The sequence below is a fragment of the Panicum virgatum genome, chromosome 9K (genome assembly GCF_016808335.1).
Source record: "Panicum virgatum strain AP13 chromosome 9K, P.virgatum_v5, whole genome shotgun sequence".
NCBI lineage: Eukaryota > Viridiplantae > Streptophyta > Magnoliopsida > Poales > Poaceae > Panicum > Panicum virgatum.
In genome coordinates, this window is record NC_053144.1 from 22,883,806 (window position 1) to 22,950,730 (window position 66,925).

General features: G+C 46.7%; 6 protein-coding genes, 1 long non-coding RNA gene and 1 other non-coding gene across 8 annotated transcripts; 1 reads left to right on the plus strand and 7 right to left on the minus strand.

Annotated features, from left to right (window-relative positions):
- Positions 1-1,429: 1,429 nt before the first annotated feature.
- On the minus strand, positions 1,430-6,833 carry LOC120650824 (nucleolin 2-like). Its single transcript, XM_039928111.1, is given in 19 exon segments — positions 1,430-1,687; positions 1,852-1,900; positions 1,902-2,163; positions 2,272-2,363; positions 2,448-2,538; positions 2,638-2,726; positions 2,883-3,000; positions 3,080-3,171; positions 3,253-3,360; positions 3,431-3,505; positions 3,837-3,893; positions 3,975-4,085; positions 4,174-4,254; positions 4,369-4,470; positions 4,927-5,160; positions 5,231-5,326; positions 5,932-6,086; positions 6,194-6,292; positions 6,709-6,833. Coding segments are annotated over 18 exon segments (1,926 nt in total). The 5' UTR covers positions 6,276-6,292; positions 6,709-6,833; the 3' UTR covers positions 1,430-1,655.
- Positions 6,834-8,892: 2,059 nt separating this feature from the next.
- LOC120650827 (cellulose synthase A catalytic subunit 7 [UDP-forming]-like) lies at positions 8,893-13,031 on the minus strand. Its single transcript, XM_039928114.1, has 6 exons — positions 12,672-13,031; positions 12,386-12,580; positions 12,096-12,255; positions 10,309-11,986; positions 9,782-10,132; positions 8,893-9,691 (listed from the first exon to the last, which is right to left on the minus strand). The coding sequence occupies exons 1-6, from the start codon at positions 12,937-12,939 to the stop codon at positions 9,104-9,106; spliced, it is 3,240 nt and encodes a 1,079-aa protein (XP_039784048.1). The 5' UTR covers positions 12,940-13,031; the 3' UTR covers positions 8,893-9,103.
- Positions 10,186-10,256, plus strand: TRNAG-GCC. The gene has a single exon. It is a non-coding gene; the product is annotated as a tRNA-Gly (tRNA).
- An 822-nt stretch (positions 13,032-13,853) lies between the features above and the next one.
- LOC120650828 (eukaryotic translation initiation factor) lies at positions 13,854-17,801 on the minus strand. Its single transcript, XM_039928115.1, has 5 exons — positions 17,446-17,801; positions 16,125-16,293; positions 15,871-15,996; positions 14,250-14,315; positions 13,854-14,123 (listed from the first exon to the last, which is right to left on the minus strand). Exons 1-5 carry the CDS (start codon positions 17,661-17,663, stop codon positions 14,073-14,075), a joined length of 630 nt encoding a protein of 209 aa, XP_039784049.1. The 5' UTR covers positions 17,664-17,801; the 3' UTR covers positions 13,854-14,072.
- A 2,550-nt stretch (positions 17,802-20,351) lies between these two features.
- On the minus strand, positions 20,352-23,177 carry LOC120650829. Its single transcript, XR_005665818.1, has 8 exons — positions 22,390-23,177; positions 22,093-22,287; positions 21,839-21,999; positions 21,525-21,744; positions 21,389-21,447; positions 21,190-21,252; positions 21,001-21,110; positions 20,352-20,655 (listed from the first exon to the last, which is right to left on the minus strand). It is a non-coding gene; the product is annotated as an uncharacterized LOC120650829 (long non-coding RNA).
- Positions 23,178-24,494: 1,317 nt separating this feature from the next.
- On the minus strand, positions 24,495-31,613 carry LOC120650830 (peroxisome biogenesis protein 12). Its single transcript, XM_039928116.1, has 10 exons — positions 31,178-31,613; positions 29,967-30,072; positions 29,269-29,417; positions 27,999-28,251; positions 27,121-27,230; positions 26,035-26,109; positions 25,850-25,936; positions 25,424-25,510; positions 25,096-25,233; positions 24,495-25,004 (listed from the first exon to the last, which is right to left on the minus strand). The coding sequence occupies exons 1-10, from the start codon at positions 31,283-31,285 to the stop codon at positions 24,933-24,935; spliced, it is 1,185 nt and encodes a 394-aa protein (XP_039784050.1). The 5' UTR covers positions 31,286-31,613; the 3' UTR covers positions 24,495-24,932.
- An 11,722-nt stretch (positions 31,614-43,335) lies between these two features.
- On the minus strand, positions 43,336-43,915 carry LOC120648590. The gene has a single exon (XM_039925322.1). The coding sequence runs from the start codon at positions 43,721-43,723 to the stop codon at positions 43,484-43,486; it is 240 nt and encodes a 79-aa protein (XP_039781256.1). The 5' UTR covers positions 43,724-43,915; the 3' UTR covers positions 43,336-43,483.
- Positions 43,916-44,923: 1,008 nt separating this feature from the next.
- Positions 44,924-45,779, minus strand: LOC120648591. Its single transcript, XM_039925323.1, has 2 exons — positions 45,354-45,779; positions 44,924-45,266 (listed from the first exon to the last, which is right to left on the minus strand). Exons 1-2 carry the CDS (start codon positions 45,672-45,674, stop codon positions 45,132-45,134), a joined length of 456 nt encoding a protein of 151 aa, XP_039781257.1. The 5' UTR covers positions 45,675-45,779; the 3' UTR covers positions 44,924-45,131.
- Between the last annotated feature and the right edge of the window lie 21,146 nt (positions 45,780-66,925).

Here is a 66,925-nt window from a genome sequence, read left to right on the forward strand (position 1 = left end):
AGTTCCCGCGCGCACCTGCTTGGGGACAAGCAGGTCTCAGTAGGGTCGGGATGAGGAATGATTAGGATCCGAGTTGTCGAGTTCATTACAAAAATAGCTGTGAGTCTCATCGGAGCTCTCCCCTCATGTATATACTACCAGCTAATGCTATGCCATCCAATTTGGGTCGACGACCTTGGAGTTGGGCCTCCGGTTCCGTATGGGTCTTGGGCTGGAGCCTTGGACGTCTTTGGCTGATGATGTGTCACTAAAACAATCCCCCTGAGACCCGGTATTGTGCATTTGTCCTAGACAGACGATTCAATGCAAAGCTTAGGTCTTCTAATGCAATCCGGGTGTTGTAACGTACCGGAATTGTGACGGTGATCTTGTTACCATCCAACTGTGTTAGGGTAGGGGATCAGATAAGAAGATTTGGGGAAGAAGCAGAACACCAGAAGAAGCGTCGTGGAGCTCTGTGAATTGCCTTTGCTCAAGCTGGATTTGTGTCACAACATGCTATCGGTGAGAAATCCCTCTAACACTGGGGAACGCCATTGGGATGCTAGGTCTGGACACGTATGGAGATAATCTCAAAGGCAGTATGCCGGTGGAGCTGAACAAACTTGCCTAGATGTGGCAGCTGAAACCTAAGCCGCGACAACCTGACCGAAAGTGTCCCGGCTCTGCTAGGAAAGATAACCTCACTGCAGGAGGCAGGAGCTGGATCTTTGCGGCGACCTCGGCTACCTGAATTCTTTCGCTTGGAGCTCATCAGAGGTACACCTTGAGGCGGCGGATCATCGTCGTCACCGTCGCGGTCTCCTAACCTCCGTTGCTGCGGTGGCATACGCGCTGACCTGTAAGCTCAGGTGCGGGCCAATGGTGGGGCAGGTGGGCTTGCGCATGTGCTGGCGTACCTCCACCACGACTGCTGCCGGTGATGATCCACTACGACACTGAATGTCGTGCTGCTAGATGCAGACTTGGAGCCACAGTGTCGGACTTTGGCACGAGATTCCTCACCCCGGGGCGGCGGCGGCGCTCCACCTGCACCGGTTAAATGTGCTTCTGCTCACCGATTCTGGAACTGGTAGTGTGTGGCCTCGCCGATTCTGGGACAGGGGTGGTGTGTTCTTGGGCGCAGACGACGGCGGGTGCCGAAGGAGAGGCTGTCGGTGCGGCAGGTGCTGAAGGACCCAGAGGCTGTCGGTGCTGGGCAGCCCGTTGGCCTTCAGGATTGGCGCCCTGATCAGTTCGCAAGGATAACATGCTACAGTTGTAGCAAAGCATACGACCTCGGGGCTCGTCATGGCGACACGCCACAACCATACGATTGCTTATAGGATAGATCGTGCCTTCACGGATCCAGGGCGATGGCCCAGGGTGTGATGTGCAGAGTTGTCGCAACGCATTGCATAAACTTCATCAACATTGCCAGATCTCAATAAACTGAACTTCAACAAGGAGCGGCACCAAATACATTGCGCAAGTACCATGACAGATCAAACGTCCACGAGATACTTTCATAACTAATGTGTGAATAAGAGGTTCAGAAAATGTCAAAATTGCAAAGCATGCAGCATCACAGCACGAAATAGGAGAAACAAATAACAGAAGTTTCAGGGTACAAGACAAAAGGTGTTCGCATTTCACTGTAGTCGCACGCCAAAGCTTCACTCGTCATCACCGAATGTTGTCTTCTTTCCTGAAAATTTTGAACCACATGTAACAGCAATTAAAAATCAAGCATTCCAAATAAACACAGCTTCAACAAGTTTGCTATTCTGACAGCAGATAGAAATCTGAGCGGCTAAAATAAACATGAATACTACACGCAATTTACAGCTGGGATGTAAAAGTAGAGTTTACCTGTACTAGCTGTACCAGCGCTCTGCTTGTATGGAGTGCCCCGACCTCCACGGCCTGTCACCCCTTCCACCCCTTCCACCAAATCCACGTCCACGTCCTCCGTCACGTCCACGGCCACCTCGGCCCCTGTCACTTCTCCCTCTTCCTCCACTGAAACTTCCACGCCTGCCACCACTGAAGCCACCATCTCTGTTGTTATCAGGCCTAGGCTTTGCCTCATCAACGTACAAGTTGTAGCCATGAAGGTCGGTTCCATTCAGCTCATATGCTTTATTCAAGGAATCCGGATCCTTGAAGTCCATGTACGCCATCCTAAAAAACCAAGCAAAGCCTCATGTCAACAAGGAGCTTTTGGAAAACGCCCCAAAACAGGGGCTGAACCTAAAGCATAAAGAATTGATATGTGAAAAGCCAACAGACCCTTTGGGTGCACCAGTTTCGTAATCCTTTGGAATTGAAATCCGAACAATCTCTCCACATGAACCAAAATGTTCTTCAAGAGCGCTTCGGATCTAGCAAAGAAACAATGTCAGATATAAAGAGAAATTGCTACAGAAAATAGAAAAGCGATGATGACAAAAGGAACATAAAATTACCTGGTCCTCTCCACTAGATGTGTCAAAGCCTTTAATAAATACAGTGTTGCCTGACCTTGGAGCAGATTTGTTGAAAGAACCATTGTCCCTCCTGAGTAATACACTAAATTCAGGCCACATTGATAATGATTGGTAATACACTGAATTGGTCATTCCTGATAGAACCACCAAAGATGAGATAGAGAATCACCCGCTGCCAGGAGTGTACGCGCCCCTCTCAACAGCAATGTCAACCTTCACAGGCCGCCCCATCAGGTCATGATTAGCAAATTCAAGTGCCTAAGATGAGAGAAAGAGTTTATTAACAAATTCTTCCATGGATGCATCGAGTGTCAGAACTGTTGGTGTCAAATAGAACTTGACAGCAGTGAGGTCTTCTGATCTAAAAGTTGACTAAGCTGCATTGAGTACCAATTTAGTAAGCAGATTGTTCACCTTCTGAGCAGCTTCAGCTGTAGCGAATTCAACATGACCATAGCCTCTCATGCTCCCATCCTCGAAAGTAGACAAACGAACGTCTACAACCTCACCAGCCTCCTCAAAAAATTGCTTACTACAGGATGTGGAAAATAGATGTTAGTGGCAACACATTTCAAGAAAAAAAAAGAAATTGACACAATCCACATACTTACACTTGTTCACGATCTATGCTGTAGGATAAATTCCCAACAAAAATCGTTTTTGATCCAGCAGACTGACTTTGGTTTTTGGCAGGAGTTTTGGCCTGCAAGAAATAATAAGCGTGTCAAACATCCATTTAATATGAAACAGCAAAAATATAGAATAGTTTAGATTGTAGAAATACTTCTTTCTGTGCCGATTTTGTGTTGGAAGTTTTAGCCTGTTTGTCACTTTCCTCTTCACTATCTTCTTCATCACTGCTGCTTTCTTTCTTTGAAACCTCAGTGGCAGGCTTTGCAGCACCAGAAGAACAGTAAGCAGGTGAAACAAAATATTTAAAGGCAGTGCAAACATGAAAATACCTTTGGCTTCTTCTGAGGCTCCTCATCACTTTCATCAGAACTCTCATCGGAACTATCATCAGATTTGTCACTGGACTAAAGAGAGAGAGAAACAGGTTGTATTGAGTGGCAGCAATATAATATGTATGTATTGCACAGACAAGTGAAACTAACAGGCATACTGTGATACTGAAGGCCCAAAGCATGTTTTTGGCGTTTAGTTTCAGCTATGATATACTGCTGACTGCTACAAACTCAACATGGTACTAGAGCCATTTGAAAACCAATCGAGTCGATGCAACTTTTGTACACTGAATATACATACAATTCTATTGGCTTTGGGAGAGAAAGGGGGGGGGCATTGAATTTTTCAAATCAAAATATGCTTTATAAAGTGGGTCAAAGACACAAGCAAGAGAAACCATACTTGTCTGTTCTTATCTGTTGCTAGCGGCCTTTTTGCAGCAACAGTAGGTTTTTCAGGCTGTAAAGACAATTGAAACGAATTTAAAAATTTGCACAAAAGAAATCTAACAAGAGTAGATTAATAAATAGTGGGACCTACTTCATCAGAATCCGAATCTGACTCAGAGTCAGATTCTGAGCTATCACTAGATTCCTGTTTCTTCTTAGGAGCAGCGGCCTTTGCAGGCTTTACTGTTTTAGCATTGTTATTCTGAAGACACATAGAAAATACAGCTCTATGAGAAAGTTCTTTTTTTTAAGTATGAAGCCTACACCGACCTATGCAGTAAGGTGACTACCTCATCCTCGGACTCAGATTCAGAAGTCTCACTCGACTCTTCCTTTTTCTTGGCTGCTACCGGAGGTTTAACAGGCGAATCCTGAAGAAATTTTCATGTCAGGAATCCAGCTGAAATTATTTTCTAACACAAACACCTATCAAAGGTAATCAAATCAACGGACAAGTACAACATGTGGATCCACAAACATATTACCTCATCTGATTCATCATCGGAATCGCTGTCAGAGCTTTCGGATTCTTGGGTCTTCTTTTGCGCGGACTCAACTGACGGCTTCTTTAGCTGAGCAGCAGGCTTCTGAAAAGCAAGAAAGTGCAACAAATGTCAGGAAAAAATGCAAAAAGATTTCACAACGAATGATGTGATGCGCCATAGATATTCCGGACAGTGGTGTCACATTAGAAGTTTAGCACAAGGATCTAACATTACATGTATGTTCCTTATAATTGTTTTATCTTACAAAGACACTCGGGACATTTCATTTAAGTTATCAAAGATGTGTATGTACAGTTCTATAACATGGAAGATAACAAATACAATACCTATGAAAATTAGTGTATTTTCATACCACTGCTGACTGCTGAGGTCAACCTTGAAAACAGTAATATTTTGATACTTACAGAAAAACAGTGCAGAAAAACACATAATTTATCACAAAGAGCTCATGCAGAAAGGTAGGTTGGGCAGACAACATGTAAGAAGTAAGAACATTCAAGATTCACTTTGAATATAAAATAGGTAGCAAATACTTACTTCATCCTCATCAGATTCATCATCCGAACTACTGTCAGAGCTGCTGCTGTCAGACTTAACCTTTTTGGAACCATTACTAACCACTGCAGCAGGCTTCTTTGTAAGGGTAGTAGGCTTCTTTGCAGGTTCGTCATCAGAACTGCTATCATCACTATCACTGCTCTCATCGCTGCTGCTGCTGCCAGCAGCAGCAGCTGGAGGTTTATTTGAAGCAACTGGTTTTTTGGAAGGTTCCTTAATTGAACACAACATAAGTATGGATTGGTATGAAAGAAGTCCTTAAAAGAAAGTAAATAATGCTTACATCATCTGAGGAGCTCTCATCGCTGCTACTGGTCTCCTCTTTTGCAGGTTGCGTGCCTTTCTTTGGTTGAGTAACCTTCTTTGTCTGGACCTTAACCTGCAAAGATTTTCGTTTTCTTAAAATAGAATTCAAAAGAACACAAATATCCCATCCATACACAAGACATACAGACCAATGCAATAAAAAAAATAATTTTCTCTGTAGCGCCTACCAATGAAAAAGCAATGTGCAAAACCACGTTTCTTTTTAAACACGATTGCTATTTAGACCTCAAGTATTAATAGCATCAAACAACAAATGAGTGCATGTTTCGAGGATATTATAAAAGCCAATGAATCTCAAGTTTAGATATCCTGACAGCGACATACATCATAATGCTAGCGGCTTGACTCAAGGATTACATTTCTGTGCAATTGTTTGTTTGAAAAATAGCATTAAATACTGTCTCGGATATTCAATAAGGCAACTGCAACAGTATAAGGATACGAGTTTCCACAACAGCAAGCTTAACTCTCAAAAAGTGTCAGAGAAAGCAATTAATCAATCTATGCTGCGAATAACAACAATACAAGAAATACAGTATACATATCATGCAGTCTGTTGTGGCATTGCAAAGCAAACTAATCTTCAGAGTTGAAGCATATAACTTAAGATTTTAATGGAAGGGGACGAGTGAGACGAAAAGGAAAGAACAGTGGTACCTCCTCTTCAGAATCTGAAGAATCTTCCTCAGAGCTACTGCTCTCGACTTTTTTGGGAGGGGGCTGCTTCTTCACTGGCTCAACCTTTGCAGGTACAGTCTTTTGCTTCTTCGCACTGACTGCCTTCTCAATCTCATCTTCCGCGTTTCTCTTCCCTGTTCATTCGGATTAAAAAATGTTGTCACACCATGGGATAACAAATGTACAAAGCCTGTGAGACAAACTTAACAAAGAATTATCCCACTACTAATCAAAACAATACCCTTCTTTGCAGACTTGCCCTTTGGAACCGAGACAGCAGCAGGTGCAACCTCAACACCAGATTTCTTGCTCGACTTGCCCATAATGGTCCAGCTAAGCTCTACAGAAAATATGGGCTAAATTAAGAATAATGCATAACAACAGTACACCAAATGAACAACTAAAAACTAGCATATTCTTTATGACCATCCTAACAAAGGCGAAACATAAAGTTACCGAGTACACTCGTGGCAATCGGTCACGTTAACGAAACAGAAACAAAAAAAAATCCAATACTCGTGGTAACTAGTCAGTAAACACAAGGTCGAGAACAGATTTCTAAAAAAAAATCAACACGTCATAATGAGCTGCTACTCGCGCCCCACCACCAAGCAAGCAAGCGAACCCGCTGCCCGCAGCGATTTGGACCGATTGGGGAGAACGGAACAATCGGATTCGAGCACTCGAGACGACTCCATGATCCCGCGTAATAGAACGAGAGATTCAATCAAGCAATCAGGGGCTAGGGATCCGTACCGAGCACAGGAGATACGGACGGCGGAGGGAGAAGTGGAAGGAGAAGCGGCGGGGTGGTGTGGCGGCGGCGCGGGGGAAGGGTAGGGTTCCGCCCGGGTATGGGACCGGAGGGTTTAGGGTGGGTTTGGGCCTTTGGGGAGCGGCGCGCGGGTTTTATACCAAGTCCAGAGAAGCGCTACTTTTGCATTTCGGCCCCGCTAGGAGTCGATGTTCAGTTGCAGTATGCAATGGTCCTTGCTGAGTCGTTTGGCTGCGACATTATGTAAATGTAATACTTACACAAGGGTTCGAATGCAAAGTCCTTAGATATTTTAGTATGGACCTGGAACGATGGGCCTTCGCGGGCCAAAAATCTTACCAGCCATCTCACTTGTGGGCCGGTTCTTCTTCTGCTAGCAAAGTCTTTGCCATGCCCAGCCCTAATAAAGCTACCACTGCGTTTGGAAGTAGATATTTTGGCCTTGGAATCGGAATTGGCATTTACAGTGTTGAATAACAGCTGTTTGGATGGCTTAGAATTCAAAATTGGAATTCAATCCCAATACCAAGCGGTATTCACCGCACTGCAAACGCTTCGCCATCAATACCAATCCAACCCCCTCCGTATTTGCAGGAATCATCCCCCTCTCGCCTCTCTCGCCTCTCTCGCATCTCTCCGTCCCTGTCTCTCGCCTCAAATCTCTCTGCCCCTCTCTCTCCGCCATGGCCTTACTCCGCCGCCCCTATCCACGAGCTCGCCTCCTTCCAATCTCTCTCTCTCTCCACTCTATAGGTGGCAGCAAGTAACTGGGGTCCAATCTCACCATGGCGGAGGGCGGCTTGGAGCAGCGGCAGCCGGCGGATCCCAGCCCCTCCTGTCGCAACGGTGGCCAGCGGAGGCCTAGCCCCTCCCCTCCTGTCCCAGAGCAGAGGCAGCCGGAGGAGGCCAGCCCGTCCCTGAGCAGCGGCGGTAGGAGGAGACCTGCCCCACACCTCTTGTCCTGGAGTAGAGGCGACCAGAGGAGGCCAGCCCGTCTTGGAGCAGCGGCGGCCGGCGAAGCCCGAGCCCTCCCGTCCTCTCTCTCAGTTGAGCCATGGCTGGGGTGTAGAGACGTTCTCAATTTTACCGTAGCAATTTTATCTGTATCCAAACAGTTGATTTGGTATTGCATCTCATTTCCAATATTGGTCTGATTTGGTATTAGAACCAATTCAATGACAAGCCCTCCAATATCTACGTCCAAACGGACCCTACAAGAATTTTCTAAAAAAAAAGCTACAAGACGGGCGTAGCCTGACGGGTTTGGATCAAGAGGTCGGATTTGCTTAGGGTCAATCCTATCCAATGAACATCTACAAAATGACTGGAGCGAGAAATCTTAATATTGGCAAAATCACAGACGACCTGCCCAACGAACTTGGATCAAGTCGAATTTTCTTAGGGTCAATCCTGCCCAATGAACGCCTACAAAGTGAGTGGAGCGAGAAATCTTGATTTTGACAAAATAATAAAAAGTAATTGATGAAAAAAATAAACGGTGGTAAATATTAACTCATATCTTGATGACCAATCGAACTAAGTGTTGACGTAAATCTAGTCACACTCGAACACGCTAGGCCACTCAGAACGTCATCGGACACCGTAAAGACGAGCGAAGAACTGAGGATGGATTGGAAAGGTTAGGGTTTGAAGGATACAAGAGTGTGAATGTGAGAAGTAGCCCATCGCACACGTGAAATAGAAAATTATTCCGAACCCTTATTTTCTTTTACTAGTATAGTACTCGTGCTGCTACGGGTAATATAATAGATCTACGTAGTAGCGTGATTGTGCGAGATACTGGTTGTTCATGTTCAGATTGGGATTCCGATTGATTTGCCCGGGTTCTGATTAGGATTCCGACTAACCGTGTCATGATTGTGTGAGATATTGGTTGTCAGTGTTCCAATTGAGATTACGATTGTTTTGTCCGAGTTCTGATTAGGATTTCAACTGATTTATCTAGATTTTTATTAGAATTCCAATTGACGGACTAAGAAAACATTGTTGGCTTTAGAAATAGTAGAGATAGAGATGGAGATAGATACTTCGCCTTTGGTACTTGCCCGAGCGAACTGATTCTCTGATACAAATAGTGATGTGGATTGTCTTGAGGATCCTATCGAAACACACACATTACTAGCTAGTTCTCGTTGTTGTGTTGCAATTAAAGAAAAAGAAATCTCCTTTAATTTGATTGAAGGTCCACCACAGTTCGTACAACCCCAACACTTTACCTCACTCGATCACAAAAAACTTGTACAAAAATAAGTCGAATATGAGTAGAATCCTGCAGGTCCAAATTAAGCGTATGCGCACGCACTGTCGCGTCCGTATCCGTACATGCAGGCAACTGATCTATACGAGCTCGATCGATCAGCACTCGACTCCGCACGGCTTGAGGATGGGGCCCTTGGCCTTGGGGATGAAGGGGTCGATCCTAACCCAGACGAGCGAGAAGATGGAGGCGAGGAGGATGGACCAGAGCACGACGATGGTGGGCGTCCGGTTCTGCCTCCCCATGAGCCCCTTGAGGAAGGGGTAGAGGTGGACGATGACCCAGAAGGAGAAGAAGAGCTTGCCGAAGAGCGGGCCCCAGGAGCCGTAGCCGTTGTTGACGGCGTCGGAGACGCCGGCGACGATGCCGACCATGTTGATGATGATGAGCGTGGTGGGGGGCACCAGCAGGGTGGTCCACTTGAAGAGGTAGAGCTCGCCGAAGGCGTCCGTCTCGTCGGCGGCCGCCTTGGAGGTGACGGTGAAGTTGGTGTCCACGCCGCCCAGCACCTTGAGCAGGCCCTGGAACACGGCGAAGAGGTGCGCCGAGACGCCGCCGATGACCCAGAACTGCTCGTTCCGCCACCAGTCCTCGATGCTCACCCCGCTCCACCTCAGCTCCAGCACGCCCGTCGCGATGATGGACAGGAACAGCGCGATGAACCAGATGCTGGCCAGGTTGTTCAGCTGCAATGCAATTAATCAACGATCGATGTTAATATATAATTCAGTTAACATCTTGGAATTGGAATAAATAAAATGTACTCGATCACGCACCGTGGGGATGATGAACTTGCCGGTGAGGAGGCAGACGGCGGGGATGGTGCAGTAGGCGAGGAGCGGGATGGAGGTGAAGGGGTAGACGATGGTGTTGGTGTAGGCGAAGCGCTCCAGCCACTTGAGGCGGCCGCCGTAGGCGTACCAGAGCGGGCAGTGGCGGCTCATGAAGATCTCCACGGAGCCCAGCGCCCAGCGCAGCACCTGGTGGAGACGGTCGGACAGGTTGATCGGCGCCGAGCCCTTGAACGCCGGCCGCGCCGGCGTGCAGTACACCGACTTCCACCCGCGGCAGTGCATCTTGAACCCAGTAAGGATGTCCTCTGTCACGGACCCGTAGATCCACCCGATCTGGAACAAGTTTCCGTTTAAATAAACGCACATGAATCCCGCTCATCAACCGTGCACCAGTGGTCTAGTGGTAGAATAGTACCCTGCCACGGTACAGACCCGGGTTCGATTCCCGGCTGGTGCATATTATTCTTTTTTTGCTATTATTACGCAAAATTTCAGTTAATATCAATTACCTCCTTGCCCCACTCGGTCTTCTCCTCGTAGCCGCAGCTGATGACGTGGATGGCCTCCTTGATGAGCGCGGCGGGGTCGGCGGCGGCGCCCTGCGGGAGCCCGCCGTCCTCGACGAGCGTGGAGGCGATGAACACCGGCGACTGGCCGAAGCGCTTCTCGAAGCCCTTCTGCGACATGAGCGAGGAGCGGTCCAGCTCCTCGTACCCCTCCAGGCCCTCCTCGATCTCCTCCAGCTCGAACGCGGCGCGCTGCTGGTGCTTCTTGCTGTAGAGCCCGGCGCCGCCCTTCTTGGCGCCTAGCTTGTCCTTCTTGCCGCCGCGCTTCCTGTAGAAGCCGAGCAGGCCGCGGCGCGGCTCGTCGGCGCCGGAGTCGGCGCCACCGCCCTTGTTCTTGCCGCGGCGCTGGTGCTTGCTGCCGCCGCCGAAGCAGCAGCAGCAGCAGCACCAGGACGGCCAGCAGTCGCACGTCATCTTGGGCCTCTTCTCCGGGCGCGGCGGGTCGTAGCCGTAGAGCGCCTGGCGGTTGAAGACGCAGCCGGTGCCGACGTAGACGGGGCCCTGGATGCCGTCCAGCCCCTTCATGTTGATGTCGAAGAAGACGACGTTGCGGTTGGCGTAGCGGTCGTGGCGGTCGATGCCGTCGAAGCGCTGCGGGAACTGGACGTAGCAGAGCTTCCTCCCCAGCTGCGGGTCCATGAGGAAGCACATGGCCTCGCGCACCGCCTTGCTGTTGTTCACGTAGTGGTCGCAGTCGAGGTTGAGGATGAAGGGCGCGTTGGTGAGCACGGCCGACACCCGCACCAGCGCGTTCATGGCGCCCGCCTTCTTGTGGTGGTTGTACCCGGGGCGCTTCTCCCGGGACACGTACACCAGCCGCGGCAGCTCGCGGCCCTCCACGTCGAGCGCGCCCTGGCTGCCCAGGTACACCTGGATCATGCCCGGGTGGTCGCGCGTGTTGTTCCCGGGCCACGGCGTGCCGTCCTGCATCACCCACCCCTCCTCGGGCTTCTTCTGCGCCTTGGCCACCAGCGCGTTGACGCGCACCTTGAACTCCTCGTACTCGCGCTTCATGGCGCGCCGCTCCTTGACGAAGGTCGGCTGCACCTTGTCCTTGAGGTAGTCCATCTTCTGGGAGAAGTAGAACTCGGGCGCGCGGGGCTCCACGCCGAACTTCTTGCAGAAGGGCACCCAGCGCCGCGCGAACTCGGCCGTCTCCGACAGCGTGTCGAAGAGCAGCATGGAGGCGCCGTCGTCGGAGACGTAGCAGCTGGCGCGGTCGACGGGGTAGTCGACGGCGAGGATGGAGAGCACGGTGTTGGCGGTGATCAGGGGGGGCTCCTTGAGCGGGTCCACCGTGCTCACGAAGAAGTCGATCGGGGCCAGCCGGCACGCCTCGCCCTCGCGGTCGTACCGGAGGGCCAGCCGGTCCAGGTACGTCTCGCGGGTCACGGGGGCCCACTTGGGGAGCTGGTCCAGGATCCACGACAGCGCGAACCAGAGCTCGCACACCACGGACGCCAGCCACAGCGGCACCGCGTCCGTCGCCGGCGTCGTGATCCGGAACTTGAGGAAGAAGCACAGCACCACCAGGCGGAGGACGATGACGATGCGGTACGGGTTGATCTGGCTCGACGGGATCGGGACCTTGCGCCACAGAGGCTGCCGGGCCTCGGCCAGCCTTTTTTTTGGTTTAATTTAATTATTAGCAGTGTTGCATGCGTTGTGATATGATTCAGCAGAAGAATGAAATGGAATTGCTTTAGTGCTAGCTAGCTTGCTCTGCTTACAGCATGTACTCGTCGTCGTTCTTTTCGTCGTCGTCGTCGCTGTCGTCGTGGTTGAGCTTGCCCCTCTTCTCCTGCTTGGTCTTCCACTTGTCGATGCGGTCCTTCCACTCCATGCTCCCGGCTTCCATCTCCCTCTCGGCCTCCAGGTCCTTGCCGGCCACTGCATGCGACACACAGTTTATTTTTTTTATTTGTTGGCGCCACACTATAGTACTACTACTTGCACACATCGATCTTAGTATTACTTGCAACCAGCTGCCTACATAGTACATACACCGATCACTACTCACCGCTTCCGGTGAAGGAGGAGAGCGTCTGGCCTCCCGTCCGCCACCTCTGCGGCGGCTGCTCCCCGTTCTCCGAGTAGACGTCGAAGGCGACGGGCTCGTGGGGCTTCTTGCCGGGGCTCTTGGCGGCGGGGAACTCCTCCTCCAGGTCGTCCATCTCCGGGCCGTCGTCCTCGTCCCCTTCCACCCTCGGGCACCCTGCAGCACGATCAATAATGGATCACGCAATGCAATGCAATGCAGACGTGGTTGGCGTTGGCGGCGTCACCAGCTCGATCGATCAACTGACCTTTCTGGCGCTTGTAGCGGGTGTTGCACTGCGGGCAGCGCTGCGTGCCGTCGCTGCGCTCGTACTCGTAGCAGGGCCGGCACACGGGGAAGCCGCACTCGGCGCACGCCACGAAGGGCTGCCCGTCCTCCCGCGCCCCGACCTCGTCCCCGCACACGCGGCACGTCCTCACGTCCGCGCCGCTCCGGGCGGCCTCCGCGTCGCGGCCGCGCACGACGTGCAGCTCGCCCCGCATGTGCGACCCCGCCGCGAGGCCGCCGGCGTCCATGGCGATCGAGCAGGAGGGGGGAGGGGAGTGGTGAGGTATCGGTGAAGGGACGCGGGAGTGGCTGGCAGGGTGATATAGCTGGCGTGGTGACTGGTGAGGAGCCAGGAGGCTCCGCGGCGGGCGGGTAAGGTGGCGGGGTGGCGTCCCGCACCAACCGTGGGTTGGGGAGTCCGGTCGGGTCCGGCGTTGATTAGAGCACAAGCCAAGGCAAAGGCAGGTGCGTGACAAGCACAGCAGGGCTCGCTTCGGCAGCAAGGCGGTGCGCCGATCGCTCGCAGTGACCGTGAAGCAAACGAGCCGACGGGCGTGCGTGCGTGCCCGCCCGGGGAAATTTCCTGTCCAAATCAGGGGTGGATCGGAGGTCGCCAGGGCGTGCGAGCGCGAGAGGCAGCCGGATGAAGCAAACCGGTGGTTCGCCGTGACGCCTCAGCGTCGTTTGTACGATGGCGAGCAGCAAGCTTGTGTGTGTGTGTGACGGTGAAGTCAGTGCGTGTATAAATGGCAGGTGGTAGGACGGGACACCCCTCCGAGATGAAACGAGACGTGCTCTAGGCAAGGTTGGCGCGATCACAACGCCGACAAAACAATACGGCCTTTCCGGAGAAGTGATATTTCGTTCGCTACAGCGCAAACAAGCAAGAAAGAAACCCAAGTAATCTGCCTCCTCTTCAAAAGCTCTCATCAAGCACCGACGCAACAAGGGCAAAAGTGTTGGTTTGGCGACTATCTTGCCGTCAGGGCAGGACACACTAACCCGCAAAAAATAAAAATGTATGTGTGTGTGGGTTGGGGGGGGGGGGGGTGGTGTGCGGCAGGACACACTAGCAGAAAGAAGCACAATGCCACGGCAAGCAAAGCTCGAGGTTGAAAACATGGATATGGAATGTAACAATCTGGGAACGAAATGGCTCATCTGGGTTGTTGAATCAGGGCATATTAAGATTGAAATTTAGTGCCATACAAAGTCGCCAATGTCTTTCCAGCATCTCTTTCTTGCACTACATTAGCTATCTGAGAGACACATAACATCATAACAGATGGGAAAATTGCCTCGGGCATAGCTGAGGCTGTCGAATGAAAGTAGATACCGAGAAGGCTATCCAATCCAAGCCACGGCCTTCATGATGCGCACCTTACACGGTGTACCGTCCACCTCTGCTCGGCTTCTCTCTTCTGGAGTCATCCTGCATATGTGAGGCATCGAGTTGGAGTGAATTCAGTGCAAATACTTGATATTTTCTCAACAGTGTTTTTTTTATTTAAAAAAATGTGAAATGCGGAGCAAATAAGGGACGAATCTGAATGCATACATGGAAAGTGTAGGTGATCTTGTCATTGTAGTCGATAACATCCTTCCATTTCTTGCCAATGTTTACCTGCACAATAAAGGGAACAAGTCAACACAGCACATCAATACCATCGAGATATTAGAAAATGGCAATGGAAAACTTCAAAGGTTGCAGATGGGAGCTCTCAATGGATAACAATGCCCAACAGAAGATTGACTAAAACTATAGGGAGAAGTTCAAGCATTACAAAATGATCACTTAGGAAAGGTTTTTGGGCTTCTTTCTTCAAGTATTCCTTGTTGAATGCATACATGATGGGAAATTGTTCACACAACAATTTTATAAACATACACAGCACGCACAAATGCAACATGTACAATTTCCTACATTATCGCATTAAATAAAGAAACCAAGTAACCACTTTCACGCAATATCTGCCCACTCAATAAGCTGTTTCGAACCCTATATCCCTGCACAACCAAATAGCATGCACAAAAACTCCTGGCAAACTATATAGTTCTCTTTCAGAGGGAGATGGTTTGGGTTACATCCCTTTTCAAGAAAGAAAGCAATTTTGCAGCTTTAATTGATAGCACATGTCTGGTAGAACTAGTGTTGGAAATCACTCCCTCTCTTGAGTGTTTATCATAAACACACTAGCTTTTTTCTCTTGGTGACACGCACACAAGCACAAAACCGACATAAGTAGTTTTTGGTCAATGCGGTCAATCTAGCCCTCATTGTTTTTTCACATATATTGCGGATACAAGGCGGCGCACACCTGCCCATGATATCCTCCTAATTAATGCAGTCAATGTCCATATGATCTACATATTGTTCTCATTAACTAGAAGCTGAAATCTATCTAGCACTACGAATGAATCTTGGCACTAGCTGAACATCAACACAGTCTAGTAACGAGATTGATGATAGCAACTAGAACACCTGTCCAACCAAAAACAGACTTAGAATGCAATCAAACATGGAACCTTCAAGAGAACTGCAATAATACATAACTTCTACAATTAACTAGCTAACACCAACGTTTCAAAGGGGGCAAGGCCACCCAAGGCGAGCTGTGTACGCCTTATCGCCTAGGCGGTGCCTAGGTGACAAGGCGTGAGTGTTACCAAAGAAAACTGCCTAGGCAACAAGGCATCTATGTTTTCAAGGCGTCGCCTAGGCGACAAGGCAGTGGTGGCTCACCTCACCTAAGGTGTCGCCTTAGCGTGCCTAGGCGTCGCCTAGACAATAAGGCGGCGGCGGCTCGCCTTGCCTTAACGCTTTAAAAACACTGCAAGGTATAACTTTTCCCCAAAGCAAACTGGGTCCACCTGGATGCCTAGGCAACGCCATTGTAACACTGGCTATCATGCCACTGCAGCGATAATACAAAAGCTTCTACCAGAACTGAACCCAACAAAGGAAGCAGCAGTAACTATGTATAGAGAGATGTATTCTAGAAGGCAGCACAGCGGCTAGGGATTTGCACAGCTTATTGACAATATTGGCTGGAAGAAAACAGTGAACTATATAAACCTACTTTCCCCTTTATCAAGATACAAACCAAAACACTATGGCATATAAGAAAATATTGAGTATCAAAACTGACTACAGAATTAGAGTGACTTTCAATACCAACCTGGACAGCTTCATTGCTGGCAGTCTTAGTCCATAATGCGAGTTTATCTCCTCTCTGACGGGCACTAGCAACAATTCCACAGATGTCCTCAGTTTCATCAAACTGCTCTCCAATAAGAGCCATCAACTGCATGTTCAAATAGTTATTCAAAAGCATTCCTTCAATAAATACTTCTCAGGTAAGATTAGCTTCAGGCTAATCCATAAGAACTTCCGAGCACCTGACCATTAGAAATAAGAATAAGAAAGATGTACCGTTTCAAGCCACATGGTCTCAAAGGTTGCCTTTCTGTTGCATGGGACAGTCCATTTGCCACCATTTGCACACTCTGGGTCTTCCCATTTTGGCTCCACTCCAGCCTTGAACAGATGAAAATCAGCATTCCCAATCAACTTGCTTGGACGGAAAATCTGGTCGTACAAGCTACGCCAAGAAAGAAGGGATCCATAAGTACACAGATTCCATAGAATCAAATTAAAAGGTGTTAGTAAAAAATAGTACCAAAAAAAAGCTTAACATTACATAAATATAAGACTTCATAAAAAAAAACATGTTGTATAAGTATTGTAATCATTGATAGCTATTGCTCATTAGTCTCTATCCCTACTATTTCTAAAGCAACCAATGATTCCTTGGTCCGTCAATTGGAATCCTCATTGGAACCCGGACAAATCAATCAGAATCCAGACAAATCAATCAGAATCCCAATCGGAACCCAGACAATCAATGCCTTGCATGATCACAGCACGGCCTGTACAAGGAGTGAACGAGCACAAAATTGGTAGTATTACGTAGGTATATTATATTACCCGTAGCAACACACGGGCACTATGCTAGTTAAGGCAACTAAGAGGTCAACTCTTTTAAGGCTAAAACTAAGAGGTTAACTCTTTCTATAAGTAACAAGGCCACGAGTCTAATGCAAGCCAGAACATGTCTACTTTTTATACGATTGAAAAGGTAGGTTAGGTCATCAAAGACCAATGGAAGAAATTCAGCGACGATTCATTCTGTATATCCAACACGCCAATATGCTCAAACCAGGAATAACATAGTACAATTATCAGCAGTTGATTCATTATAGTTCACCGTGGAAACTTCAACTGACACACCACACCGAGCTTAATATGATAGAAAACAACTCTTTACCTACAAGGATAAATCCCTCCTTTCTTGATGGGTATTGTAGAATCTCCCCTATTGCTATACTTCATTTGCTATAATAACAACTCTACCACCATATCTTCACTAAAAACACAGGGGACGTCTCAAGTGAAAAATAAAAAACAGCCAAACGCAATCAACAATCAGCACTATTCCGATGCAAACAGCAGAAAACAATATCATGAACAGACAACTAACATATTTCATCATCTATACCATAGTTTCAGATTCCGTTGGCTCTAAGGTAATCTAGAATCCGATCTACTCCAGAGATCATTCCCACCGCCACATGGCCTCTAAAACACGCACAGAAACTGATGACCAGGAACCAGCTCGGCATCCAGATCAGATCCGAGCGGAGCGGATCCGGAAGGGGGCGTGGGTGAAGAGGGGAGGCGCCCGCTCACGTACCTCCAGAACTCCTCGACGGTGTCGAAGGTGTAGGCCTTTTTGAGGGAGGTGCCCCACGCAGCGCCGGGCTTGGGCTTCGACTGGATGTCGTACCAGAACGTCCACTGCCGGTGCAGCTTGTGCGGCCCCTTGGCCTCCGCAGCGGCGCCGCCCTCGGTCGCCGCGACCTCCGGGGTCGTCGCCGCAACAGCCGCCGGCGCGGTGTCAACCTCCGCCATGTCGCGCCGCCGCCGCCGCCGCTTTTCGAGGGTTTTTTGGGGGAGAGGGTGAGGTGTGGGGATAGCCGATACGAGAGGGAGGAGACAGAGAGAGGTTGCGGCTGTCGAAGAGGCGTGAAGGGGAAGGAGGGTTCGGCCTTTTTGGGGAGTGACAGAAGTCGGCGCGTGTGAAGAAGAGGCGTGCGCGTTTTGATTGGGCTCCGGCCCAGTGGCCTTGTTTGGTTTTTCTAGCACGCACGCATCCAAAAAAAATCTCGCATGCATGAAACACTAAATGAAGTCTATTTGCAAAATTTTTTTAGGGATGGCTGTAACTTTTCGCGACGAATCTAATGACGGTAATTAATCGATGATTTACTACAGTGGTGCTACAGTAACTATCCTCTAATCGCGCGGTCAAAGACCTCGTTAGATTCTTCAGGGTCACTAGCGCGGGGGTTCTGAAGTTGGTTTTATAAACTGGCTTTGTTTGACACCGTAATTAACGGTCAAAATTTACTATTCATAGCGCTAGAATTTATCCAAACAAGGCCAGTTTATTGTTGAATTGCAGCAAACGGGTATATTTTTTTTCCAGCTCGCTTACACCTTGATGATCGGGATCTCGGGGATGGATAGATGAATCACTGATTTCCCTTGAGTATACATCTGACATAATTCTATTTGTTCCTCAATAAATACTATGGCATTTTTTTTGAGATCGTACACGGATGAAGTAACAAATAAATGATTACGAAAGTCTAAGAGCATCTCTAGCAGTTTGACAAATCGAGTTGACATCTTTGATTTTTGTCAAAAATATTAAAAATACTCCTCCAACAGTTTGGCAAAAGACTTGACAATTTTTGATAATTTGGGAAAAACCAGCCTCCAGCACGTAAATATACGCGCGCGATGCGCGGTTGACATCGTGGTTTCTAGTCAGGTGGGAGAAGGGTTCCTGATTTAAGTTTTCAAGATGTGGAAGAGCATAAATATAATTTTGTTTTTCTCTCAGTGTTCCTGATGTAAGTTAGATCTGAGTTTGGCAAGTGAATTATGCCAAACTGTTGGAGATAAGCTCTTTTTTATTTAGCATATCTTTTTAAAAATTAGCAAAACACAAGATATGCCAAATAAAATATGGCAAACTGTTGGAGATGCTCTAAGTGACTGTTTAAGAGGGCTTTTCCCAAAACAGTTTCATCGGTGATGACAAAGTCTGTGAAGTAAAAAAATTATGGTTTTATCCAGCTTCTAGTTAATTTTTTTACTTTGTCTTATAAAATAATTTTACGCTACGTGTCTTGATTTGCACAAAAATAGTGAAGCTGAAACCGATAAAAGTCCTTGTAACCGGACCTTAACATTTTAATGTGATGCGATACCTTATTTTATAAAAGAGCATAAACGAATAGCTAAAAAGAAGAAGAAAATCACAAACAATGAAGGAAATTAAAAATGGTTGGAGAAACCTCCAACCCGGGCAATAATACTCCGATGGCAATAGATATTCTAACGGGGAGAGATTTTCACATGGAGCTAGAGCTAGAAGAAGGTTCGTGGGAGATTGCTAGCTGATGGTAAACATAAGTGATGGACAAGATGGCAAGGCAGTACCCCCAAACACTAGGATGCTAACAATGGGTGGTGGAGGGGGCAGTCAAGGTGGTGTCCAGTGGACGGCGTCGTGTTCGTGGAATAAGTTTGCCAATGTTTAGAGTCCGGCCTTTGATTTGTATAGGTGTGTTTGGTGGCTTGAAGCTCCTGTGTGCAGTCTCGCACCCCTGGTGGTGTTGTTCTGTCCGGAAGAGGAAGATAAACGGTAGGGTTCTTCTTGTAATTTCCGCTTTGCTCAGGGACTTTTCTGTAGCACTGAGATGTACTGTGCTACTTCTGTTTTAATACAGGTTGCATCTCTTTCTAAAAAAAGGTGTTGTCTAGTGGTTTTGTGTCGACCAGTCCATCAACTGTGAAGGCACTTGTATACGAAGTACACAAATATGTACTTAAAAATTTAAAATAATTGGAAATAACTCTAACTCAAAGTGGACCACACTTACACCTCACATATGGCCGCACACTGCAGGTCTTAACGGTGGATGCAATCAGTTATTTCTAAAATGTTTCCACCCAGAACCTCTAATTTTTCTCACCACGGCTCTCCTAAGTACCCAGCATACACACCCATCACATTTGATGTGTTATTTAGGCAACGTCAATGTTAATTTAGAAAATATCAACATTAATTGATATGGCAAGAGAGGACACAGCCAATAATCATGGATCTCGTATGGAAAACCAACTAGCTACAATTAGCAAATTAGGAAACATAATGCATTTTCTTTCTTATTGTGTTGTTTATGAAAATATAAAATTAAGCAGTTGACTGGTGGAATCCTTTAGTATATAATCAAGCATTATTACGACTAGTGGTTATGCACGTGCCTGGGCACGTGTTTGAATCTAATTCTATATCAACTCTATGGAGATACGTAATATACTTCATGGTGTAAGAGTTTCGCCAAGTTGACAGATCAAGAACATCAAGAATGTATATCACATATTGGTCAGCACCTATAGGACAGAAGTAGATGCAATTGTATTAATTCAATAGCTAGACCAAATAGTGTCCAAGAAAGAGAGAATTCTATTCCTAATACAATGTTCTTTATGCAACTTCAAGCGTTGCAAATTGAGGGGGATGTATACAGAACCAACATAGCAATGTAGAATGGGAATTTCGCAAGTGGAGTTTGCATGGTACACATAATCCAAGTAACAGAAAATCATTATATTTCAGCAGGTTTACACTATGTATTTGACTACTGTCCTCACACGGATGAAGTCTCCTAGCTAACATCATGGTTTACCATTAAAGTAATCTTAAACTTTCTTTGCTACAAATATAGCACTCATAATGACAAGCTCTACTTTAGTTTCGGGAATGATAGCCACCACCATTAGCCCTTTCTCATCCAACACATCAAACATCTTCCCCCTCGTCAAGGCCCTATCACAAATACAAAGAGATCAGTAAAACATCCGATAATTAGAACTTAGAAGCTGAACAAATGATTCATTTATTCGAGAGGTTATTGAATCAAGTAGTAGTAGCTGCAAGTCACAAGCTCCTCGGGCAAGCAACAAGCTGACATACACATGAAGTTATTTTCAATTCGACATTAGAGGAGAAGTAGCATTTATCCATAAAAATGAGCAATATTTCCTAAGAATAAGCACACAAACAAAGAGAATGGTGAGTATCCATTTACAGTGAGAATGTATGCATGTCAGGGCACCCTACATGATAAGCTGACACAAGGCATTATAAAAATATTGGAACAAGATGACTCACCATGGTGCTAAATAGGACGACAGTGTTTGTGCTGGTGATCATTATCGCATTGCCGTGAAGCTGAGTGTATCCAGATCTTGTGAATTGCAGTTCCAAGAGGAAAAGTTAAACTTGGAGAAGAAAAAAAAAAACTTATGAGATACTTCAAGAGGAACTGGTGTGAAGTTGACCAAGGCAAAGAAAAGAAACCTTGTTGTAAGACAGAGCAATGGACATGGCACCTCTCATCAGCCCGGCCCACCATATTACGATCTGTTAAAAAATTCAGTTAAGATTATCCTATTGAAAAAGTAATTTCAACAGAAAATGTTGTCTCCAGGTTATTTTTTTTCCAAAGGTGTCTTTGTCGTTAAGTTGAACAAGAAGGACAGTGGAAAAACAAAAGCACCTCTTCCAACCAGAACTAATCCTAGCAAAATTGAGCTTATGCAAATGGATTTCCCAGGGCTGCAAATCGGAAACAACAAATCTGAGTACTCATAAACAGAAAAGGTATTTATAAGTAAGATGTGCATTTAACTGACCTGTCACTGGCAAACTCCCACTTTTCGATATCAAGCGCAACCATACCAACATACAGGAAAAGAAAAGTCTCCACAATGAACCTTTGCAGAGGGAAAATTAATGGAGTCGGTATAATTACATGGTTGTAACTCTTCAGCTATCTGTCACATTATGCCAGGTGTAATGTGACATCACAATACCACAGAAGAACACAGTGAGAATGCCGCTCAAGTCTAGCAACTGCCGAGACCAAAGAAGAGCAAGTTAACATAAAGGGAATAGTACTGCAATACTAAAAATAAAATTCTCGTTTTGTATCTAGTCAGAGGTGCACCTCAGCCAGCATATATGAGAGATAAGCCATGAGCATCATGAGGGTAATTTAATCTAAAGTGTGATATCATTGATCTTCTTTTTATCAACAAAAGGTTTTATTAGGTGAATGGACCTCCTGATGTATAATTTCTTTATTATGCAAGCACTGAGCAATCCAGCCTGCCAATAGAATATTAAATGTTAATTTGATCTATTAGTAATCTCATGGAATCAGTGAACGTAAAAGTAGATGATGCTTAAGAATCGACTTACAAACACTCCAAGGAAAGTGCTTGGCAGAAATAGATAACATAAATTCCTCAAGAACTTCAGCACGACGGCTACATCAATTTGGCTAAGATCAAAGTTCTGGAGCGCACTGAAGAGTACAACTGATGTGTCATCTTTCACAACTCCTTCACCAAACACAAGACTGTACAGAAGGGGTGTCTCATCCTGATTGAGGACCTGTTTTCAAAACAAGATCAGCACTATACAACGCTATCTATGGTCTGCGTTTATCTCAAGATGCTAATTTAACAGGATCATGAGATTGTTCCCAAAACCAACCTGTAATGTGCTGAGAGCCAGAGGAGGAGCGAGCCGTCGTTCTGGAACGCCAGGACCTCGGTGACGTCAAGGAAGGACAACTCGTGCTTGACGTCGCAGCGCAGCACGGCGGAGGCCCCGCGGAAACCGAGAACGCGAAGGCGGCGTCGCGGTAGAAGGCGAGGCGGCAGGTTCCGTCGGCCAGAGGTTCCCACCTCGACGCGTGAACCCGCGAAGTGGAAGGGCTTGGCGCCCTAGCGGCGCGCCGCGCGGCGGAGGGAGCCGCAGTGGGCGGGGCGCATGCGAATGAGGAGCTCGGAACCTGCGGCGGCTGCGCGAAGTAGACGAAGGCGTGCAGCGGGGGCATGGCGAGGGCGCGCGGTGGTGGCGCGTCCCGGAACGCATCGTCTTCGTCGCCATCGCCGTCCGGGGCTCGTCGCCGGTGACCGGCGTGGCGCTTGGCCCGTCCGGAGCGCGTCCGCGGCGGGGAGGCGGCGCTGGAAGTCGGGGTAGGAGCTGGGACTGGGACGTGGGGAGGAAGGGGATCTCGTGCCATGACCTGGAGCGTTGCGACGTTGGAGGGGAAGCCGTAGAACGCGCCGCCAGCGCCGACGCCCGCGACCGACGCGGCGGGCCCCTATCCCTGGGGTGGCGAGCGCCCGCCTTCCGCGCCGCCGTCCGCGGCATCCACCTTTCATCGCCGGGGGCGAGGCTTTCCTCCTCCTCGGCCTCCACGCTCCCTTCCTCTCCTCTCCTCGCCATGGCTGCTCGTGGTGCATCCTGTGTCCGGCGTGCGGCGATTGTGGAAGAAAAAAAAAGGGTTTTTTTTTATTCCCGCCATTACAATTCTCCGACTTTGGAAGAATGCCACTACTTTTCACGTTATTTGAAACTTGCCATTAAAATTTTGCAAACCTCACAGAACTGCCCTGATCTACGCTTGCTACGTCTCTGGGCCCGCTGTCAGGGCGCGTTTTTGCGTATGCGGACCGTATTGCCCCTCCTCTTCTTCTTTAAACCGTCCGGTCGGCTCGAGCCGACCCCACTCGCCTCGTCTCGCCTCCTCCAACTTGCTTAATTCCAAAGTCACCCTCCAACTTGTCCTTTGCATCCTTTGCTCCCTTTGTTGGGTTGTTCTTAACCCACTCTGGGGAGGAGGAGGCGAGACGAGGCGAGTGGGGTCGGCTCGAGCCGACCGGACGGTTTAAAGAAGAAGAGGAGGGGCAATACGGTCCGCATACGCAAAAACGCGCCCTGATAGTGGGCCCAGAGACGTAGCAAGCGTAGATCAGGGCAGTTCTGTGAGGTTTGCAAAATTTTAATGGCAAGTTTCAAATAACGTGAAAAGTAGTGGCATTCTTCCAAAATCGAAGAATTGTAATGGCAGTAATCCAAAAAACCCAAAAAAAAGGAAAGCGCTAATCAAGCGCTGGTTGCCCCGATCCTGGACGAAGAAAAAGAAAGCATGGATGGGTAGGTACAGGCGGGCGGGTAGGTGGAGTCGCGGTGGGAAAAAAAACAGTAGATTATGGCAGAAACAATTTTCTTGATGATGTTTTTGCCTCCCATCAATTTCTGTCAAACACCTGGTTCTTTCATGTGGGCCTTCAAGAGGAAATTTGTGAGAGAGATGGCTGGGTTAATGTAGGTGAGAAAGATGCTCAATTTTTTCATTTTTTATAGTATAGATAGACTATGATTGACAAGCAGAAGGGAAACAATTTTTTTTACGTACAACTGATTGAGGGGATGGCCATGCATTTTCTTTTCTTATTGTGTTGCTTATAGAAATATTTAATTAAGCGATTGAATGATTGAAGCGTAGATACTTTCCTTTAGATATGCTATAACTCATGTATATAAAGTGCCGTGGATGGCTCAAATGAAAGAACACAGAACATAACCCATCTCTAGAACAAGCACACCATTTTGGTTTATTGTACCAACAGAAAGCAGAATGAAATCCGTATTATCCAATTATTTTCCTCCACTTGGAGAATACTATAACACAGCTTCATGGTGCCGAGATTAGCACAGTAGCGGTGGTAGGATTTAATTGTTAGTTCGATGGAGGCGTGGAGCGAAGTTGTGACAGATGATAATACACCACACCATCTGAAGGGTACTTCGAAGAGAAAGCAATGTGGCGTTAAAAACCATAACAGGGTTATTACCAAATTACAACCAAACTTTTACAGACAGATGTGCAGAACCTTCACATGACCTAACTGGTTATAGTCACATCATCTGTGCAGTATCACCTAACAACAAATTATACACCCTAGCCTAAAATTGCCAAAGCTCATATTTGAGCTCGATCTTGCCCATCAATTCTCAATGAACCACAACAAGAAAAGTACAGGGGTATGAGAACAAATCAATTTTCCTAAAACGAGAAGAATTGGGCCATTCGTGGATCGTGCTTGTGTATCAAAAGGTGAGATTCAAACCAAGTCCTCTTGTGGTTTGACAAAGGCACAAAGCAGTGGTTGAGCTATATGTTTTTTTATATGCTGACTTCCTCCTGTTCCTCAGAAATACGCAAGTGTTGTGTATATTCATGGCTACAAATCATGGAAGAGGCGCCTAATTTGTTCAACAGTGGCAGGCATCAGCGTGACAGGGCACCTTTTATGCTGTAGCACAAGACAATGCCATATAAGCTGATGATGGACAGACAATGTTGCTGAAATATACTATATCTGTATCAGATATAGTAGAACCCACCTGAGAGACGGACTTGAATATGCAGCTGTAGCAAAATACAAAACCAGAAACAGAAAGAACAGAAGGGTTGGCGCGCTTCTGGCAGCACAGGGGGCAGAGCGTCTTGTCAGTTGGTAAGGGGATTCCATCTTTGGCAACCTAATGAAAATGTTGCAGACCCATTTGAAATTGTAATCATGAACTAAAGGTTTCGTTATTAACAGTTTAACACAAAATATGTGAACTACAGAGAAAACAACACAGTTCACATTTCAGAATACTTGCAAAATCATGGGTTGACTATGTCATAAGAAAATGCTGGCAGCAAGTGTAGAATAAATAGATATACCTTTGGAGTTGGTGGTGGAGGCGGCGGTGGGTATACAGTCGGAGCTGACATTCTTTCTTCAGCAGATTGGTACCACCACTCCATCATCTAAGGTAGGATTGCCAAAAGGAGAACGTTTAAGTACAGTTCTGTAGTTGAAATCATGCTTTTCATATGGAGATCTAACACAGGGATAGAACTAGTTCATGTAAACACGTAAGAAAGTCCGCAAACATCATCAGGTAAGGACTTTGATTTCTTAGACATTTCAATATCCAAGAGGTTTAAGGATGCCTTAAAGGAATTATTTTTCACATTACTTTCAGATTGAAGTATTTATAAAACAAATATCAAACATTCAAACTCAGCAGTCTGCCTGTAAGAAGATATTTAAAGTGAGGGAACATTAAAGATAGGTTCGCTACGACAGGAACTTGCAGAACAGACCTTGAAAAAGAAGACTGCAGCAATTAAACCTGTTTGTGCATAATCTAGAGTTGTATATAAACAACTAAGGAACACCCGCTGCACAGCCTGCAGAGGTCACACAAAAAGGTTCTTGTGATGAGTTATAGCTCAAAATTCACACGTAAAACCAATACAGCTACTGAGTACAGTCAGTCCTCTCCTACCTTCAACCATGGAGGACCACGAAGTCTCTCAAGTTCACGGTTTCTAATCCTTGATATCCTAGAAGATGAATCCATCTATTTATTCAGATGATAAAAGAGAAAATATATTAGGCACATTACCATATCAGGAAATGGAAAATGTAAATGTATTTGCCCACTGATTAGTGTTTCCAATGATTAAAAAAAGGTTTTGGTCGGAAACAAAAGTAATAAAAAAGGGTACCACGCATAGTTCTTAAGGCGGTAAGGCGAGTTGCGGCGTTCACCCACCTTCCGGACGCCTAGGCGAAGTCTAGGCGACGCCTAGGCGAGGCAAGGCGACGCCTTATGACTGTCCAGAAACAGCAGGAAGGATAGAAGAAAGAGGAAAAAGAAAAAGGAAAGAAGGGAAAGGAGAAGGAGACTTGCCTAGCCCACGAAGAGGCCCATAACTTACCCCTCCTTAGGCAGCCCAGGCCCAGGTAGCAATCACCCTCAACCCCTCTGCGCCCTCTTCTTCGCAGCAGCAGCGCCGCCGCTCTCTCTCGCATCTCTCTCGCAGCTCTTCCCGTCGCTCTTTCTCGCATCTCTCTCGCAGCAGCTGCGCCGCCGCTCCAATCTCTCGCCTTCCTCCAAGCATCTGCCTCTTCCCCCTCTTACCCGGCCCTTGGATGGGTCCCTGCTGCCACTCCCCTTCTGAATCGACCGCCGCCGCCGCCGCCGCCGCCGCCGCCGGTCCCCTTCCAAACCAGCCGCCGCCGCCGCTCACCAGAAGGAGGTCCGCACCTCTCTGCACTAGTCACCGCCGACCGAGCTGCCAAGAGATGGTGAGGCAGCCGCTTCTTGACCTGCTGCTCCCCTCTCGTTCTTCTCCTCTTCCTCCATTCATCCCTGGCTATTTCTCCTTGATTTTGGCAAGGCGGCGGCGGACGCCAAGACTTTTTTTCCGCCCGGACGACTAGGCGATGCCTAGGCGACGCCTTTAAAACCATGGTACCACGTGATATGAAAAACACATCGATAAATATGCCATAATTGCATTCTAAATATGCATCTGCATAATTAATAATAAATATGCCAATAAAAAGAAAGTGTGAAGCACAATACCAGCTCTTGTCCAGTAGCACGACAAACGTGAATCCCTAGCACATGCAGTGCTGGACTATAAAAAGCAGTGGCATCCAACAGATATAGCAGCTGGTATGCAAATGACAGACCTGCAAAACAAGGGTGCCATAAGTGAAACTGTACTGCCCACCTGATGAAGCAAACAAGCAGGCATTGCATTATTCTTTTGATTACATGAAACAAAAATGAAATTGGGTTATACTGGACAAATAGACCAAAAAGTACTATCAATGCAAAACTAAAATGACAAGATCACAAGACCAAGGATTATTCTCAGAAAAAAGAGTCAAGAAAGGATGATGCAAAGGAAATAAGGAGAATAGAGCTGATTGTGATTCTTTTCACTTGTGTTTTGTAACAATAATATGGAATAACCAATTCCTAGAAGCGAACAAAGACAGAACATGGTGTGGCGTGGCCGTGGAGGAGTGCGCAGGGGTGAGACTAACAACAGCTGAGATTGGGAAGAGGAACGGAAGGGATAACGCTTAGGAGGAGAACTGTCGCCGGCCCTAGGCGAGGACGCCCGGACCGAAGAACAGATGCCGCAGCCTGCAGTGATTCTATTCCTCAATAGTTCGCATCAGATTACAAGGGCTACCTTTATAACCCAGGTGCCTGTCTTTCCAAACTAACTAGAACTCTTACTATCCAAACTGATTACAATCCAAATCCTAACAAACCTTTCCTAAATAAATAAACTCTACCAATTTTAAGATGCAGCCGCAGCTGGCCTGTTCCGGGCCTGTTGTCGGCGCCTATATGTGCGCCCGACAAAAGAGTCCACAACAGAACATCACAAAATTACTTATAATTTGTACAGGATGAAGATTCATGGGAGTAGCTGGTAAACAAACCTTCATTAGTTGCATGAATCCATGGATAGCAAACACCTATGAGTGAGGCAAAATTTTTCTTAAAACGTGTCAAGTTTGATACTCCTCCAGTTGCAGGGTCATTCTGTGCTTGAGAAGTCTGCTCCTGATCTAATACAAAGCCGGCTTCATCAAACCTCACATCATCCTGACCCCAAAGAGTTGCCTGCAACCTGGCTTCCCTTTCTTTATTGTATATAGACTGCAACTTTGACTTAAAATATGGCAAAACAACCTACAATAAATCAGCAAAAGTTCAGCGTAAAGAGAAGAATTATTCCATAAGCAAAAACTTTCATCATTATATGAAGGAAAATTTTGGTACACGTTGCTTTATATCAATAGTTCAATGTACATAGTTATTTACTTACCTTAGACACAATTCAAGTTTTCGATGGTTGCATTTTGGGAATGGCACAATACATGGACTACTGAAATCAGAAACTAACATTTCCAAACAACAAAAAGATAAAACAGGAAGACATATTTTAATTTTTATTCATAAGGCAAGTTCTACTGAACAGTGATAGATGGACACGGATGTGGGTGTCCGATCCAGCAGATTTTTTTGGGACATACAAAAACTACATGGAATCTAACGTGAGCGAAGGGTGTCTGACTCAGCCACTCAGGAAAAAATTAGGACGGGCGAATAACACAGCTACTTAAGTGCATCCCAAATCCATTCATTTTTTTTTGAAAAAAAATTAAGTTAAGGACTAGGGTAGAATATATCTTGAAGCAGGACATGAACCAATTGTCAATAATATAATGCATAAAGGAATAAGGATATTATATATCCTTTCCTTATATCAGATGGGTACCACAGGAAGCAATTGCACCACATATATCACAACCAGATGCCAACAAACTAACAAGAAGATTGAAAACTGAAAACCATAACTGAAATCCGAAGTCAGCAATACAGTAACAGCATCAGGGCCATAAGTTAGGCTAAAGGCCTTCTCTGATATTCATACTACAGAACTAGTCAGTTGTTCATAGACAAATCAGCCCAATCTTAATAAGAAACTCTTGGTGCGAATCAGAATAGAAATATCTCATGAAGCCATGAGTCGAGAAACTCAAGTCATGGCAATGAATCTAGTTCATGTGCTTTTGCGAGTACCAAATTTGGCAATTTCTTTTATAGCGGTAGCTAAGCTGCAATTCGTAATTATGCTTCCCCTAGGAATGAAGAACAGAGCAGACAGAAAGCTGCAGTGTGTAAGTAAAATTTCCCGCATCCTACCAAGAAAACCACTGAGAGGATTTTCTGGCGCTTCCTTAGTGCAGAATCATAGACTTTGTCACTGGATTCTGTACCAGGGCTCTTTCTCTTCACTGAAACCTTAACAGGTCTCCTCCTGAGACCATATAATGACTCTGAAAAAGAACCATCTGAAAGAAAACAATTCAGAACAGTTAAAATAAATACAATTAAGATTTGATCTCTGGGATCAAGCTTACTAGTTGAGTTTGTCCATTTGACCAGTTTGGTAATATGTCACATACATAAGTAGATTAAAGTAAGTTAACAGAGCAGTCGGCAGTTAGGCCTAGCATTTGGTTTGGCAATAAGTTGGTCCAAGCATGGGCACTTCTGATTCTATTAACAAAATAAACCTGTAGGGCTGGATGGAACCGTTCCAATAACCTCAGGTGGTATGTAAACAATGAGACAGATATGGTGATAGTAATGCAAGTATAAACATAAAGAATGATGGTTTGCTCTACTAAAAATATTAGTATACTTCTGCATGAAATTCTTTTCCAATAGCTGCTGAGCTGCATCTCAGGGGGGTTCGCTGAAGAAAATAAGACACTCAGAATCAACATTGTAATGCATGCTCTATTAGTTTCCTGTATTCCAATTTCGTCCGTTACAAGTGTCCTAAGCAGATTAGTGTTTTCAAGCAGAAAGAGTCTTATGGTACAGCAACAACGAACCTGTTGTTCGTAGACTGTGAGACTCAAGGACACCCATTAACAAAGCAAAGAATTCATCTTCATAATCTAAAACTTTGTGTAGTAATGGCCTTCTTAGTGCAAAAACCTGCAAGTAAAAATAAGTTAACCCTAATCCACATAATTGGTGAAATAAACTTCTCCGAAATGCATGGACATCAGATTTGGAGGAGAGAATATCAATAAGGAACGATGAAAACTTTTTTGAGGGTACTTTTATGCTTCCCTAAGCAATGTTTGTATGCAACTTTGCACAATCAAACATAAAAAATGAGTTAACCATATGTTGTAGAATACTCATTTCATATAAACTGAAGTAGCTGGATAGTTTTGTAAAGAAGAAACTGTTGAAATATAATTATACACCTACCTATCAGTTGAGTGTAGTCGGTAACGAGGAAAAGTATAACATGTGCAGCAAGGAGACCTAAGTATATTGGCTTTCCCCAAAAAAGTAATAAACTGACTTTAAGATTAATGTATATATATAATGAAGCAATCAAAACTTTACTACAATAAGATACATGAAAACATGCATCGGTTTGCTAAGATACGGGAGCAATGCGCACTGGCAAATGTTCATATCCTATGTCTCGTTACACATATTTTTTATGTCACATTGTATGCAGGTTTTCTTGGGACAATATGTTGACCCTATATGTGATGGTTAAGTCTCCAAAAATTGCAACACACAAGTAGTCATCTACACTATCCATAGTTCTCCACAGCACACAGAAGTGCATAGCATCACCATGATAGCAGCCAGCTCAATGCCGCAGTCCCATTTTTGCAAATTTCTCTCACTCCCACAAATGCAAATGAATTCAGTCTGTGCCTGACGCCTAGCCAAAATGGGCTAACCTGTATAATCTGATCTCAAGCTCAGCTTTGCACTTGCAGTTACATCTAACAAACCAAACCTTCCTGAATTCTCTTTAAGCTAAATATGGCAGTACAACAAAAGCAGTGAGCAGAACCACACGCAGAAACAGCAAAAAAAAACCCAAGTTAAGATCACTTCAATGCGTCACTCCGCGCAGCACAATTCTAGCATCCATGAGACCATGACATCGGGGACACGAACGACAAACAACATGCCACGAAATCCCCCGAACCAAGCACGGAATCCCAGTGATCCGATCCAATCAGGGAAGAGCAAGTAAGGGCACGAGGCGGGAGGCGAGCGGTTTTACCCCGAGCGAGTAGGTGAGCGCGGCGCGGAGGCTGGCGGGAAGCTGCTGCGCGGCCGACATCTCGAAGAAGGTGGGCCGCGCGCCCTGCCCTCCCACCTGGAACAGCATCGCTGCTGCTGCCCCCGCCGCCCCGCGCCGCGCTCCGGGGCCGTGGGAGGGAGCTAGGGTTGGGGCCGCGGGCCCGAGCCTGGAGCTCGGCTGGCGCCGGACCTGCGGCGGCGGGCGCGGGCGCGGCCGCTGCCGGGCGCGGCGTTATCTGTTGGGAAGCGAAGCGACGGTTTAGTGTTGGCTCGCGCGTCCACGGCGGCGAGGGGAACTCACCAGGCAAGGCAAGGAGAGGGGGAAGGTGTGGCCGGGGCCCGGTGGTGTGCCGGAGATGGGTTGGGGTGGGGAGAGTGGGAGACGAGACGAGCTCGAGCGAGAAGAGGAGGAATCGCGACACGACGGATCGGGCCCTGGCGGGTTAAGAGGCGGTCCAGAAGGTATGGACTGTATGGGCCGAAAACACAACGGCGGTCTAGAAGCTGCTGCCTGGCCCACATGTTCGGAAGTATATGCCAGGTTAGATTAATAAAAATAAAAATAATCCTTCTAGTTGTAAGTTGAGACGTTGAGTGACTAAATTATATTTAATTGTACTTTTGAAGACGAAATCTGTGAAACAAAATAATATTTCAATGTACTTAGAGATTTTATAGCTAGAACATTTTCTTTATTGCGATAGAACTTTTTTTTGTGAAGGTGGAACGATAGTTCCATCTTTATAAAAAACTGTTCCACATTCACAATAAAATTGTTCTACTTCTCTGAAAAGATATTCTAATAAATTTTAGATATTCTCAAGTATGGTTCTGTTTGAAAATTATATTTAGTGGTACTTTTGAAGACGAAATCTGTGAAACAAAATAATATTTCAATGTACTTAGAGATTTTATAGCTAGAACATTTTCTTTATTGTGATAGAACTTTTTTTTGTGAAGGTGGAACGATAGTTCCATCTTTATAAAAAAACTATTCCGCATTCACAATAAAATTGTTCTACTTCTCTGAAAAAATATTCTAATAAATTTTAGATATTCTCAAGTTTTCTGTTTGAAAATTTTTATCATAAGAAATGTAATGGTAAAATTGTAATTTGATTAAGATACTTAGTTTCGTAAGTATGGAAATTATTTCATCGAATTGTCGTTTGCATGGAACCCGAAGCACATGTCAGCCCTACACTGAGCTACACTGGTAATCTGGTTATCTCCAAGCCGTCCTTCTGCAACATGTCGTTGCCAGTTGCATGTGGGGGTGGGGGTTCATCTTTTATTTGATTTTTCTGCACTCGTTTGCACTCACAAAGGAAAAGTCACGTTCCTCTCAGACAGCTGCCATGGTAAGTTGCTTGAAAGCTTATGAGAGACCGAAAGTAAACCACATAGGCAATTTCTATTGCCAGCTCCCGCTGCCGCTCACGCGTGTGCCGACGAGGGGTGGGAGGTGGGGAGAGTGGCCGGCGGAGAGGTCGGCGGCGGCGGTGGTGATGGTCGAGATGGTGAAGCTTAGAATTTTGGATTTTCGGAGCTCCAATGGCCACCATCTCTAGAGGAGGAGGTTGGTAGCAGTGGTCCAGCAATAGTGGGGGTTCAGCCTGCGGCAAAGGCGAGGCGACGCAAAGGGTGGGTTGGTAGTGGGCCGGTGGTGACGGGTGGTGGGCGGGCGGCGTGGCAGCAAGAGCAGCCGGTCGAGGTGGAGGAAAAAGGCGAGATGGAGGAAGAAAATTGGAGGACACATTTGCGACTACTACAAAATTCATTTTTCGAGGCAGTTGGAATGGGTTTTTCGAGGCGTGCAACCACAACTGCCTCGGACCCATCGTCGCAGTAAATGCCATATTTACCGAGGCGGTTTGGTGCCCGCCTCGGTAAATTGAACAAAAAAACAAAAAAAATCCATGGGCAAGCCCGGCGCCTGTCCACGGGCCTGCCAAGCCCATCGACGATGGAGCTGTTTGCACCGGTGCCGCCACGCTCATCTCCGACCTCGCCCCCGCCGGATCCGGGGAGGAGGAGGAGGAGGAGGAGGAGGAGGAAAGGGGAGGGCACCGGATCCGGCCTCCACACCGTCACGTCCCACCGCCACGCGCGCCGGATCCGGCCTCCCTGGCCGCGCCGCCGCTGCTTGCCAGCCAGATCCGGGAAGAAGGAGGAGGAGGAGGAGGAGAGGGGATGACGCCGGATCCGCCGCCGTCGGGGGCCCACGCGCACCACTACGCCGCGCCATGCCGCCGCCACTGCAGGCCTACCCCGTCGTGGGTCGCACACCGCGCCGCCGCTGCAGGCCTCCCGCCGCGGGTCGCGCTCCGCGCCGCCCCGCAGGCTCCGCGCCGCCGCTGCTGCAGGCCTCCGACTCCGTGGACTATGCCGCCCCGCGGGCTTCGCGCCGCCGCCGTCGAGGCTGGAGGCGGGCGTGGACGGAGAGAGAGGGGAGAGTGCACAGGGGAGAGGAGAATGCGGCAAAGGGAGAGAGGAGAGTGCAGGGGCGTCGGGTGGGGAGGGAGGGGAGTGAGAGTTAGGGTTAGTCTGTTAACCCTAACTAGGCTCTTACGGTTTCGTGTGGGCTTGGACCATTAATTGAGACGGACTTTTATAAGGAATTTGCCTCCGAAAATAGACTATTAATCGAGGCGGACCTTTATAAATCGTCTGCCTCGGTTAATAGATTTTGCGAGGCGGATTTCTATAACCACCTCGGTAAATAAAAAGTGACCGCCTCGGTTAATGCGGACCTTTAACCGAGGTGGTTATTTTTTCTGCCCGCCTTCGAATTCTTTTCAAAACGCCTCGGTTAATCAGTTTTTGTAGTAGTGTGCAATGGGATGAGTTCCAATCGCAAGCTGTGATAAATAGACCCTCACCTCGCATGCTGCTGTTTTTGTAGGATCGGATCGTCGGACCAACTGGCGTGCACTCACTTGCGTACGCCTATGGTGTTGTTTGTTTCCACATACTTAAATTTAGTCCCTGTCACATCAAAGAGAATTTTGCTATTTAAGAATATTAAATAAAATCTATTTATAATTTTTTTGACAGATAAGTGCTAATTAACGAGACAAATCCAATAAGCCTAATTAATCTATGATTTGCAACAGTAATGCTACAGTAACTATTCACTAATTATAGATTAATATACCTCATTAGATTCATCTCGCAGTTTAGCCCTAACGTTCTGCAATTGGTTTTATAATAAATTTTTTTAATACTTTTAAATATCTAGATCCTTTTTTATATGACATCCTTATGGTACTGTGTCCAGGCCATCCACTACGACGCGACGGGACAATCGATCCGGATAAAAATGCAAGGTCGAGCGGATTTCAGGCGGCATCCTTCCCGCCGTCGTCGTTCTATGTACAGTTGGAAAGAAAGATAACTACCGACCGGTCGGCCAACGAGAGGAGCAAGCAAATTCAAATGACAAGTGTAATAATATAATCCCAAGGTGTGAAGGGAAACCAAATTCAAATGAGAAGCACCAGCTAGCCAGTGTGGAAGCAAAATCTCACAGTTGCGCCGGCTTGAAAGGATCGAAGAACGAACATTCTGCATGCTTGACTGATGGTAGATTTACATTAGCTAACTTTATTTACAAAGAATTAAGAAGCGAGCCATTTAGAGTAACCGGGCGAGGCAGCTAGCTAATGACCGCCCGGAATTAATCACTGAGCGAGTTACGCCGAATCATCGGAAGCGGTGGCCGCCGGAGCAGCCGAGGCCGTCGTCGAAGTTCTGGGAGTAGCTCTGCAGGTCGTACCCGAACTTCACCGCCGGCCGCCTGCTGGGCCACCCCGCGCTTCTCCTCCATGTGGACCAGATCAGCCTCGACAGCAGCTGCTTCGCCGCCGCCGACGACCGGCCGCCGGTGTACGCGCCCACCAGAGACGCCGCCATCCTCGCTGGATCGCCCACGATCGTTTTTGATCCAACTCTTACAGCTAATAATTAGGCAGCAGGACGCTAGCTCTTGACTGCTTTCTCTGTGAAGTCTCTCTGCAGCTGTGCAGGCTTTCTGGATCGAGTCCTGCCGCTGCTTTTATAGGCTCGATCGAGTGTTCGACCGATCAATCGGATAGGGTTCCTGGCGACGTCGCCGATCGGGCCCACCGGCACGCACGCAGTGAGTCACCCACGCACAACGGCGTAAAAGGCGGCGGCAGCATTCACCACTAGCATGCATTAATTCTCGACGACTCGATCCGAATGGTCGATCCGCCAGCAGAAACAGCGCTGGACATGGCATGTCACAGACCGGTCGGCCGGGCCGGGATGCGATGGCATGCCCGTGACAGATCGATCTCGATCGCAGCTAGTGTCGCAGCTTGCAGGTTATTGCAGTGACGATGAGCCGATGCATGCAGAAGCAATTCAGCCAGCGACTAATGCCAGGCCAGAACTGAATCCGTCGTGTTCTGCACCTGAAGGCACGAATTAAAGGGGCACGTACGGCGGCTAGCTATCTACATGGAGAAACTGAATCCACGTTCCACAAATACACGTCTACGTACGTACGTTTCGCACAAAGCGTGTTAAGCCTTTGGAACATGCATTGGCCGTCGTCTTGGGTATGTTTTCAGGGAAATTAATAAACATGGTCTTTGGATATTTTTTCAAATATAGAAAGATATATGATGCTGCCCAGTCATCATGCGTAGGATCACATGGGAGGAGCAGAGAGAAAGTTCAATTTCATCTAACTACCCCTACAACGATCCCGGCAAAGTGCCGTCAGAAAAGAGAATAAAGGAAGCGCACTAATGACAAAAGCAAAATCTCTAGCTGATGAAAGAGCTGCTACTTGCATGGACTGATGGTGGTGGTGGTGGGGTCATCAGCAGACCAGATGATCGACAGATCACACGAAAAGGACGGTCGTTTGGTGGTGGCAGTATGGCGATCGAGGTCGGCGTACAAACCATCCGAGTCATCATGGTCCAAGGATGACGGGCCACTTCGGCTTTTGAGCATGGGTTACATTCCGCTAATGGCGCCCCCTTTTGCTCGACTTAAGATCAGCAGCGTCTGGATCGCGTCTTCGTCTCGGAGGATTGGGCTCTGGCCTTCCCAAACCATGAGCTATCAGCACTTGCCTCTGAATGTTCAGACCATACTCCACTACTACTCAAAACTGACTGCTCACTTTCGTGATGTTTGCGCTTCCGCTTTGAGAATTTTTGGCCCAAATGTGAGGGGTATTTGCATGTCGTGGAGGAAACTTGGAAAGCACCCTTGCCATGGCCGGCTTCCAATATCGATGCATTTCGTTGTTTGGACTACAAATTAAGGAACACGGCCAAAATGCTGAAGAGTTGGAGCGCTAAGCAGGTAGGCGCGGTTCGCCTGCAGTTGGCAATCGCGAAGGAGATTGTTTCCATACTTGATGCAGCGCAAGACATCAGAACTTTGGCGTCGCATGAGCTTGCTTTGCGGTGGAAAGCTAAGCTTTGTTCCCTGGGCCTTGCGTCGCTACAAAGAACCTTGGTCAGACAGCGCGCGCGGATCACTTACCTGGCCGAGGGGGACGCCAACACAAAGTTCTTCGACCTACAAGCTTGTCACAGGAACCGGAAAGGTCATATTCCTAAACTGAAAACTGGAGATCCCGTGCTATTTAGAGATGAGGAGATGGCCAAAGCGGTTTTTGAGCACTTTGACTCCATGTTGGGTACTCCAGGGCAACAACATAATCTAATCAATTTTGAGAAACTGGGATTGCCTTCTCTGCAAGGGCATTTATTTGATCATTGCTTTAGCGAGGAAGAGGTTTGACAAGCAATCAAAGATATGCCTACTGACAGAGCGCCTGGACCTGACGGTTTCACGGGCTTATTCTACAAAACGGCGTGGCCGGTAATTAAAGAGGACATCATGCGCGCCTTTCAAGCAATCTGGTCGCTTGATGGTAGGAGCTTCTACTTGGTGAATCAGGCTTATATGATTCTTTTGCGAAAGAAAAAGGATGCTTCCTCTATCAGTGACTATAGACCAATCAGCTTGATACACAGTTTTGCTAAGCTGCTTACCAAGGTGCTAGCTCGCCGGCTCGCGCCACACATGAATGGTCTTGTCAAATATAATCAGAGTGCATTCATTCAGACCAGGCTCATCCATGAGAACTATAAAGCAGTTCAGCTCTCAGCTAAACTGCTACATCGCAGCAAAATACCTTCGGCTCTCATTAAGATTGATATTGCTAAAGCATTTGACAGTCAATTGGCGATTCCTTCTCAGCCTGCTTCAACATCTTGGTTTCTCTAGGCATTGGATTGACTGGATATCTCTGATCTTATACACTGCCAGCACAAAGATTATTTTGAATGGGACACCAGGAAGAAGAATTTGTCATGCCAGAGGCTTGCGTCAAGGAGACCCGTTATCCCCACTATTGTTCGTTTTGGTGATGGAAGCCTTGTTACATCCTAAGATCACCGACAGGGCTTTCTTGTATGCAGACGATGTTGTGATCTTCTTCATGCCGGACCAGCAGGATCTGACTCTCACAAGAGGAATTCTGGAAATCTTTGCGGGTGGGTCTGGCCTCAAGACAAACGCGGCCAAATGTATGGTTTCACCAATACAGTGCAATTTGGAGGCAACAGTCTCACTCCTCACCCACTTCCCTGGCAAGATTGATCCTTTTCCCATCCACTACCTTGGCATCCCACTAGGATTGAGGAAGTTGAGTAAGGCGGCGCTTCAGCCGTTGATTGATAAGGTCGCCAGTAGGCTACCTGCTTGGAAGGCCAATCTACTGAACCGCGCAAGGAGAACTGTACTCATCAAAAGCACACTATCGGCCATTCCTACCCACACGGCACTCGCTGTTAGCCTATCTCCTTGGGCCATCAAGTGCATTGATGCTATCAGGCGTGCTATTTTGTGGAAAGGCGCTCATTCAGCCATCGGGGGACATTGTCTCCTTGCCTGGCCAAAGGTTTGTCGCCCTCCGGAACCGGGGGGTTTAGGCATCACCGACCTGCAGCACTTTGGTGACGCTTTGCGTATGCGGTGGTTATGGCTCAAAAGAACAGAAGGTTCTCGTCCCTGGCACTCTCTGCCCGATGAACGGGACTCCGTGGTCGATGCCATGTTTCATGCCTACACTTATATGGAATTAGGCGACGGTCGTAAGGCATTATTCTGGGAGGATCAGTGGTTACAAGGAAAATCGATTGCTGAGATTGCCCCATGTCTTTATGCATTGGTGGGATCCTAGGTAAAGAAGGTGAGAACTATTGATCAAGCACTTATTGGGGACAGTTGGACCAGGGATATCGCTGGGGCACTAACAATACAAGTTATTCTGGACTACTTGCTCATTTGGGACATGACACGGGGCGTCCAACTCTCTGATGATAGAGCAGACCGTCTGTGCTGGAAATGGACTGCAGACAAGACCTTCTCCACAGCCTCAGCTTATCAAGCATTCTTCATTGGGCAGCACCTTGTGGAGGGTGCGGGGTTACTTCGCAAAGCGCGTGCATCACCCAAATGTAAATTCTTCATATGGCTGGTGCTGCACGACAGGTGTTGGACGGCTGCCCGGAGGAGGAGGCACGGGCTGCAGGATGATGATTCTTGCGCCCTCTGCGAACAATCACAAGAGACCATCGATCACTTGCTAATTAATTGCCCATTCTCCAGAGATCTCTGGTTCAACTTTGCAAGTTGGGTTGGGAGTCCATTTCTCCCTCTGCTCACAAGCTTGGGCTGGCCGCTTGGTGGACCGTTGTTAGAAAAAGTATTCATAAAGAGAACCGGCGGTGCTTCGACTCGGTGGTAATCCTGGTTTCTTGGATGTTGTGGAAGGACAGAAATAATAGAACTTTTGAGCGCATTGTAAGATCAGTTTTAGAACTGCTAGGGTGGGTGGTCGAGGAGATTGTAGCCTGGTATCTTGCAGGGTTCCGTTGGCTTGAACCTGTGGTGTCGGCTCTAGGTAGAAGCTCGGGTCGCACATTATCTTTTGTGTAATCGTGTATAGCTGTGATTTAGGTTGGTTTTCTTTCTCTGAAACCAACTTGTAGGTTGTAATTTGCTTCTCTTCCTCTTAATGAAAAACATGCTCAAGCACGGTCGCGAAAAAAAAATCAGCAGCGTTACTTAGCCTCCCTATAAGGAGCAATTTTGCATGATTTCATACAAACATTTTTTTTGTTTGAAATCCTCAGTTTCAAAATTGCACACATATAGGATTTTTGTCTATTTTCCACCTCCACTTTGTGTTGGGATGAGTCTAGAGGCCGCCTTAGTACGAGTAGAATGCAACAAAGGAAAAACATGAGGATCTAGTACACTAACCGAAACTTTGAGGTTTTACAATAGACGAGAGAAGATGCAAAAGGCCACTGCATCTTGTCAGTTCAGCCGGATCTCGTATCGATCACGTCAAATACATTAGGTTCAGTTGATGACTTTCGCGCTTAATTTTGCAGGTGAGCTGATAATGATATAGTGCCCGGCGGCCATCTAATAATTTCAGTGACTTCCTCTGATCTCCCGATCAAAAATCTTAAGAAGGCGCGGATAGTTTGGCTGGAAGATGAACAACAATTCGGCTGTACTTGTGGCACATCGTAAAGCCAGAAAATCAGAACAAGATCACGTGTAGAGCCAAAGCAGATTTCATTCCATGTTTTGAAGAGCCGACGGCAGCTGAACAACAAACAACTGTTCTGCTGATCGATGGCAGCAGGTTAATTAGTCGTCTTGCAAGTAAGTATAAGGCTAATAGGCTAATTAGTTACACAGATTGAAGAAGCGTACTGATTTTTGTTTTCATAAGCTTCAGTTGAATAATAAAAGATAAAAAAACAAGTTTCAGTACTAAAAACAATCCAAATTAAAACCACTCCGTTCCAGTTTCCAACAGGTGACAAGGAGTGTGCTAGCTGAATGCTGGCTGATGGCGGATTCAGTCTCCACTGTACACTAGCTAACTACTCCACAAAGGAGAAGAGAGTCATTTACAGAATCTGGACGTGCCAGCGAGCTAAAATTAATCCCCAGGAATTGAATCACTGACGAGCTAGTTACGTGTGGAGGCGATGCAGATTCCATTCCAAGTTTTGAAGAGCTAGCCGACGACAGCAGAACAACAAACCACTGTTCTGCTGATCGATGGCAGGTTAGTCTTGCAACAAGTAAGTGTAGGGCTAATAGGCAAGTTAGTTACACAGATTGAAGAAGCGTCCTGATTTTTGTTTTAATCCTCAGTTGAATAATAAAAAATAAAAACAAGTTTCAGTAGTAAAAGGTCTAAGTTGAAAGTTAAAGCCATTCCGTCCCAGTTTCCAACAGGTGACAACAAGTGTGCTAGCTGAATGCTGACTGATGGTTGATTCAGTCTCCACTGTACACCAGCTAACTACGAAGGAGAAGAGAGTCATTTACAGAATCTGGACGTGCCAGCGAGCTAAAGCTAATCCCAAGGAATTGAATCACTGACGAGCTAGTTACACGGAATTACTGAGAGCGGGTGGCCGGAGGACCCAACAAGGCCGTCGTCGAAGTTCTGCGAGTAGCTCCGCAGGTCGTAGCCGAAGCTCACCGCGGCCCGCCGCTTCGGCCTCGCCGCGCTTCTCCTCCACGTGGATCGCAGCCTCGACAGCATCTGCTTCGCCGCCGCCGCCGCTGCCGCCGACCCCCCGCCGCTCCTGGAGTGGGAACCGCCGCTGCCGCTGCCGCCGGTGTACGCGCTCACTGGAGACGCCATCCTCTCTCTCTCTCTCTCTCTCTCTCTCTCGATCGCTCACACTGATCTTACTCACAGCCGAGCAGCAGGAGCAAGCTCTTGGCTTCTGACTCTGTGCCTCGATCTCGATCTGCAGCTGCGGCTTTGCGAATTGTGAAGACCTTGCCTAGACGACGCCCGCCGTGCTGCGCCTTTTATAAGCTCGACCGCCGGTCAGTCGGAAATCGGAATCGGATGGGGTTCCTGCTGCCGAGTTACTGACGACGTCGCCGACAGGGCCCACCGGCACGCAGGCACCGAGTCACCCACGCACAAGGCCACGGCGGCATCCACTAGGGCGAATTTCTCCTTCGGGATGGTCGGGGCAAAAGGCGATTTCAGGCATCTTTTTGGGCGTCGTCACCGGTGACCGTGAGAAAAAAGAGCACTACCAACCGTAAGGATTAATTGGTATTTGGATATCGTCGGTCAAAAAACAAAGATGCTGTCCAGTCATCATGTGTAGGATCAAGGTGGGAGCAAAGAAACTAAAGTTCAATTTCATCTACCCCTATTAAAACGAATTTAAAATTTTCTACATCCTGCAAAGTGCCGTCAGAAAAGTAAAGCGAGCGCACAAAGGTCAAAGCAAAATCTCTAGCTACCCAGCTGGGAGGAAGCTGCTGCTTTGCATGTGACGGTTGAGTCATCACCTGATCGGATGATCGGCAGATCACGCGAAAAGGACGGTCGTTGGTGGGGGCAGCATGGCGACCGAGGCCGTGCATGCCGATCATCCGAGTCATCATGGTCCAAGGATGACGGGCCACTTAGGCTCTTGAGCTTTTGCCCTCTGCCATGGGCGATCCCTTTTGGCCTTTTTGCTTTGACTTGTGATCAGTGGCTTCATCTTGCTATTACTAATGGGAGACTCTTTTTGAAGTATTCAGGTGAAGCCACATAGGATCCTAAGTGGACAATCTAAAAAAATAAAGAAATTTTATAAATTCTCACAAAAATCAGAAACATCCAGCCATCAATTCGGTAACTCTAATCATATTGGCCATTGGATCTGTTCTCTTTTTCTAATAATACTAATTGGAGGCTCCTTTTGAAGTATCCAGGTGAAGCCACATAATAGGATCCTAAGTGGACAATCTAAAAAAAATAGAGAAATCCTACAAATTCTCACAAAAATCAGAAACATCGGGCCATCAATTCAGTAACTCTAATCATATTAGCCATCAAATCTGTTCTCTTTTTCTAATAAATTACCCACCTTTGCCATTATGATAATAGACTAAAGTAGCCCTCTAAACATGTATCTAAATTACCCACCTCTGCCATTATAAAAAGTAATCTAAAGTAACCCCTAATCTTCATGTAAATTACCCACTTATGCCATTATAAAATAATATCAAATAACCTCTTAAATTTTATATACATTATCCAATGATAACATAATAAAAAGTTAAAATAAACTAAACTCTGAATCAAAATTATATTATTACTATAAAATCTTAAAGTGCATCAATATAAAATTCTAAATTATTATTTCTATCATTATTAATATATTAGTTACGTTACTGTTTATATAAAAATACTAACCATAATGTGTGTGTCACCATATATTCATGCATAAGAGAAGAGATAAGAATACCAATTTTTATGTTATTCACATAGCTCAAACAAAGTGTTCAATTAAATACATATCAAACATATTGGATGGTTGATGCAAAGTGAGAAAAATTATTAGTAACTAAACCTATCACATTTATTACAATTACATAATGATACATATGTATCTTTACATACTGGATTAGAATATTTAATAATTAATTAAAGAGAACATAAGATAAATAATTATTAAGATATCTTTAACTAGCCCATGCGGGAGCACGGGTTCATAGACTAGTATTTATAATTTCGCTAAAAAGAACAATTTTGTGTGATTTGATACAAACAAGTTTTCCTTTAGATCTGGAATCGATCAGATTTGAAAGTTCCCATACGATCCGTCTATTTTCCGTCTCCACCTCTATTGAGGATTCGATCTAAAAAGGCCGCCTGAGAGTCCTGACAATGCAAGAAATTAAAGTAAAAACGTGAGAAGAACCTAGTACAACCAACCAAAACTTGAGGTTTGTACACTAACCGAGAGGGCTCTGTGCAAACCGCCACAGCTTGTCGGTCGTTGCGCCCGTTCTAGGACCGGTCACACGTGCCAAACGCATTCGGAAGTTTTTGACCGCCAGATCGAAGAACAGCAATTAGCATTGGCTACAGCCTACAGGTGTGGCACATCACATCGTCCGTATGCCAGAAAATCAGAACAAAAATCGCTTGCAGGCAGAAGCAACCGTCCCAGTCCAAGTTTCAAACGCCAGCAGAGGAACAAACAAAGCATCATTATATTCTGTGTATGGCAGGTTTAGTCATGCAAATAATAGGCTATATATATATGTAATTACACAGAAGAGGCGAGAGATCCTGTACAATTATATTGCTGGAAGTCAGTACCAGGCTACCAGAAAATACAGTCCCGTTGAGATCACCTAGTCGCAGCTATCTAATCACCGGGAACCACCGAGCCTAGTTGCATGGAATCGCGGAAAGCGGGTGGCCGACAGAGGAGCCGAGGCCGTCGTCGAAGTTCCGCGAGTAGCTCTGCATGTCGTACCCGAAGCTCACCGCCGCCCGCCTCCGCCGCCCCGCCGCGCTCCTCCTCATCAGGCTCGACCGCAGCCTCCACAGCAGCTGCTTCGCGGCCACCGCCGCAGCAGCCCAACGGCCGCCGCCGGTGGACGCGCTCAGCTGAGACGACGACGCCATCGATCCTCTCCCTCGATCGATCGCTCACGCTGTTGTCACGGAGGGCGCGGCGACAGATCGAACTCGCAGCCGACAAGTGTGGAAGCCGTCGCCTGCCTAGCTCTCTGCAGATGTGTTGCTCGTGAAGAAGATGAAGAAGAAGACGACGAAGAAGACGACGACGACGACAACGACCTTCCGTTTGCTTAGCCGTCGCCTGCCCCCGCGCCTTTTATAAAGCTCGACCGCCGGTGCATCGGGATCGGAATCGGATGCGTTCCTGCTGATCCGACGCGCGGCCGGCCCGCGCACCGAGTCGGCCACGTAACAAGGCGGCGACGTGGCATCCACTAGGGGAGTCGCCGAGTCGGATTCCGGCCGGACGATCGGAATGGTCCAGGCAAAAGCTGATCCCGGAGCCGACGTCTCTTTTTTGGGCGTTGTCCGAGTCGATCAGAAAAGATAGGGCTGCCGGTGCACTGCATGCCGGCCGGCCACCAACCGTAGAGATCAGAAGCCTATGCAGTGTGGAGGTCGGCTTGGGATGAGAGGTGGCGACGGCGGTGTGGCTTAACGGGGGAGGTCGGCAAAGCAGAGGGGCGATAGGGTCCTGCCCGACGGATCACGTCGTCCGGAAAGAAACCGACCAGCGGTTGGGAATGGTCTGTGCCATCCATGTTCGGTTTGGAGACAGAGTAGCTAGCTCCAGATCATGCATGGCGGCCCGGGCCATCCGGACGACCTTATCCGAAAGGGTGACTGGCCATTTTAGCTTTCGAGCTTTTGCACTGATGTTAGATTTCACTAGTGGCGCTCCCTTTCGCTCGACTACTTGGGATCGGTGGCTTTAACTTGGCTACAGAGAAATATTTTTGTGATTGGATAGAAAAGGCATTTCATTTGGAACCACCGAATCAGCTCCCACTTCAAATTTCCAATGGTAATTGTACATTTCCAACTCAATTTCGATAGTTGAGGATTGTAAGGCCCTGTTTGGGACCGCTTTTCTGAAACTCGTTTATAAGCTGAGCAGGCTTATCTGATAAGCTGCGATCTGGAGAATCTACTGCCTAGAATAAGCAATGTGTTTGGCTGTCCTGATTATTGCTGGTAGATTATCTGTCCTATATATAAAATGACTGCTATACCCCTAAGGCTGATAATACCACTTTTTGTTTGTAACACTGATGTAAAGGCAATTTTCTGCATCTTTTTAAAGTATGAGATAGAAATCTAGTTCTAGAAAAATGTAAAGTACAATAGAAGTCAAATTAACTCTCATTTGATCCATTGAAAATGCTACAAAATACTAAAAATTACAATAATAAATCAACCAACCAAAACCGAAGCAAGTACATCACGGAAGTCACACATATCTATATCATCCCCCATTAGGCTATCATCTTCTGAAGGGTCTTCGTCACGAATGTCATCCACATAGGTTATGACCAGTTCTAGGAACATATGAAGTTTCATTTGTAACACTAATTGCTTCAAACATTATGCGCATCATGTCCTCATGCTCAAGAACTAAATTTTTGAATGATATACATCCTGGCATAGCCTGAAACAGAAATTAGAGCAATTAGAATGTCACCAAAAAAATAACAAGTAATGCATGTACAAAAAACATGAAATGACAACTACTAACCGCATTTTGGTCAGCCCACCACTCATCTGAGGCTGAAATACATCCAGTAACAGGATCTCTACCCAATCCCGTGGCTCTCATGTTCAAGGTCTTCCACTGACTGTATTTCTTCTTTAGAACATCCCATCTGTTCTTCATTTGGTCTTGGGTGTACGGTCTTTTTGTTCGATCAAAGAACTTCTTCACCAAATTAGCATAACCCACAGAATTCAAGCAATGTTGTAGCCTGTTATGGGCAAGGACTTCTTCTACACATATTTCGTTGAACACTTTGGCTGCAAATGCATCCCATCTAGCTGGAACCTTTGTTGTTTTTTCCATCTATAAATTGCAAAATTGGTGGAATTTCTAGTACCATGAATACATGTAGGCTAGATTTCTACTGCAAGATTGGTAGGAATTTCTACTAGCATGAATATATATATATATATATATATATATATATATATATATATATATATATATATATATATATATATATATATATATATATATATATATATATATATATATATAGCCATAATTTCTACTGCACAAAGTAGTAATAAGATTTCTACAGCACTAATTTTCCCCAATTTCTAATTTTTCCAAAGCCTCTTGTGCTCACCTTCGAAGCAGGGAGGAAGGAGAGGGCGTTGCTGCCTGCTAGCTTGAGGGATGTGCCGGGGCTTCTTGGGGTCCTCGCTCCAGGCAGCCACAGCAGGGAGCAGAAGGCTGCACAGCAGGGAGGCGGAGCTCTGCTGCGCTCCCGGCGGGCCCTACTGCGGTCCCGGCGGGGCTCTTCTGCTGGCGCCCTGCTGCAGTCCCGGCGGGGCTCTGCTGCTCGTGCTGCAAGCAGGCGGGCACAGCAGGGAGGCGGGCCGGCGCAGCTGGGCGGCGTGCGCAGCAGGGAGAGAGGCGGGCGGCAGCCGGCCGGATGCCGCAGCAGACAAGGCCGGACGCCTCAGCAGACAGGAGGCGACCGGCGGCAAGGAGGCCCGATCCAGATCTGGGTCGGGTGGGGAGGAGAGGACGGAGGGGCTACAAGGGGAAAGCGTCGCGTTTTGAGAAAAGCGAGGAGCGAGCCGCGTTTCGAAACACAGTGTTGGGGTGGATTTTTTCGCGATCGCGTTCCAAAAAAAGCAAGATAATAAGCAGGGCGTTTGGCGGAATTATTTGGCTTTTTTCGCTTATAATCTGAGTCAAGCGGTCCCAAACAGGGCCTAAATAAAATCGCCTTGTTTATAAGTCGTAATGCAACAATAATGTAAAAAAACATGAGAATCGATCTAGTATGAACATCAGTCATGGCGTGCTGCAACCCATGAGAAAAAAGTTGACAACCGTCTCTTTAGCTCATTTAATTAGGTTCATTTAGGCAAACCATTTGTATGCGAGTTAAGGAACCAGATTTTTTCACCCTCGGTTGATATAGCGGCTAGAATAATTTCATTCCATTATCGCAAGAGAAGAGCGAGTGCCCGTCAGCTGTTAAGCATTTCTTTAGCACATGCGACGTCAACTAAAAAGGAACGCAAACTAGAGTGCGTAAGAGGCCCGGGGTTGCAAACAGCCCCCAGTTTTTTTTTTAAAAAAAGGAAAAAACAGCCCCCAGTTTGTCAGCTGTGTGCTCAATGCATGTAGGATCGAGATATAAAGTAAAAACACATGCAGATCGGCCGCAGTTTTCATCTGTGCTGAACAAGAACCAGAATATGACCAGTGCTCGGCCATGTAGTTTAATTAATTTCAGTGTTTAATTTAGCAGGTTCACTGATCTCCCATAGTTTGGCTTGATGAACAATTGGCTAATTAACACAGAAGACCTCAGATTCAGGTTATACAGAATATACTCCATATATTAATTCCAAGCTTCCAACAGCCGAACAAATAAAGCATCATTATTTTGCTGCTGAATAGCACGTTTAGTCTTGCATATATACACATATATATATGTAGCTGATTACACTGAAGAAGCGAGTGATCCTGTACAAAAGACTGCACGAGCTGAGATAGCTAAGCCGATTACAGAAGAAGGTTGCTACAAGCGGCGGCCGGAGGAGGCAAGGCCGTCGTCGAAGTTCTGGGAGTAGCTGTGCAGGTCGTAGCCGAAGCTCGCCGCGGCCCGCCTCGGCCGCGCCGCACGCCTCCGCCTCCACGTGGACCTCAGCCTCGACAGCAGCTGCTTCACCGCCGCCGCCGACCGGCCGCCGCTCCTGCTGGCATGGACCCTCCTCCGGCTGCTGCCGCCGGTGTACAGGCCCAGCTGCAGAGACGCCATCCAATAGCGCTCTCTCGGTCGTCGCAGGCACAAGGCTCAAGCTCGCTCGCAACTAGCTGCCCGGCCGGCTTCTTTCTTCTTTGCTAGTGGCTACCTCTTCAGCTGCAGCTTGTGATGAAGAACTTGTGCAAATGAAAGCACCCGTGGTGCTGCTTTACAAGCTGAGGAGCAGGGGCCGGGGTCAATGTCGCGGCGAGACTCGCCAGCAGCTTGGTGACGAGGCATCCACTACGACGATCGTCGGAATGGTTGTGCAGGCAAAAGCCGATTCCAGGCATCTCTTTGGAATCGCCATCGTGCAGTAGAAAATTAAGAAAGATAACCACCATCTACCACCACCGGAGAAGCATGCATGTGTGTATTTAATTAATTTGGTTTAGTGGTAGGCTGGCCTTAGTGACCGATGGAGCTAGGATAAGAGGTGGCCATGGCTATGACGGCATCGATCTCGTCGCCAGAACTGCTCCTAAGCTAAGGGGCTAGGCTGGTAATTAAAGCTAAGGTGCGATAAGGTCGTGTACTCGTGTCAGGAGCGGAGCGGTGGTCATCCGTTGGTAGTCGTCAAGAAGACTGATCGGTGGACGGTGGCATGCAGTTAGGCACGGTGGCGTGCCCCAAGCCCCATGCATGTGCGGAGTTTTTGCCCGCGTGCAAAGTAGTGATCAACCATGACACATCATCACAGACGACTGGCCTGGTGTAAGTACTATCACCGACTTGTGGATGAAGTGACGATGGACAGACGCGCGCGAGAGCGCGACCAGCGACTAACTAGTGACTAATGAAAGGCTTCATTTTTTCTGGATGAATCTTATCCTTGTAAATACACAAGTTTATATATCCACAACACGTGTTAAAGTTTGGAACATAAACTTTGGATATCCTCAAGAATAAAGGTGACATCGAGTCATCGTCATGCGTAGGATCGATCGAGGTGGGAACAGCTCAGAAAGTGTCATCTACGGACTACACATGCATGCCTACAGAAAGAGAAAAAGGGAACGAACGCACTAGCGTTAAAGCAAAAACTTCTAGACAAAAGAGGAAGCTGGTGCCCCAGTATTGGATCATGTCACTATTTGAGTGGCCCCACTGATCTCTCAAACAAGATTAAAGGATCTCGTTTAGGTATCGATTCACTTGAGTAGCAATAATTAGCGATCAAGTATACTCCCTCTATATTGGAAACGGAAGTTGTTTAGGACAACGCCACGGTCTCCACAGTATAACTTTGACTGCTTATTTTTATAAAAATATGTGTTAAAAAGTGATATAAGTATATTTTTGTGATTGTGCTTTTTAAGACAAATCTATTCATATGACTTTTACCTTTTAAAACTTAAAAACTTAAAAACTATTCATAATTTATATTCCCAATCACTACGTGAGAAACCTTGATTTGTAACGGCCACGAACACCCCTAAGTAAACGGGCAACGGGTTACAAATAATAGGGTAAAGGTAATGGACGCATGCTCGTTACCTATTGTCCATATTTGTAATGGTTATTAATCTACGACCGTTACGGAAAGCAGCAACCAGTAACCCAAACTTGCTTTTTTTGTGGGCCCATAGAGCAAAGGAGTAACAGGCAAAGAGTAAGGCCCGTTACAAAACCTAAATATTAGTAACGGTTTTCTGTAAACGACCGTTACCTATACTTGTAACCAGGCTTCCATCCGGGCCCACTGGTCATATTTTGTAACGGGGTTTTCTGAAAGGCCGTTACAGGTTTGTCAGATAGATAACGGGCGATGTCTAAAAACCATTACCAAAAGCTCGCATACGTAATGCGCTTTGTTCCACACCCGTTACAAATAAGTGATACCCATTTCAACACCGTTGCTTCCTTGGCCCCACTGGTCAGTTTTGGTAACGGCCTAAACTTAAAGCCCGTTACTAGAATGTCTTATAGGTAACCGTTGTTGTTTGGCGCCCGTTACAAATACTTGTTACCCATGTTTCTTGTGTCTCTTCCCGGGCCCACTGTTCAGGTTAGGTAACGGTTGTTAGAACAAGCCCGTTACCACTGTATTCGATATGTAACGCTCGTTTTTTATGTCCGTTACAATTTTGTGTTACCCATAATCCAACTGGCGTGTGTTGTAACCTGCTTTAGTTAATGCCCGTTACATATATTTGAGTCACCCCACAAAAATTAGCCTATTTTCTGGCTGCATCCTGGAACCAGCCAGGATTTGGCAGCCACCAGCAAACATCACATATCACACATCAAGCGCATGGATATATACATCACAGATTATATATCAAGCGCATATATATACATCACAGATTACATCAAGCGCATATATATACATCACAGATTACACATCAAGAATGAAAGTTATCTACACAAGTACACATCAAGAATTAAAGTTACAGGTTACAAGTTACAAAGTTTATGCATGCAAGTTTAAATTTACAGGTTACAAGTTCCAAGTTGACTGTTTCAGAGCATTTAGAATGAACTCACACGGCATGTGCTGGGTCATCATGGAAGCTGCCCTTTGGGTTGATGATCTCCTTAAGAATGAAATCGCAGAGCATCCGCTGGACTATCCTTAGTGCTCCTTGATCTACTTCTTGGGTAGCTTTGTAATCCTGCATAATACAATTATTGAGAATATAAGTAAAACTCAGTTTCTAAAATCAAATGGAGAATCTGATCAGAGCCAAGGCTGGGTAAGTGTGTGTATATATATATATATATACTTACAGAAGCCTTTTTAATGACATTTATGTCACCGAGTAGGTCGTACATGTTCAGTGCAACATAGAGTCCACACGACAAGCTACCCGACGGCTGTTGAGCGCACTGCATGAAGAAGGTACCAAAATGACACAAGTTAAGACAGTACCAAATATATATATGAAGGCACTAAAAAGGAAATCCTTGCTCTTACCTTGATATCTATCTTGTGCGTGAGTTTAGGTTTGGTTTTTGAATTTTTTTCATCTTTGCCTCCATGTGCTCTGAATAGGCCCTGCATGATCAACAATATCCATTAGAAACATTAAGAGATGGAATTTGTGTGATCTAAACCTAGAATCTACTTACCAGTTCACAATAGTTACTACATCCTTGAACTTTCACAATGGAAAACTTTTAGCAGAATCCAAATACCAAACAACATTCCACTTCATAGCAATGATCACTAGTACTCAGTGGCTACCAGTGTTGTAGGCACCCACCACGTAGTCGTGATTCATAGCCCTTTTAATAGTTGTTATCACATCTTTGGACTTGTATTGAACGAGTGTGGCTGAGAATATCTGTGGGTCCAAAAACCCAACATTGCAGTGCATCTCCTCTGCCAGTTTCATCATTTTCCTACAAATAAACAATTTCTTAGTCATTGAATGAGCTTTTTGGTAAAAATTAAAGAATATCTATTTTAGTTTGAAGGGACTTACAATGTTCAACACCTCAACAAGCTCATGTCCAGACTATTCAGGTTGTAAAGGTCATACAAGTCATTGAATCTAACTGCCAATTTTAAATCATCCTCAGTATGAAAGTAGGATGCAGCCACCTTTGCAGGAATGTTAATAGCACTATTTCCACTTTGTTTCATGATGTAAGCATGCAATGCTTGACAACTTGGCCCAGCAGACTTTAAAGCCTTTTCTGACAATATAGGCTCACCAGGCTTGTACTTTGGATTAGCCATAGTCCAAACAACGCCAACTTCCATATTTTTAGGCTCATGTTCGTTGTGCTGCTATGGAGATTGGTTGAGCTGCTTATGCGGGGGCTCAGTTTGGATGAGCGGATGCTGCTGGGGCTCAGTTTGGATTAGCGGATGCTGCTGGGGTAGAGTTTGGCTATCCAGCTGCTGTCTGAGCTGCAGGTCCTGCTAATGCTGCTTTTGCTGACACAGAGCTAAAGTAGCTGCATCTGAAGCTGTATTACCAGCTGATGGTGCTGCAGAGTTTGGATCTCTAGACCTGGGTGGGATAAGGATTCTCCGCCTTGGCCATTGTATGCGTTGCAAGAATCAGCTAGGGTTGTGATCTCATCCTCTACTGGGATAGGCAGTTTGATGTGCCTCGCATTGGGCCACACATAAGTAGGTTGCACCACTGCATACCCATTCTGTACCGGTACTGTATGGCAAGTCTGTTGATTTGGATAGACAGTGCCTAATGCGAGCTCCATGTCACACTCGCTGCCATCCAGAAGACTGCACTTAGTTGGCTCTGTCAGCAGATCTATTGTGTCTGGCTGAGGTGGACCATCATTTTGCCCCTTGTTAATAGGCACATCCTCCTCAGCTGTGTTGTCAGAAGTTCTATTCTGTACACTTTGGGTGAGGCACAGACCATCCGGTATGGGCACGCCTGCAACTCTCAGCAACTCCATAACTCTATTGATTGCTTCACCAACTATCTCTTCCTTGTTTGCATCAGACCTTCGCCTCTTCTTCTTCTTCTTCTTCTTCTTCCTCCTGTACATTTCAGCACATTCTGGGCCAAACCCTTTACCCTAGTCAAGTGAACTAGAGACACCTCGCACCCGACCTCGATGCTCTAGATCCTCAAGTGCCTCAGTAAGAACATCATTCTCCCTAACCCCAGTGAAAAAACCATCACTAGCTTGAGCTGCAATTCTTTTCACTTTATCTGCTACATCTGCCACCAGAGGGGAAGTGAATGTTATGTCTCCGCTTGCACTAGTGGTCGGCCATGACCTTGCCCGCAGATATGGCCTAGAACGGCCAGGATATTGCTCCCAAGGGTTCTCCTTTCCTTCTGCAGCTAGCTTTTCATCCTCCAACTCCCACTCTTTCCTTTTTACCATAATAACCTTTTCTTCCCATCTTGTGCGGCTTATTGTGCTTGGCTCTCTTCTCTTTCATCTCCTGGCTCACATGCTCGAACAATGGAGATCTAGTTGTCTCCACAAACTGCTCCTAGTCTTCTGGCTTCAAAAAGGGGTGCTTCTCAAAGGGAAGCTCTTCTTGCCTCACAAAATCTGCTCTTAAATAGGCCTCGAATCGCCATTGTAAAAGTGCAATCTCTTTCATAGCTGACTTAATTGCCTTATCACGAGCAGCTATGGACAGATTGGCTGGGTACTCTAGCTTTTTCTCAAAAATAGTGAACAGATCTCTCCTCGTTTCTGGTGTGAGATCCTCAACCTTGACGTTGATTGACACCCTCTCCCGAGCAATGAGGCCACAGACCAATACGAATCTTTCCCTTGCAGCATCTGGGGTAGGCCAACCTTGTTCATCAAGTCCAGTTGCAGTCACCTTGTCTTCTGGCCATTTAGTTTGTGTCCTTGACTTGCGTGCTCGAGTGCTACTCCCAGCAGTTTGTGATGAGTAAGCCTGTGAAGCAGCTGCACTATTTAAATTTGCACCTTGTGTATCAGTTGCATTGTTAACGGTTCACTGTGTCACCAGTGGAACTCTTTGATGAGCCAGACTGCATAGATTATATATCAGGTTGTCAGTATAGTAACATAAGCAAGGCTGAAAGTGTAAACAAAATAAGTATTACATAAGTTCTACTTAGCAAAATTTTATTTGTACTAGTTTAAAATTTCTCAACTCATTTTGTACCATATGCACCAAGTTGAATCAGTAATATAATTATATACTCGTTGGGGATAGGTACTAACCATTTTGACAGGGTGAAACAATGCTTATATATCAGAGCAGCAATGAGGTGTAGATTCGACGGCCTTTTGGCAATAATAGGATAAAGCAATCAGTTAGTATGATTATGACAGCAAAAAACTATACATTGTAAATAAGCTACAAACAGTGGTAGGTGCTAAGCTTGCGTGCATCGAGGGGGCCACCACACCGGGGCTTACAGGGTATACACCACAATACAACATGCCACTCCGTTGTTTTTTTTGCCCCAAATAAAGACTTACGCAGCCTAGCACCCACCACATTGCTAAAGAAGAACAACAATGTTTAGCTAACAAAAGTAACATACTGATGTACGAGAATAATTCTGTTGCATGCAAACTATAAGAAGTAAATAAGCTACAAACAGTGGTAGGTGCTAATCTTGCGTGCATCGAGGGGGCCACCACACCGGGGCTTACAGGGTATACACCACAATACCACATGCCACTCCGTTGGTTTTTTTTTGCCCCAAATAAAGACTTACGCAGCCTAGCACCCACCACATCGCTAAAGAAGAACAGCAATGTTTAGCTAACCAAAGTAGGTTCAATAGTGAGTGTGACATACCTGGCAATCCATGAGTAAACCAAATATTGCTTGTACAAATAATATGAAATTAATATCATGCAAACAATAGTGGAATAATTTTTATTTGCATGCAAAACAATAGTATTCACCAAAATAACAGCAAAGTAGTCATGCTGAACTAATAAAGGCAATTCCAAGAGATTAATCCTATGTGAACTCACCGTAAACAACAGCAAATTACTATTCTCATGAGTAGCAGGACAATTTTTAACTGGTTCCTATAACTAATATAGGCAATTCCTACCCAAAGCAACATCAAAGTATCCTATCCAAAATTTCAATGATCAGTCACACTTGAACAACATCAAATAGTTCCTGTAAGTATCCTACCCAAAATTGACCAGAACTACATCAAAGTAGCATGCAAAAGTAGTCAAATTCACCAAGACAACAGCAATTCCAGCAGAATAATCCTATGTCTCCCTAGACCAAGCCACAGATTCGAGGAACGAGCATTTACCTCTGTCGGAAATGAAGTAGTCATGCTCGTTGCCTGATCCGTGTCGCCTCGTTGCCTGAGTTTGCTGGGTCGCTGTCGCCGGGCCGCCGGATCCATGGCTGGGTCGTCGTCACGCCAGGAGCCGCCTCGCCGTCGTCACCACAGGAGCCGCGTCGCCGTCATCGGGTCAGGTTAGGGTTTCTTGGTCCAAACCCTAGCCGCAACTGGCCACTGTGGGCTGCGATGGCGTGCGGAGGAGCGGCGCGTGGAGGAGGGTCGAAACCCTAGCTGTCGGGTTGTGGGCAAAGGCGCGCGCGTGAGGAGGAGTGGCGCACGCAGAAGAGGTGCCTGGAGGAGGAGGCGGGACGCGCGGACGAGGAGCGCAGGGCCAGGGAGGAGTCAGGGCGCAGCGAGGAGGAGGCGAGGCTCGGCGAGGATGGCGGCGGCGAACGAGGAGAGGAGAGCGGCTGCAGAGGAGAAGACGAGAGAAGAGAAATGGAACCCAAATGGATTTGGTTGAGAGGAGGAGAAGAGGAGACGCTGACTAATGGGCCCGGCGGCCACGGCGCCCGCGTGCGAGATCCAAATTTTGGGTCGGATGGCGCCTGCATCCATTGACGCTGACTTGTGGGCCCGACATTTTCTTTTCAAACTAAATTTGCTATCTTCAAATGCCTAAGGTACTCAAGTTCAAAAATTCAACAAAAAATGTTCCTGGAAATATAAAAACACAGGTAACAATCTAAGATATGGATCACCTTCACAACTCAAAAAGAAAAACAGCCCAATCCTAATGTTCCACAAATTTTAGAGCCCAGGAAACTGCACCTAAAAATTCATAAAAAATATCAAAAATTCATCATTTGACATATAGAATTGGATAAAATAACATCAGTCATAGTTGTGTAATAAAAATGAAACTTACTTTACAAGATGATGAATGTTGTAAAAGTAAAGATGATATAATAATTTTAACCACATCTTAACTTGGTCAAAACATTCTACAAATTGATGTGGCGACATAATTTGGGTCCCTAAACTTTACATAAAAATTTCAAATGGATTCGATGAAGGAAGAATATACATTGTGTACAAATGACTACATCTTTCACATAGTTCCATGGAATGTTACTTGAACATTGAAGTTTAGCATACATTACAACATGTACGAACTTGTATGCATGTCAAATTTGAACATAACCTTGTTCTCACCTTAATATTGCAAAATACGATGTTTTATAAAGTTATGGTTGTGCAAAACAAATGTTTTTTTCTATATGCTATTTAGAAGTAACAAGATAAGGCATAGACATAGAATCTCTTAAATATATTCTGGCCTTACAAACGTGATCAACGAAAGGAGGGTGATTTTAGAAAAATTTAGAAAAAAACCATCCAATTTGGATTAAGTATGACGGAGAAATACCAGTTATAAATTTTAATTATAAATCAAAAGGACAAATATCAACTTGGCCAATAGAACTGGGCCAATCCCGCGCTGCCACCTGGCCCCGAGGCAATCTGGCGCTGCCATCTTGGTAACGGGCATACGGTAATGCCCGTTACCTTTAACGAAAAATTCAACAAAAATGTGGGGCACCGCCCAAAATCGAACCGTGGTCGTCTAGATTCACAAAGAAAAGCCTTTCCATTGCACTATGCGAGTAAGTTCGTTTAGTATCTGGAGACAAATATATTTAACCTTTAAAGCCGGGACAGGTGGGCAGACCGTTCCTCTTCCAATCTTCCAATAAATTGATTCGAACTACCTAGTCTCTTCATCTTCCTCTCCCTCACCTCGCCTCGTTTCTTCCTCTCCCTCTCCCTGGACAACTCCGGCGACGGTCCGGCGCTTCCTCTTCCTGTACGTGTCGTCTCCCTCGTCTCCAGCACCATGTCGTCCCGCAAGCACCGTGCTCTTGTCGCCCTGCAACTCCGGGAAAAGGGCAAGTGGGTGCCGGGGAAGAAGGAAGAAGCCCAACTGCCGCAAGTGCCGAAGCCCACTCCGGCGCGCGCGGGGACGAAGGCGGGATCAGGGAAGGCAGCGCGGGGATGAAGGCCGGCGCAGGCAAGGCGGGCGCGGGGAAGGCAGCCGCGGTGCCCCCCACGAAGCGGTCGTCACCACGGTTTCAAGAAGAGATGACCTCCTCCAGTAGCAGCGACGTCGGGACGCCGCCGGGCTTCTCCGGCAACCCCACTCCGGCGAGCATGATGAACAAGGGGAAGGAGAAGGTCGGCGCAGGCACATCGGGCGCGGTGAAAGCAGCCCCCAAGAAGGAGGTGACCTCCTCTGGTAGAAGCGACGTCGGGCCGCCGTCGGGCTTCTAAGGCCCGCCGCAGTACAATGGAATGCAGGAGAAGGGGAACAAGGGGAAGGGGAAGTCAGAGGTAATCCACTGTATGAATTTGCTCCAAGTCCTATTTTGTGTGTCTGAATTAGTATGAATTTGCTTCACTGTCTTACTTTTTGTACTATTTAGCCTGAATTTGCATAAATTTGATTGAAGTTGTCTGAATTTCTCTAAACATATCATGTGAAATTAGCATGTCCTGATAAATTTGCAAGTCAAATTCTGTGCTTTGAAGTGAGGAGGTTAAAACTGAACTGGTATTCAATGTCAAACTGAAATGTGTCTGAATTTGTCTATCTGCAGAGTGATCTTGTTATCTGAAAATATTTATTTAGATGTTCATTTTGGCTTTTTAGTTGTTTGTTGCATATATGAACATGTTAGTTCACAAGATTGAATGAATTTGTCTGAATATTCAGACTAACATGTTAGTCTAAATTTGACTAAATTTACTGATTTTTTTAATATTCAGACTAACAAAAGCAAAGGAATTTAAACTTGTGCAACTATCAATGCATTGAATGAATTTGTCTGAATATTCAGACCAATATGGAGCCTAATTTCTCTGAATTTGACTAAATTTCACCAACTATTAATAGGATGAGAATGTTTGACTGAATTCAGAATTTGTCTTTGCAGTGCTCTGAGAATATTTTATCTTGCAGGTCCCTATTAATAGGATGACCTTTTGGGAGTTGCACAACAAGGCTGCAGCATCACTGGAGAGGATCATGGCACTTCAAGATGAGCTTGCTGCCGAAAATGCAAAGAAGAAGGCACTTCAGCGTGCACTTGAAGCTGCGGCCAAGATGGCGAGAGGCAGAAACATCTAGGTTGACCAAGGCCGTAGTGGAGGCAGCTGCTATTTTGTATGCCTGATTTTGTCTGAACTTGTGTGACTGGATGGAGGAAACATGTTGGTAGAATGCCTATACTGGTTGAGGCACACTGCTTTTGTCTGTCCTTGTGTGCCTGCTAATATATATGTTCTGTGAAGAAGACACTGAATTTGTGTGGCTACTAATATATATATATATATATATATATATATATATATATATATATATATATATATATATATATATATAATGTGATCTCTAAAAATGAATTGTGTGTTCTGTGTTATGTGCTTCTGTGATTTTGTGAACTCTGTGTATATATATGTTATGGGAATGCAGGAGAAATGTGAACTCTGGAAATGAACTTCTGGTGAAATGAGAAATAGGTAACGGGCATTGTGGTAACGCCCGTTACCGATAATACATTGGTAACGGGTGTTGTGTTAATGCCCGTTACCAATGACAACTGACAATAATACCAACAGAGAATTTCTGGAGAACATGTCTGGAGATGAACTCTGGGGAATGAACTCTGTGATTTTCTGGAGAACATGTATGGAGAGCACTCCACATCATATATTACAAATGGATTCAAATTTCACCAATCCACATCATATATTACAAATAGATTCAAATTTCACCAATCCACACCAATATATTACAAATGGATTCAAATTTCACCAATCCACACCAATATATTACAAATGGATTCAAATTTCACCAATCCACACTAATATATTACAAATGGATTCAAATTTCACCAATCCACACCAATATATTACAAATGGATTCAAATTTCACCAATCCACACCAATATATTACAAATGGATTCAAATTTTACCAATCCACATACATCAAACTTGCTTTTTCCTTGCCTTACGGACATTGATTGTTTCTTGATGGTCGCTCCGCAAGTATGGTGTTTTATCATTTGCCAAGAGTTGGGGCCTGTATGGCATGTCAAATGACGGAATTTCGTCAAATTGGTTATATTCCTCCTCCTCAACGACATTTTCAACCCCAACTATCCTTCTTTTTCCAGGCATAACCACATACCAGTTCTTCTTTGCAAGATCGGGTACATAGAACACTTGATGCACATCCTTGGTGAAGACAAATGGTTCATCTTTGTAACCAAAGAGTCGTAGATCAACACTAACAAACCCATATTTGTCCTTGGTCACACCTTTCTTCCCATTGACCCATCGACACCGAAACAGGGCTACCTTCAATCCAACATAGTCAAGCTCCCATATCTCCTCTATCTGACCATAATATGTGTCTGTCTCCATGTCGTTGTCGATGGCATCTACACACACACACCACTATTTTGATAGATGCTCTTGCCATCCTGGGCTATGGTGTAGAAAGTGTATCCATTGATATCATATGCTTGGTATGTTGTAATAGTGAATAATGACCCCACTGCTAGTTTTCTTATCAAATTATCGGTTATAGCAGCGCTAGCTTTCTAGACATAATCTCGAAGCCAAGTGTTAAAGCCTTGCATGTGCTTCTTTGCAACCCAAGCCTCATTACGATTAGGATTACCTTCACGTAGGTGTCGCAAGTGCTCATTGACATAAGGTGTCACTACGTCGGTCTGTTGAAGCACGATGAAATGAGCCTTGTTGAAGGAATCTTGACCCGGAGTGATTGATTATTTGCCCAAGGTCCCAACACCTGCAAGCCTACCTTCATGCCGTGAATGAGGCACACCAATGGGGTTTTGGGGGTCCATATAACCCATAGCCCACTCCACTGCTTCGATGGTACCATAGCCACGAACCATGGCTCCCTCCGGAAACGACCGGTTATGTACCAATGATTTCAGAAAGCCATAGAACCTCTCATATGGAAATATTTGATGAATGTAAGATGGGCTAAAGTAGAAGATCTCCTTTGCAAGATGTGCTGTTAGATGGACCATGAGATCAAAGAATGATGGTGGGAAAGTAGCCTCAAGCAGGCATAGGGTCTCGAAATGCCTTCTCTCTAACCTCGACAGTGCCTCCACATCAATCACCTTCTGTTCTATTGCATTGAAGAAAAACACAAGCTCATGACAGCCTTGCGAACCAGTACTGTCTTGATACCTCTAAGTGCAACAGGAAGAAGATCTATCATCAATACATGGCAATCCTGAGATTTCATCAAGTGGAAATTCATTTTCATATCCTTCACCGACACTAGCCTCTTGAAGTTCGAAGAGTAGCCTGAAGGTACTTTCAAACCATGCAAGAACTCACATAATTCTCTTCGCACTGTCTTTGACAATGTGGTTGTAGCTACGGGAAGGACTGTCCCCGTGTCTGTTTCCTCTGCATAGAGCTCCGGCCTAATGCCCATATCTTGCAGATCCTGCCTTGCATTCTCATGATCTTTTCCTTTGCCCCTCTGTTGCAACAATGTTCCACATAGGCTCTCGCACACATTCTTCTTGGTGTGCATGGTGTCAATCGAATGATGCACATCCAACAACTGCCAGTACTCTAGCTCCCAAAGTATTGATTTTTTGTTCCACATCCCCTGCCCATCTTCTTCTTCACCATCTCACTTCTTTCTTTTGCCAAGGATGGTCTTCTTTGGTAACTCCTCAATAGTTTTGATGTCTTTCACTTGCAGGTGGAGCTCCACTCCGGACACATGCGGAGGAGCCATTAGATCCTCCTTTTCCCCATCAAACTAACAGTCCATGTTCCGGTATGGATGTTTCTTATGGAGGAAACGACGGTGCCCCAAGAATACAAATTTCTTCGACTTTCTTAGCCATAATGAGCATGTTTCATCTAAGCAGTGGGGGCAAGCTTCATCATTCCTTTTACTCTGCCCGGACAGGTTGCGATGAGCCGGGTTGTCGTTTATGGTTGTGAACAACATGGCGTGCAATGTAAAGTACTTACGCTCAAACTCATCCCAAACCTCCTCCACACCAGGCCTCCAAAGTGTTTGCAAGTCATCAACCAATGGCCTCAAGTACACATCAATACGGTCACCAGGTTGCTTTGGCCCGGAGACCAAGATTGACAACATCAAGTATTTTCGTTTCTTGCATAGCCAGGGAGGAAGGTTCAACACTGAAAGGATGACAAGCCAAGTGCTATGCGTTGAACTCTGGTTACCGAATGGGTTCACGCCGTCTGTGCTCATAGCGAACCGAATGTTCCTACAATCATCTTCAAACCAAGGGAAGTGGGCAACAATGTTACCCCACTGCGCTGCATCTGCGGGGTGCCTAAGCTTGCCATCATCTGCTTCTTTCGGCCTTCCTTATGCCAACGCAAGAGTTGGGCCTCCTTTCATGTGGCAAACATATGTTTCAAGCGGGGAATGATGGGAAAATACAATGCCACCCTCACAGGACCCCCTCTGTTACCCTTTCTACCTCTGATATCTTCGGGCTCGTTCCCGTCCTCATCATTATTATCTCCGCCATCTTAGGCCCTCTTGAAACGATCGAACCCACACTTAGGGCAATTGTCAAGGTCCTCATACTCTCCACGAAACAACACACAGTTGTTCTTACATGCATGGATTCTTTCAACCTATAAGCCCAAAGGACAGATTATCTTCTTAGCCTCATAGACAGACCCGGCCACTTGGTTTCTCTCTGGTAGCATGTCTCTTAGCAGATCCAATAGTTGTTTGAAACTTTTGTCGGTCCAGCCATGACTTGCCTTCAGCTGCAAAAGTTTGAGATCACCAGAAAGACGAGAATACTTGTGACAACCAGGGTACAGAGGTTTCTTTGAATCTTCGACGAATTGTTTCAGCCTCGATAATTCTGAAGATGTGTACACACCCTGAAACTCAACATCTCTTAACATTTGATCAACATTCTTCACACGAGGCAGCAAATCATCATCGTTGAAACCCGTAACCTCTTGGTCAGTCATATCCTCAGGACGCATGACGCTGGGTGGGAATGCTTCATATTCCTCAAAGTTGTTGCCACATTCTTCTTCCCCTATAATAATGACAAATCAATGAGTTAAGCCATTAACAATGAGAAATCAATGAGTTAAGTCAATAGGCACTCGTTTCACCTTCGTTAAGGGCTTTAGCATGGCGTCGACGTGCCCCTTCAACATGGTGTCGCGATTCGCCTTTGTTAAGGCATCCTTCTTCAACCTCATTAAGCCCTTCCTCACCATGCTGGTTCCAACACGTGTAATTCTCTTTGAATCCACGTGTGATCAAATGATGAAAAATGTTGTCCCGTTGTCCAAACTTCTTCTGGTTGAGACAATCAACACAGGGGCAACACATTGTGGGGACACTCCGATCTCTCATGTCTGCCTCTGCTTAAGCTAGAAAACCATTGACCCCACTTAGGAATGTCTCCCAAACTCGGGGCTGTCTATACATCCAAGTCCGATCAGCTGCCATCTACAAGTTCAACAAAAAAATATTTTGAATCAAATACTATATCATCATAATCTAATATCAAGAGGAGAAGGGATAGCATGCATTTTCATAGTATTATCACCATGTAGATTACACACAAGAATTGTGGTGCTGGGTAGCTTTACAACAAAAATATGATCATTATTCCTCAATATTTGTTCCAAAGTTTCTTTGATTCAGTCGAAACAAGAATTGTCCATTAGCATTTTCACCATGATATGATTATTGTCCCAATTTTCCTCAATATTACAACAAAAATATGATAATTATCACCATGTAGCATTTGCATAGTATTATTATCAGAATCTAAACAAGAATTGTCCTATTTTTTTCCTACTAGAGATGCCTACTAATTAGGAGGGGCAAAGTCCATACCTTGGTGAGGACACTAAGGGTGGAGAAAGCAACGATGGTCGACGAACGGAGCTGCTGTGGTGACGACGACTGAAGCAAGCTGCTGCGCTGCAGAAGGCACCGGAGTGACAGACGAAGGTGGAGGCGTGCTCGTGCAGAGCGGCGAGCAGAGGCACCGGAGTGACAGACAAATTAAGGTGGAGGCGCGCACAGACGAAGGAGGCGGCGATCGCGGCGGCGAAGGACCGGAGCAAAGGGTAATTATGGCTGCAACAGCGCCGGGAGGACGCCCTCCGCCGCCGGGAGGGTGCTGGAGCGCCGACGGCCGACGGGACCGGCGGCCATGATGAGGATGGTGCAGCCGGAGGGTGCTGGTGCCGCGATTGAGGGTGGTGCAGGAGGCGGAGGGGTGCGCAGTGGCGGCAGTCGCAGCGGCGCAGGACCGCCGGCGCCGGAAGCGCCGGCTGGACGTCCGCCCGCTGCCGCAGCCTCTCGCAGCGGGAGGATGAGGAAGAAGATGCTGCTACAGTGATGCTACAGTGCTCCCCTCAATTATTGCAACAGTACTAGTAACGGGCTTCAAGTGTGTATACCTAACGGTCACTCACTCACGTTACCAGAATGGAACATCAGTAATGGGCATTAAAGTCCGTTACTCGTAATTGAGATATTCGTAACGGTCATTACCCGACCGTTACGGTTATTTGTATTTTTAGTAACGGACGTTAAGAGACCGTTACGAATTATGACATTAGTAGTAACGTTGTATTTAAGAACCGTTACGGGCTGAAGATAAGTAACGGTCGCACTAAACGCCTGTTACCAATGTTACTTATCAGTAACGGGCGTTGTGGTGGCGTGCCCGGGCTCGAGCATGCCAGGATTATTGGTAACGCTCGTTGTTCTGTGCCCGTTACAGATGTCCTTCTCTGTAACGGACTTCTAGCACTCGTTACTAATGTCGTGTTACCTATTTAAGGTTTTCACGTAGTGAATGTTTGGCCTAAATTTTGTCCAAAACGATATTCTTGAGATCCTTCTCCTATACGGAGGGAGGGAGTACGCAAACATATATGTAGGTGTGTGTACATGGTGGACACCTCCATTAATTAATCAGAGCACAAAACGTACTGCTCGGTATGAACAAACTATAGCCAGAGGCATATGAACACTAATTAATAATCGCTTGCCTATTTACAAAGAAGGTATGATGCAGCAGAAGGATCTCGATCGATCTCCAGCTACAAGCGGCCGTCGTCGAAGTTCTGGTAGTAGCTCTGCAGGTCGTACGCGAACGACCTCACCGCGGCCCGCCTCGCCGGCGCCGCGCTTCTCCTCCTCCTCCACGTGGACCTCAGCCTCCTTAGCAGCCGCTTCATCGCCGCCGCCGCCGGCCGGCCGCCACTCCTGGCGTGGAGCCTCCTCCAGCCGCTGCCGCCGGTGTACAGGCCCAGCTGAAGAGACGCCATTTTTATTATCCTCTCTCGATCGATCCCCTTGCAGCGTTCTCGCAAGGCACGGACTCTCGCAAGTCGCAACCAGCTCCCGGCCTCCTCTTTGCTAGCTCGTAGCTTCTGAAGACCAGCGCAAATTCTGCTGCTGCAACTGAAGCTTCTGAAGAACCTTGTGCAAAAGAAACTAGCCCTTGTGCTGCTATATATATAGAACTCGGACAGAGGGTGTGTCCGGACACGCGTCGACGCCACAGCGGCGAGACCCACTCACGCACATGGTGACGAGGCATCCACTACGGCGACGATCATCGGAATTCGGAACGTTCCTGGCAAAAGCCGGTCGGTTTCAGGAATCTTTTTTATCGAGGAGTCGCCATCGGGCAGTAGAAATTTTTTGAAAATATATTGCAACCGTCTAATTAACAGCAACCGCAGATGTCTTTAGTGACCGATGGATATAATGATCGAGCTGGGACGAGAGATCGATGGCCATGGCAATTGGCGACGCGACTGCGTCTCTCTTTTCTAGGCTGGTAAAGCTTGATAGGGTGATAAGGTCCGTAGATTCTAATTATCGCATATGCCGCTGCGTGCGATTTCACCGCAGAAAACGCGGAGTGCGGAGGGGGAGGCAGCGGCCGGCCGCCACGGAACTGCGAGCTGGGGAGGGGGTGGAGAGGCTGCCGGCGAGGGGGAGGGGTGTGGGGGAGGGGTCGCCGGCGGTCGAGAGGCTGATCGAGACGGCGGAGCTTAGGGTTTCGAGTTGTACTGTCGGGGCCAATGGCCACCGGACCTAGAGGGAGGGGCCGGGGGTGGCGGCAATCCGACGGTGGCGGGCTGGCCGGTGGAGGGTGAGACGGCGTGAGAGTGCCGCCAGCCGGGCGGGGCCGAGAAGAAGGTCGGGAAGAGAAGATCGAATGTGGCGGCGGGTTGTGGGCGGGCGGCGTAGAGGCGAGAGCCGCCGGTTGGGACAGAGGATGAGGAGGCAGGGCAGAGATGACCGGTGGAGGACGGACGGAGGAAGAAGAAACCTATGCGATGAATCGGCAGCAAATCGCATGCGCCCCGGTGAAATCGGCGTCCTCCTGCGCCGCTGGATCGATCATGTCCGAGCGTTGATTCGGTTGGTGGCTGTCGAAACCGGTTGGCCGGCAGTTCAGCACGGTGCTCCATGCGTGTGCGGTGCCGGATTCTGCACGCAGATGCCCCGCGCGCCGGCCGGCGGCCGTGGGTGTACGTGTTGATGCACGGGAAGCTGCACGTACACGCATGCACGTAGGAGCGCGCGCGTGCACAATGCGTTTATTTCCGCAGCCTGTGTGCGGTCTACCTAATCGATCCATGGTGGGATCCGTGGCCATGACCATTGGCCGGTGACGGCATCGATGATCGATCTCGTCGCCAGAACTCCTAAGCTAAGGCCTAAGGGGCTAGGCTGGTAAAGCGAAGGTGCGATAAGGTCATCTCGTGTCTGTCCTGCCGCCGGATCATGTCACGAGCGGTCATCCGTTGGTGATCGTGTCAAGAAGACCCGATCGGTAGATGATGGCAGTTAGGCACGGTGGCCTGCCTGCCCCGTGCATGTGCGGAGCTTTTGCCCGCGTGCAAAGTACTCCAGTGATCAACCATGACACATCGTCACCGACTTGTGGTTGTGGATGGAAGTGACCATGGACAGATGCGAGCGAGAGCACGCTCCAAGGTCGAAGCGACCACTGACTAGCTAGTGACTAAGCAAAAGGCTTCATTCTAAATTTTTGGATGAATCTTATCCTTGCCAAATACAAAAGTTATCCACAACGTGTTAAAGTTTGGAGCATGAACTTTGGATATCCTCAAGAATAAAAGGTGACATCGAGTCATCGTCATGCGTAGGATCGATCGAGGTGGGAACAGCTCACCTCAGAAAGTGTCATCTACGGACTACATGCGTACAGAAAGAGAAAAAGGGAACGAACGCACTAGTGTTAAAGCAAAAACTTCTAGACGAGAGAGGAAGCTGGAATTTGCATCCCTCTGATCAGATGATCGGAGTATGTTGTATCGCTGAAAAAGGACGGTTGGGCGGTTGTGGTGGTGGCAGGGCAGCACGTGGATGTCTTCAAATTCATCTGATTATTAAGTGATTATATGGTCTCTGACCGGCAAATCTTGCATTTCCCTTCTTTTGAAAATGAGCCAGGTAAGAGAGCTGTCGTGCACTATATATACTAAAAGAAAAAAAAAGCGGCGGTGGGGGCAGGGGTGTGTGTGTTTGAAATGGCCCACACCTTATTTCATTAAGTGTAACACCTCAGGTGTTAACCACCGAGAATTAAATTAGTCACGGCCATTAGTTCCAAAAATTCACGCAACAAATCACTAAACCAAGATTGTTTTTGTCAGCCTGGCCAGACCGGTCTGACCGGTCGGGGCAACCGGTTTGACCGGTTGAACCGATTTCAACCGTTTTGGTCCCACAACATTTAAATCACTCTCTCTCTCTCTTCCTCACCTGTGCACTCGACCTCACCAGCTCTTTCACTCACTCTCCCCGAGCTCTCCCCTTCCCAAGCCCTAGGTTCTTCAATCCTCCCTCTTCCTTTGATTCCAAGGCCGGGGAAAGGATCAAATCGGCGTGGGACGCTCTCCTGTCCACGATTCCCTCCGTGGGGTGCCTGGGATTCAAGTCTTCATGCAAGAAGGAGCTCACTCAAGATATTAAAGCTTGTGTGGGTCGATCTCTTGTTCTAGATGATTTTAGGCGATTCCCTTTGGTAAAACACACCCAACTACGTCCATGAACTAGTGCCTAGAAGGGTTTTGGATTTAGTGGACGAGTTTCGCCGTGCCAAGAATTCTAGATTTAGGTCTGGGCAGGACTGGTCTGACCGGTCAGAGGGACCGGTCTGAATGGTGGGGCGGTGGCTGAGAGGGGATTATAAGTGGTAGTTAGTGCTTATGGTTGGAAATTATTTTGGTTATTGGTTACCTGTTAATTTTATAAATCATGCACGCATTCTCATGTCATATGCATATGCACATGTGTGGCAGCCGCGGCAGAGGAGGTGGTGTACAAGGTGGTTGCGGAGCCACAGGAGTCGCAGGGGGCAAGCCCCGCAGCAGGAGGTTCGTGGGGAGCCGGCCCAAGGCCCAACTCACCCTAGTACTGAGCAGCAGTCCGAAGGCAAGCCCCGGTGCATGTCCTATTATCTTAAATTATGATCCACTATATATGTATATATTACTTATGCATT

Bases quoted from the DNA above. Each gene is read 5' to 3' on its own strand.
- LOC120650827 (XM_039928114.1), bottom strand. From the start codon at position 12,939: ATGGACGCCGGCGGCCTCGCGGCGGGGTCGCACATGCGGGGCGAGCTG. The intron at 12,581-12,671 runs GTCAGTTGATCG...ATCGTGCTGCAG, and splicing joins CCGCTACAAGCGCCAGAAAG to GGTGCCCGAGGGTGGAAGGG. The intron at 11,987-12,095 runs GTAAGCAGAGCA...ACCAAAAAAAAG, and splicing joins AACGACGACGAGTACATGCT to GCTGGCCGAGGCCCGGCAGC.
- LOC120650828 (XM_039928115.1), bottom strand. From the start codon at position 17,663: ATGGCGGAGGTTGACACCGCGCCGGCGGCTGTTGCGGCGACGACCCCG. The intron at 16,294-17,445 runs GTACGTGAGCGG...TTCTTGGCGTAG, and splicing joins ACCGTCGAGGAGTTCTGGAG to CTTGTACGACCAGATTTTCC. The intron at 14,124-14,249 runs GTATGCATTCAG...TCACATATGCAG, and splicing joins AGATCACCTACACTTTCCAT to GATGACTCCAGAAGAGAGAA.
- LOC120650830 (XM_039928116.1), bottom strand. From the start codon at position 31,285: ATGCTGTTCCAGGTGGGAGGGCAGGGCGCGCGGCCCACCTTCTTCGAG. The intron at 28,252-29,268 runs GTAGGATGCGGG...GATTTATTGTAG, and splicing joins TCCTCTCAGTGGTTTTCTTG to GTTGTTTTGCCATATTTTAA. The intron at 25,937-26,034 runs GTAGGAGAGGAC...TGACCTCTGCAG, and splicing joins GTGGTCCTCCATGGTTGAAG to GCTGTGCAGCGGGTGTTCCT.
- LOC120648590 (XM_039925322.1), bottom strand. From the start codon at position 43,723: ATGGCGTCGTCGTCTCAGCTGAGCGCGTCCACCGGCGGCGGCCGTTGG.
- LOC120648591 (XM_039925323.1), bottom strand. From the start codon at position 45,674: ATGGAAAAAACAACAAAGGTTCCAGCTAGATGGGATGCATTTGCAGCC. The intron at 45,267-45,353 runs GTTAGTAGTTGT...TTTCTGTTTCAG, and splicing joins GGTGGGCTGACCAAAATGCG to GCTATGCCAGGATGTATATC.